This window comes from Mustelus asterias, chromosome 23 (genome assembly GCF_964213995.1).
Source record: "Mustelus asterias chromosome 23, sMusAst1.hap1.1, whole genome shotgun sequence".
NCBI lineage: Eukaryota > Metazoa > Chordata > Chondrichthyes > Carcharhiniformes > Triakidae > Mustelus > Mustelus asterias.
The window spans coordinates 20,859,390-20,931,478 of record NC_135823.1 but is presented as its reverse complement, the minus strand read 5'-3'; the positions used below and the strand labels follow the sequence as shown (position 1 = coordinate 20,931,478).

General features: G+C 45.2%; 3 protein-coding genes across 4 annotated transcripts in view; 2 read left to right on the top strand and 1 right to left on the bottom strand.

The window, feature by feature from the left end:
* The window catches only part of tex2l (testis expressed 2, like), a 109,107-nt gene extending 87,744 nt beyond the window's left edge, over positions 1 to 21,363 (top strand). For both annotated transcript variants that reach the window (XM_078240089.1, XM_078240088.1), the window contains 4 exons: positions 6,589 to 6,729; positions 7,949 to 8,161; positions 15,783 to 15,903; positions 19,106 to 21,363. In XM_078240089.1, the coding sequence (XP_078096215.1) occupies positions 6,589 to 6,729; positions 7,949 to 8,161; positions 15,783 to 15,903; positions 19,106 to 19,243 (613 nt within the window). In that variant the 3' untranslated portion in view covers positions 19,244 to 21,363. The remainder of the gene's footprint in view (positions 1 to 6,588; positions 6,730 to 7,948; positions 8,162 to 15,782; positions 15,904 to 19,105) is intronic.
* A 9,251-nt stretch (positions 21,364 to 30,614) lies between these two features.
* On the bottom strand, positions 30,615 to 55,320 carry LOC144510559 (large ribosomal subunit protein uL3-like). The gene is made up of 10 exons (XM_078240087.1): positions 55,108 to 55,320; positions 54,676 to 54,868; positions 52,117 to 52,285; positions 47,689 to 47,824; positions 42,449 to 42,635; positions 40,814 to 40,974; positions 38,220 to 38,321; positions 34,501 to 34,596; positions 33,189 to 33,308; positions 30,615 to 30,748 (listed from the first exon to the last, which is right to left on the bottom strand). The coding sequence occupies exons 1-10, from the start codon at positions 55,108 to 55,110 to the stop codon at positions 30,692 to 30,694; spliced, it is 1,224 nt and encodes a 407-aa protein (XP_078096213.1). The 5' UTR covers positions 55,111 to 55,320; the 3' UTR covers positions 30,615 to 30,691.
* Positions 55,321 to 62,457: 7,137 nt separating this feature from the next.
* ndufb10 (NADH:ubiquinone oxidoreductase subunit B10) lies at positions 62,458 to 70,746 on the top strand. Its single transcript, XM_078240086.1, has 4 exons — positions 62,458 to 62,677; positions 65,706 to 65,844; positions 68,811 to 68,950; positions 70,488 to 70,746. Exons 1-4 carry the CDS (start codon positions 62,530 to 62,532, stop codon positions 70,583 to 70,585), a joined length of 525 nt encoding a protein of 174 aa, XP_078096212.1. The 5' UTR covers positions 62,458 to 62,529; the 3' UTR covers positions 70,586 to 70,746.
* Positions 70,747 to 72,089: the final 1,343 nt, after the last annotated feature.

Sequence of the window (72,089 nt, the reverse complement as noted above, 5' to 3'; positions counted from 1 at the left end):
CACAAAGCCTGTCCGGCCGACTCGGCAGCCCTTCTGACCTTTAGGAAAGATTTCCCAATTAGTAATCGGCGTTATCCATGCCGGGATTTCAGATATTGCTTTTCTCTTTTCTGTGACGGCTCTAATTGTATCCCCTTTGTGAAGTTGAATGAAGAGGTTTAAGGGAATCAAAGCGATTTCTTTTCAAAACATTGTTCTGTTCAAGATGTGAAATCAAGTCAGCTTCAGAAACCGGTGTGAATTAAGCTGCGAGTTTATTCTGGCATCACAAATCAGAGCTTGCCTATTTGGCAAAGAAGGTCTATTCATGTCTTCAACCCTCCCCTCGCTGATTTGATTTGTTATTGTCACATATATTAGTGCACAGTGATAAATATTGTTCCTTGCGTGCTACACAGACAAAGCATATCGTTCATAGAGAAGGAAAGGAGAGGGTGCAGAATGGAGTGTTACAGTCATAGCTAGGATGTAGAGAAAGCCATCCCCAATTGCAGCCAATCATTTAAAAACCTATAGTTAAGAAAGCCCATCAATGCCTCTACTTTCTCAGGAGGATAAGGAAATTTGGCATGTCCACTATGACTCTCATAAACTTTTACAGATGCACCATAGAAAGCATTCTTTCTGGTTGTATCATAGCTTGGTATGGCTCCTGCTCTGTCTAAGACCGCAAGAAACTAAAAGGGTTGTGAACATAGCCCAGTCCATCATGCAAACCAGCCTCCCATCCATTGACTCCGTCTACACTTCCTGCTCGGAAAAGCAGCCAGCATAATTAAGGACCCCACGCATCCCGGACATAGTGTCTGCCACCTTCTTCCATCGGGAAAAAGTCTGAGGCCACGTACCAAACGACTCAAGAACAGCGTCTTCCCTGCTGCCATCAGACTTTTGAATGGACCTACCTCATACTAAGCTGATCTTTCTCTACACCTTAGCTATGACTGTAACACTACATTCTTCACTCTCTCGTTTCCTTCTCCCCTATGCACTCTATGAACAGTATGCTTTGTCTGTATAGTGCACAAGAACCAATACTTTTCACTGTATCCCAATATATGTGACAATAATAAATCAAATCAAAGAATCTTCATGAGGCTTGCTGCTGGTGTTGCAGAGGCCTGGGAACCCTCCTCTTCTCCAGCAAGCTGCCTGGAGGGGCCCATTAGGTGTCCACACTGATACTAAGGCTCGAGGCCCAATATTACTGAAAGTGAGGCCTATCCCAGCTCAGGGACTGATTTCCCCCACCACTGCCTCCTCCAACCCACGCCGATTTGTAGGCATTCTCTCATTCTTAAGCCAGTGAGGTTTTCCTGATTCCACACTAACCAATGCATTGAATTTGAGAATGAGGCATCAGTGACTGACTTTCTAACTTCCGCTTCTGAGGAGCACTATCCTGACTTTACAACACGAGCATGGGTGTAGCTTCATGGAATGGGTGGCTTCCGGATGTGTGTGAGGCCTGTGGAAAAGGCTCGGATAGGAGGGTGGAGAACCAGTATTATGACATTATAAGGAGAGTGAGGGGAAATTGGATAAGTTTTGTCTCACAGAGGGGAGGTAGGGGAACAGTGGCATTGTCACTAGACTAGTAATCCAGAGACCCAGGTTCTGGGGACCTGGGTTCAAATCCCACCACAGCAGATGGTGACATTTGAACTCAATAAAAATGTGGAATTGATGACCATGAAACCATTGTTGATTGTTGTAAAACCCATCTGGTTCACTAATGTCCTTTAGGGAAGGAAATCTGCCATCCTTACCTGGTCTGGCCTACATGGACTCCAGAGACACAGTTGACTCTTAAATGCCCTCAGGGATGGGCAATAAATGGTCTCACCAGCAATGCCCACATCCATAAATGAATAATTTTTTTTTAAAGTTGGACAAGTGTGATCTTTCAGGGAGATTTAAGCAGCGTGCATCCTTAATGTTGTCTGCCTAATTGAAATGATAGTGGCGTGCAGCCCACTGGTAAACACACTGTACACCCCAGCAAGGGGTAGGGGGCAAGTCTGTCTGAGGCCCACAACTCTCCGAGTCAACCAGTGCTACTTCAAATCCATCTGCATCTCTCTTAGAGGCGAGGAGCCCTGGGGCTGCAGCAGATACTGGAAGTGACCAGGGAGGTGTTTGTGAGGGGTGGAAATAGCGTAACTGTCCCAACACCAAGGTCCTCCCACCCAACAATGGCTGCAAGAAACTACAAAAGATCATGAATGTAGCCCAATCCATCACGCAAACCAGCCTCCCATCCATTGACTCTGTCTACACTTCCCGCTGCCTCAGAAAAGCAGCCCGCATAATTAAGGACCCCACGCACGCCGGTCATACTCTCTTCCACCTTCTTCCGTCGGGAATAAGATACAAAAGTCTGAGATCATGTACCAACCGACTCAAGGACAGCTTCTTCCCTGCTGGTGTCAGACTTTTGAATGGACCTACCTCGCACTAAGTTGATCTTTCTCTACACCCTATCTATGACTGTAACATTACATTCTGTACTCTCTCCTTTCCTTCTCTATGAACGGTATGCTTTGTGTGTATAGCGCGCAAGAAACAATACTTTTCACTGTATACTAATACATGTGACAATAATAAATCAAATCAAAACAAAGCTCGGGGTCCAGGAGGAGAGTGGTCCTTTCCTTTCAGAGGAACAGGAGATCCTGCCCGTGCCAGTAATGGGCATCTTCTGTCGTGGTCAGTGCCAGCAGTGCCAGCTCTGGGGAGCCGGTGGCAGTTCTCCAGTCAGTTCAATGACCTCACACAAGTGGTCACGGCTTTTAAATGCATCATCAGCTGCCATATTCTTACAACGGAGCCACCATCCTCAGGTGCTGCTCCATTCAGCACACCCACTACACCCGACAATCACTCTCTCGGGCACAGCACATGCACAATGTTCATAGCCTCTCTTTACCCTCAGACACTGAGCACCCCTGCAAGCCTCCCCATCATCTCCCAGCCTGCACACCCAAAGTAAAAAATTCAAGTAACTCATAGAATCATAGAATCTTACAGTGCAGAAGGAGGCCATTCAGCCCATCAAGTCTGCACTGACCAGAATCCCATCCAGGACCTATCCCCATATCCCCATGCATTTACCCTAGCTAGTCCCCCTGACACTAAGGGGCAATTTGGCAAGGCTAATCCATCTAATCCACATATCTTTGGACTCCTCTGTAATCCTTTTAGCTGTAATACTGCGTAATAGAATAGCCTCCGGAAATCTAGTAGGCACATCCATTATGGTCAACGAATAAAGTTTTTTAAAGTAAAGTTTATTTATTAGTCACAAGTAAGGCTCACATTAACACAGCAATGAAGTTACTGTGAAAATCCCCTAGTCGCCACAATCCGGTGCCTGTTCGGGTAAATGTACCTAACCAGCATGCCTTTAAGACTGTTGGAGTAAACCGGAGCACCCTAAGGAAACCCACACAGACATGGGGAGAACGTGCAGACTCCACACAGACAGTGACCCAAGCTAGGAATCGAACCCGGGTCCCTGGCGCTGTGAGGCAGCAGTGCTAACCACTGTGCCACCGTGCCGCCCATGCACAGTCACACACCAATGACACAGTCAGGGAGTGGTAACCCATGCAGTTCCGGTACCTCTCTGGGTTGTGTCCTGCAGAGCCAGATATGGAAACACATGGCTTCTGTGCTCACACTTTTACCGAGATGGCACCTGGGGGGGGCCGCACCAGAAGTGTGCGCACAGCACTGATTCCACATTGATACTAACTCGGAATCTGTCACTCCAGAACTCTGAGGGTTAGGCAGCTCAATGTCGCGGTGAGGATAAATACAGAAAACAGCTATTTTATAACAACGCTCACACTTCCATTTCACTCTTTCCTTTCAGACACTAGTGTAGAGTTTTAACCAGACTTGTATTAACACCAGGTTAAAACAACAGCAAGCATACAGTGTCAAAACTCAGAGTCACATATTTATCAATGGTCTAATAATCCAGCTGAGAGTGTGGTTCATGTGACTAGAAGTCATATTTCACAAATGGAAGAAAACAGAATGATTAGTGAGCAGTTTTTAAATCTATTTCAGGGCCCAATTACAGAGAGTCCTTCTCGCTGGACCGTATTGGAAAATTTCCATTTATATCCGCTTTCTCCCTGTGTACATGGCGCTGGCTAAGTAATTGACAGTATAGCAGGCAGACCATTTGTCATGGGTATCTGACCAAATGCCAGTGATGTGCTTTACTAGTGGGGACAATGAGAATCCCAGTATCGGGAATTAAGCAGCACTGGAGAGAAAGTTCATCCCTGTTCTTCCCGCCCGCCATCCCCCAGAGCAGCTGTTTGCAAAGATTCCTGAAGCTCAAACCCTCCGACCATTGCTCCGCATGTCTCTGTGATCTCAAGAATCATAGAATCCCTACAGTGCAGAAGAGGCCATTCGGTCCATTGAGTCTGCACCAACTCTCTGACAGAGCATCTTACCCAGTCCCTTTCCCCATAACCCCACACATTTCCCATGGCCAATCCACCTAGCCTGCACATCTTGGGACACTAAGGGGCAATTTAGCATGGCCAATCCACCTAGCCTAGACATCTTTGGACACTAAGGGGCAATTAGCATGGTCAATCCACCTAACCTACACATCTTGGGACACGAAGGGGCAATTAGCATGGCCAATCCATCTAACCTACACATCTTGGGACACTAAGGGGCAATTAGCATGGCCAATCCACCTAACCTGCACATCTTTGGACACTAAAGGGCAAATTAACATGGCCAATCCACCTAACATACACAACTTTGGACTGTGGGAGGAAACCCACGCAGACACAGGGAGAACGTGCAGACTCCGTACAGACAGTGACCCGAGGCCGGAATTGAACCCGGGTCCCTGGCGCTGTGAGGCAGCAGTGCTAACCACTGTGCCACCGTGCCGCCCCTTATATCGCACCTTTCACAACCTCAGGATGTTCCAATGGCTTTACAGCCAATCAGCTATTTTATGAAATATAGTCACTGATGTGGGAAATTGGGAGCTGCCATTTTGCACACAGCAATAAGATGACCTGGTTTAGCTGTTAGGTGAAAGATAAGTATGTTAAAGTTTAGTTTATTATGTTAGTGTCACAAGTAGGCTTACACTAACATTGGATAATCCAGATAAATGCGAAGTGATGCATTTTGGAAGAAATAATGTAGGGAGGAGTTATACAATAAATGGCAGAGTCATCAGGAGTATAGAAACACAGAGGGACCTAGGTGTGCAAGTCCACAAATCCTTGAAGGTGGCAACACAGGTGAAGAAGGCATATGGTATGCTTGCCTTTATAGGACGGGGTATAGAGTATAAAAGCTGGAGTCTGATGATGCAGCTGTATAGAACGCTGGTTAGGCCACATTTTGAGTACTGCGTCCAGTTCTGGTCGCCGCACTACCAGAAGGACGTGGAGGCATTGGAGAGAGTGCAGAGAAGGTTTACCAGGATGTTGCCTGGTATAGAGGGTCTTAGCTATGAGGAGAGATTGGGTAGACTGGGGTTGTTCTCCTTGGAAAGACGGAGAATGAGGGGAGATCTAATAGAGGTATACAAGATTATGAAGGGTATAGATAGGGTGAACAGTGGGAAGCTTTTTCCCAGGTCGGAGGTGACGATCACGAGGGGTCACGGGCTCAAGCTGAGAGGGGCGAAGTATAACTCAGACATCAGAGGGATGTTTTTTACACAGAGGGTGGTGGGGGCCTGGAATGCGCTGCCAAGTAGGGTGGTGGAGGCAGGCACGCTGACATCGTTTAAGACTTACCTGGATAGTCACATGAGCAGCCTGGGAATGGAGGGATACAAACGATTGGTCTAGTTGGACCAAGGAGCGGCACAGGCTTGGAGGGCTGAAGGGCCTGTTTCCTGTGCTGTACTGTTCTTTGTTCTTTGTTCTTTATTGCAATGAAGTTACTGTGAAAATCCCCTAGTCGCCACACTCCGGTGTCTGTTTGGGTACACCGAGGGAGAATTTAGCATGGCCAATGCACCTAACCAGCATGTCTTTTGGACTGTGGGAGGAAACCGGAGCACCCGGAGGAAACCCAGGCAGACACGGGGAGAAAGTGCAAACTCCACACAGACAGTGACCCAAGCCGAGAATTGAACCCGGGCCCCTGGCGCTGTGAGGTAGCAGTGCTAACCACTGTGCCACCGTGCTGCCCTAGGTCACCTTGCTCCAGGAATGTTTTTGACCGACAGAGATATTGACTCAATCCAAAACCCCACAGCTTTACAGGCACCATGCTGCCCCTCATGCTGCAGGAATCGAGGCAGGAAAGGACAGTAAGTTCTGATTGGCATATTTAGGGCAGTGGAAGGTTGTGTGGAGTGAATGAATGAGAACACAGTGGGAACTCATTATTACAGTCTCGAGCAGTCATCCTGTCACTGCTTCAGTTTATCTGATGATTACAGCAATGTTACCAGCAGGAAATAAGGGGAAAAAAGGACAAGAAAAGTGAATAAATACCATTCTGTTGGATTAAATCCCAGTGTGAAATGTTTTTCTTTGCTGTGGGGATGATATGCTAATGCTTACGTCTTCCTTCCTGCAGGTGTAAGCCGCGGACACTTGTGCTCACAGACAGCGATGAGGAATCTTCAAGTGCTGGGTCTTCAGATGAAGAGGAAGTGCCTTCAGCAGAACCACAGCAAGGACTGATTGGGGAGAAACTGGCTCCCACTGGGGCAGAGGGGTAAATGGGAGCTTTTTTTAATACAAGGATGTGTAAAGACTGCCGCCAGTATGTCACAGTGAACTGGCTGGTAGTCTTCACCCAGTACAGCTCAGCTATTTATCTCGTGTTTAAAGGAAAAAGTATCAATTATAACTTTAAACAGCTAGACTGGTTTACTTTCGAAAGAGCTGTTTTATGTAGGTTCACACCTGTATGGAGGCCACACAAACCATGTGTGGTGGATTATATTTATATTTTTGAATGCTATCACAATCCAAGACATTTAAACCATTACATGTCATTAAGCAAATGGGAATAAAAGTCAACTGACCTAATAGTAGCGGTAAAGGTCTCTGACTATACAGCCTTATAAATAACAACATACACTTATTAACTATGTACATTGGCAGCACGGTGGCACAGTGGTTAGCACTGCAGCCTCACAGTGCCAGGGACCCGGGTTCAATTCCGGCCTTGGATCACTGTCTGTGTGGAGTTTCCATGTTCTCCGTGCGTCTGCGTGGTTTTCCTCCGGGTGCTCTGGTTTCCTCCCACACTCCAAAGATGTGCGGGTTAGGTGGATTGGCCATGCTAAATTGCCCCTTAGTGTCAGGGAGACCAGCAGGGTAAATACATGATCCGTGGGGTTACAGGGATAGGGTTTGGGTAGGATTGTTGTCAGTGCATGCTTGATGGGCCGAATGGCATCCTTCTGCACTGTAGGGATTCTATGATTAATAATAAGAACATATTCATGACCAGAATACACCCTTGTGGTGAAGATGATTCTGTGAATAGCGTCAACCTCACCCTTGTGAATCTCTCAGCTGTGTTATCGCTCAGTAATTGTTCCTTTAGTTTGCGTGAGTTGTATGAATATAGAGAGCACTCAATTGTATAGATACCATATTAATCGAAACATCTGATTCTGTGATTGAATAGAATCCGCTTCACAACTGGGACAACTTGCCATCAGCCTTCCCATTCAACAGCCAAAGGCAACCAGACAACAATCTCTCCTCCTTCATTGACCAAACAATTTTGTCGCTGTGCAGGGATGGCACACTGAGCGAGCCACAGCTTGGTTTGACCCGAAGGAGCTTTAATGGTGGTTGATAGCGGGGGAGGCGGGCAGGGCAGTGGGCTGAGTGAGGGGGAAACACCTCCTGGGAGATGAAATGAGATCAAATAGAATCTCGCCACCCCTCGTTCAAACAAAGCTCCCTTGTTCTTCCAGGTATACCGCAGGAGGCAGCACCAGCAGAAGGATTCTTCGCTTTGTGGATAAGATTGCCAAATCGAAGTACTTTCAGAAAGCCACAGAGAATGAGTTCATCAAGAAGAAAATAGAGGAAGTGTCGAACACTCCACTGCTGCTGACCGTCGAAGTTCAGGAGTTAGCGGGAATTCTGGCTGTTAATATACCACCCCCTCCAACTGACCGAATATGGTACGTACCTGTGCTGCTGGTGGCGTAGTGGTATTGTCACTGGGCTAGTAATCCAGAGCTGATGAAGAGTCCTCCAACCTGTTCTCTCTCCACAGATGCTGTCAGGGTTGTTGAGATTCTCCAGCATTCTCTGCTTTGGTTTCAGATTCCAGCATCTGCAGTATTTTGCTTTTGTATTATAATCAGTTGAGTATTGGTGAATTTCCCGTTAGGTAGGCAGCTAGGAGAATCTTACCCATTGTCAGGTTATCTGAATATCTGGAACCAACTGGGAAGAAACCCAGCTCCAGTGACAGAACGACCCCACCAGATTCCAATTACATCCTATAGGTTAATTGCCAACAATCCTCTTTTTGATTTGATTTGATTTATTATTGTCACATGTATTAGTATACAATGAAAAGTATTGTTTCTTGCGCACTGTACAGACAATGCATACCGTTCATAGATAAAGAAAGGAGAGGATGCAGAATGTAGTGTTACCGTCATAGCTAGGGTGTAGAGAAAGATCAACTTAGTGCGAGATAGGTCCATTCAAAAGTCTGACACCAGCAGGGAAGGAGCTGTTCTTGAGTCGGTTGGTACGTGTCCTCAGATTTTTGTATCTTTTTCCCGATGGAAGAAGGTGGAAGAGAGAATGTCCAGGATGCGTGGGGTCCTTGATTATGCTGGCTGCTTTTCCAAGGCAGCGGGAAGTGTAGACAGAGTCAATGGATGGGAGGCTGGTTTGACCATTGGATTGGGCTTCATTCACGATCCTTTGTAGTTTCTTGCAGTCTTGGGCAGAGCAGGAACCATACCGAGCTGTGATACAACCAGAAAGAATGCTTTCTATGGTGCATCTGTAAAAGTTGGTGAGAGTTGTAGTAGACATGCCAAATTTCCTTGGTCTTCTGAGAAAGTAGAGGCGTTGGTGGACTTTCTTAACTATAGCGTCAGCTTGGAGGGCCCACGACAGGTTGTTGGTGATCTGGACACCTAAAAATTTGAAGCTCTCGACCATTTCTACTTCATCCCCATTGATGTAGACAGGGGCATGTTCTTCACTACGCTTCCTGAAGTCAATAACTATCTCTTTCATTTTGTTGACATTGAGGGAGAGATTATTGTCATTGCACCTGATTCACTGTGAACCTACATGGTGGAGGTAATGGGTTTTCAGGTAAAGTTAAAGTGGCCATAATCCCAGATGACCATAGGCTGCTCTACCTTTGAGGAGGAGAGCTGACTGGTGGTTATTTTAACCTGCGGATCCTAACACCTCAGGTGAGGGGCAAGGTTGAGAAGGCGGGCCTTCAGTACAGGAATTGAACCCACACTGTTGGCATCGCTCCACATCATGAACCAGCCGACCAGCCAACTGAGCTAAGCCCACAGCAGCAATGAGGGGTGATATGGGTTCATGACCAGTTGTGTCATCTTGGAACCACCTCACCCCCAAAGCACCCACTGAACCTAGTCACAGGCTGGCCCAAGTGAATGAGAAAACCATCCTCACATCCTCCATTATGTTTTAAGTCCTCAGTTTTACTGGCTTCAAAATGTAAACCATTAAGTACCTTAAAATCCCTAGAATCCTTACAGTGCAATGGGAGGCCATTACGCCTATTGAGTCTGCACCGACTCCCCCAAAGAGCATCCCACCCAGGCCCACCCCCGGCCCTCTCCCCATAACCCCATGCATTTTCCTTGGCTAATCCATCTCACCTACACATCTTTTGACACCAAGGGGCAATTGAGCATGGCCAATCCACCTAACCTGAACATCTTTGGAGTGTGGGAGGAAACCGGAGCACCCAGAGGAAACCCACGCAGACACGGGGAGAATGTGCAAACTCTGCACAGTGACCCAAGGTTAGAATCAGACCCGGGTATCAGGTGCTGTGAGGCAGTAGTGCTAACCACTGCGCCACTGTACCACCCCTAAATTTTGGCAGTGGCGAGATTTGAACCCAGCCTCCATTGAGACCGGGGCCTAAATCCAGTGCCTCAGATATATCGGAACACTACCACTTTCCACCTTTAATGGGAAGTGAATGTGACTGTATGAACTGCAGCACCAGTCGCTCTGCCTCCAGCCACTGCGTGCAGTCAAGTGGAATGGGTGAAATAAATTGAAATGTACTGACCTTGCAAACGAATAAAGCACCAAAGAGACTTCAAAGCATAATGCCCACATTTATCACTCCATCGATACAGCTTAAAAAAACAACCATCAGACCTGCATCTGAAGAGAAGGCCAGCTTCAGAAAGGGAAACAATCAGTCAAATTTAAAAAGCAGGGTCATTAAAATTGGAGAAATTACACTTAAAAACAAAATTCTATTCCAATTCTCTTCCGACACCTAGTGGTGCACTAAGGCAGACTTTTGTCCCTTTCCTCTGTTTCCATAGCTAGTAATTCTCAGAACAGGTCTGTCACCAGGGGGCTTATAGCTTGAGGGGGCGCCCACTCCACATCAAGCGTGGCTGACCAGGAGACTCTCCCGCTCTCCCCGCCAGCCATTGGCGTGTTTGGAAGGATTTTACAGGTTGATACTCAACCTGTTTGGCCGTGTTATGAATGCTCCTTCCTTGGCCATCTCATCCTGGGGTGGGACTCGAACCCAGAGCTCCTGGCTCAGAGACAGGGATGCTACCCACTGCGCCACAAGACCTAAAAAAAATTATAAGGAGCTCCAACTTATTTTCAAGTTAGTCTGAATTTGTGAAACCTCTTTAATTATTTCATGTAAAAAATGTATATTTCCATTTACATATGAATACAGTGTTGCCATTCGTACAATTAGCTGGCAAAATCTCTGTTTTTCTTCCTAAATATTCTGCCCTGAATCATGCTCGCAGGTAGCTTCATTGGCACCAACCCACTCTAACTATCCAAGTTCCTTCTGAATATTTCTTATTCATGTTCAAAGTGAAATATTAAATTTCCTATGAATCATACCTTAATCATATGTTAGTAAATGAGATAGCTTGTCACCAGGCAAGCAATTATCACAATCTTCTTTAATATTCATCTTAGGGCTGTGGGTGTTGGTAGCGAGACCAGCAATTATTGCCCATCCATCTCTCTCTCTGCTCTGGAGAAGTTAAACCCCCTTCACAGACTTCAGCACTTCAAGACATAAGGCCCACCACCACCTTCGCAAGGGTAACCAGGAATGGCCAATAAACGTTGGCTTTGTTAAAGATGCCCAAATCCTAAAAATGGATGGATTAAACTGTACATTAAAGATCATACAACCACTAACTAGATTGCAATGGGATAGCTGCTCTGCCACATACCAAACCCTGAGCCAGAATCAGGTCGTCCACGGATATTTTAGCACCAGGTTCCCCACAAACAACATGGGTGGGATTTTGCGGCCTCGCTCGACCCGAAACCAGAAAATCCCACCCAAGGTCAACGGACCTTCCCATTGTCTGCCCCTCACCCGCTCCAATTCCCATGGTGGGTGTGGTGGTAGAATTCCAGTGGTTAACAGGAGAGAGGCGACGCGGTGGCACAGTAGTTAGCACTGCTGCCTCAGCGCCAGGGACCTGAGTTCAATTCCGGCCTCGGGTGACTGTCTGTGCTGAGTCTGCACATTCTCCCCATGCCTGCGTGGGTTTCCTCCGGGTGCTCCAGCTTCCTCCCACAGTCCGAAAGACGTGCAGGTTAGGTGGTTTGGCCATGCTAAATTGATCCTAGTGTCGGGGGATTAGCAGGGTAAAAATGTGGGGTTATGGGAATAGGGCCTGGTGGGATTGTGATTGGTGCAGATTCAATGGGCCGAATGGCCTCCTTCTGCACTGTAGTGATTCTATGATTCTATCCAGCCGCACTCCAGCCCTGAATTGAGCAGTAGTCCCAAGCGGCACCCCGCACCACCCGGACTCGGCTATCCCAGGCCAACCAGTGATCCGCGGCACTAGGGTATCATTACTTTTAGGCTGGATTCTGACTTAGAGGTGTTCAGTCATAATCCCACAGATGTTAGCTTCATGGCATTGGCTCCTCAGCCAAGCACATGCACTAAAGGTCTGAACCTGAGGTTGCTCTCTTACTGAGCAGGATTATTATTGCAACAACACATATCATCAGTAGGGTAAAACTAACCTGTCTCACGATGGTCTAACTGTTCTCTGGATTTCTCCAATGGAAACCATGCCACAAGCAGATCTTATGGAATTTATTAATCAGATTTATTGCAAGAAATAAAATTATACAGAGTCAACAATGAATCAGTTCAGAACACAACAAGAATAAGTGGTCAGATCTTTCCAGCTGTTCATGCCGATAGGATCTTCCAGTCCTGCCAATGATGAACCCCCACTGCAGGTTTCCCGGCAGCAAGGGATGCAGTCAATGGGAAACCCCATTGACAACGGCGGGACCAGAAGATCTGCTATCAGCCAATGGTGGGCTGCCTCTGCCACCACGAAAAATCTTGCCCAACATTTATAAATATTTGCTTCAAGACAATAAAATTCCTGAGCCGTTCTTCTCTTTCATAGGCTCTGGGTGTGACCGCAAAGCCAGCATTTGTTACCCATGAGCTAAGTGGTCCGCTGGGCCATTTCAGAGGACAGTTAAGGGTCAATCACATTGCTGTGGCTCTGAAGTCACATATAGGCCAGACCATGTAAGGACGTCAGATTTCCTTCCGTTCCCTAAAGGGCATTAATGAACCAGATTATTTTCACAACAGCTGATAAAAGCTTCATGGTCACCAATACAGATAACTAGCTTTATAATTCCAGATCATTTCCTGGTTTTGAGAATGATCTATTCTTTAGCTTCTGAGACTTGCTTTCTGCCCCTTACTCTATTGACCTGCCTCTCTGCTGACAGTTTCTGTGAGAGCTGCTTCCTCTCTGGTACCTGGTTCCAACAGCTTCTGGGTCCAGCTTAAAACTAAACTCAAATGTTGCCCTTAGTTGCTAAGCAACAGCCCAATCTTTATTTAACACTTGTTTGTTTTCATGTCGTAAACTCTCTAATCACAATGCAGGCACAGTTCAAAATGAAACCAAAACCCCCATACATGCAACAGCTTTGTTTAACATGAATCTACCTAAATCTTTAATCCTTTCACAGTCAACATTCCAATCATCAGAGTGTGTGGCAATCACCTTGTTAAGAGAATTGCTGGTTAAACATGTGACATTGATTGTACCAGAACTGGAGACAGCTGGAACACACGGATCTCAGTGCTTCCTGTAGGTTCGTAGCACTGAGGAAGTGTCTTACAATAAAACAGCTTTGAACCTGAAGACCAGTCTGGAGTGATTCTTCCACCAGAGCTGCTTACTATGAGTATAACATCTATAGCTCACAACTACAGAAACACAAATTAAGCTTCAACTTATACCTTATCATTAAATACTCAAAAATATAAATATAGATTACTTAAAAACATAGATTTCTCAAAGTTGCTACTTTTTGTTGTAGTTTCTTTTGCTCGAACATTCTCCCTCTCAGTTACAATGAAGGGTCCGTGACTTGAACTTTTGCAGATGCACCATAGAAAGCATTCTCTCTGGTTGTATCACAGCTTGGTATGGCTCCTGTTCTGCCCAAGACCGCAAGAAACTACAAAGGGTCGTGAACGAAGACCAGTCCGTCACCCAAACCAACCTTCCATCCATTCTCCCATCCTCGCTACATGTCCCGCTGCCTCGGCAAAGCAACCAGCATAATTAAGGACTCCATGCGCACCCCGGACATTCTCTCTTCCACCTTCTTCCGTCGGGAAAAAGATACAAAAGTCCGAGGTCACGTACCAACTGACTCAAGAACAGCTTCTTGCCTGCTGCTGTCAGACTTTTGAATGGACCTACCTTACATTAAGTTGATCTTTCTCTACACCCTAACACTACATTCTGCACTCTCTCCTTTCCTTCTCTATGAATGGTATGCTTTGTCTGTTTAGCGTGCAAGAAACAATATTTTTTACTGTATACTAATACATGTGACAATAATAAATCAAACTGTGTTTCTCTCCTGACAGATGCTGAAAGGACCTACTGAGTTTTTCCAGCTTCCTCAGTTCTTGTTACTTAAAACTATCTCTGTTGAAAGGTAAACACAAGGAGGATCCACGAACCATGTTTGCAGATCTGGATGCTGGAGCTATGTATATTTTTACTGCTGTTTCCTAACCTGTCCTTTAAATTTTGGTCCATTATAAGCATTGCACAGGTTTCCATTCTGTAATGTAAATATAGCAGAATTACTGGGACATTTTTCTTTGGAGCGTAGGAGGCTTTGAGGTGATCTTATAGAGGCTATAAAATAATGAGGGGTATAGATCAGCTAGAAAGTCAATATCTTTTCCCAAAGGTAGGGGAGTCTAAAACTATAGGGCATAGGTTTAAGGTGAGAGGGGAGAGATACAAAAGTGCCCAGAGGGGCAATTTTTTCACACAGAGGGTGGTGAATGTCTGGAACAAGCTGCCAGAGGTAGTAGTAGAGGCGGGTACAATTTTGTCTTTTAAAAAGCGTTTAGACAGTTACATGGGTAAAATGAGTATAGAGGGATATGGGCCAAATCGGGACTAGATTAGGGGTTTTAAAAAAAAGGGTGGCATGGACAAGTTGGGCCAAAAGGGCCTGTTTCCATGCTGTAAACCTCTATGACTCTATAACAGACTGGTCATTTTGACACAATACAGAGTGGATAATAGGGTCAGTGAACTGGACCCAACTGTCTCTGGTCCTCCACTCAAATTGAGCCAGGGCCCTTATTGCGTAATAACAATGTTGCAAGTTTTGGTTGTGAGTTTAGATGTAAAGTTCTGAAGTCACTTTTTTAAAGTTTTTTAAAGTTACTGTGAAAATCCCCCAGTCACCACACTCCAGCGCCTGTTCGGGTACACTGAGGGAGAATTTAACATGGCCAATGCACCTAACCAGCACGTCTTTCAGACTGTGGGAGAAAACCGGAGCACCCGGTGAAAACCCATGCAGGCACGGGGAGAATGTGCAAACTCCGCTCAGACAGTGACCCAAGCCGGGAATCAAACCTGGGTCCCTGGTGGTGTGAGGCAGCTGTGCTAACCACTGCGCTACTTACTAAAAGTGAACCTGCTTATTCTTTAAATGGTGCAATCCTTTCAGTCAAGGGATTGGAACAGTGATAGTACTGAACCATGCAGCGAAGACGGATAATTAATTTTACCCCACAGATCGGGAATGAAAGATCCACTCATAATAAGAGTTGTGTTTTCCTGAGAAATGACACAGCTTGGTCTAAGAGCTAGAGCAAAATGTAAGCATTTGAGAATTAGCTGTTTATCTGTCTGTGAGTTATAGGGGACGCTTCACTGTTAAAGGACGAATATGTTTCCATAGCTCTTATGAGTAATGAAAGAACACTACAAAAATAATTGAGGTTGAACATGACTGACTTTGTGTGGGCAATGTAGCCTAAAACAAGTGGGTCTCATGGCCCTGTCACAGTGGGGATGGGGCTGGAAAATGCAGCATGCCGTTTGAAAGACTGTTGACTCCAGCGGGACTGGAAAATTTCCCCCATGGCGGGAGAGGCAGTAACATTCCGCCCAAGAATGCCAGAACAGACTGGCTAACCTAATGGGAGAGAAGGCTGTGAATACCGTGTGTATTTTCCATCATTAGGTACAGCTTCCGGACTCCTCCCCGACTCGAATTTAAGGTGCGACCCAAGCTGGGTGAGCGGGAAGTCACTTTCACGCACGTGACTGAGTGGATCGAGAAGAAATTGCAGCACGAGTTCCAGGTAGGCAGGTCTCTCAAAGCACTTCAGGAAGCTGACACGGTAACAATCATTTAAAATCATATCATCATTAGAATTTAGCAGCAAAAGGAGCCTGGATTCAGCCCGTAACATTGATGGCATTTCACTGAAAAAATAATCGATTTAATTCTGATTCTTTGCTCTTTCTCCAAACTGCTTAATTACCTGTTCCTTTCCATATTATTATCTACTTCCCTTTCAAATTCATTCTCCTGCTTCTGGTACAGTTTGGTCAGTGTGCCCTCTGCAGTGAGAAAATAAACCTTCTCCTAACTGCTGAACTTGGCTCTTTTGATGAAGATGTTCAAGTTTCACCCTTTTTATTGATTGATACGAAGATACCAAAAGTCATAGTAGGTTGTCCCTCGATTCGAGGATTGCGGGTTTCTGCCTACCAGGGCGGGGGGGTGATTTTCCACTCCCCCTGCCGCATGTATCACAATGGCAGAGGCCACCATTGGTAGACGGAGGGATCTTCTGATCCTGCCATTGTCAGTGGGCTTTCCCGTTATAGGCATCCCCCTCACCGCTAGGAAACACCACAGAGGGAGCTCGCCATCGGTGGGACTGGAAGATTCTGACGGTTGGCGGGAACAACTTTAAAATTCCAGCCAGAGTCTTCATGTGACTGAACAGGCTGATTCTCAACCAACAGATCTTGGGTGCATGGGGCAGGATTTCCCACATTGTAGCGGGACCCGGAGCACAAGATTCACTTGTTAAGACCCAGGCCAGGAACTCCAAGATGTTTTGTGAAGTTAGCCTGGTCCCTAAGTTTTACATTTGATTTTGACATTAGGGTGAGCATAAGGTGTTCCACTTCAGGTATGACTCAAGTAACCCACGAGGAAGCTTTTATAAAACAAAGAGAATATAACAAAAAGATTTAACATTTACCAATTACAAGAGGTAAACATGACACAGTATATAAACCTTGACAGCTAGCTATCTATGTTGTTCCAAGTTAAACACCACCCCATAGACATTCACCCTTCTTTAGACTTGCCACAGAAACAAGTATGCTCACATGATGCTGAATCTTAAGCTTTTTAACACCTGCTGTGAATTGGTCCTTTGAATGTTGGATCAATTCCCCTGAGGCTTCCCAATCCTGGAACTTTCCTAAAAGACTTGAGAGAGAGAGGCAGAGAGAGAGAGAGAGAGAGACAGAGACAGAGACACCACATGCTTCTAGCAGCAACTGACACTGGGGAGGTGATGGCGTAGTGGTATTATCACTAGACTATTAATCCAGAAACTCAGCTAATGTTCTGTGGACCCTGGTTCAAATCCCACCACGGCAGATTGTGAAAATTGAATTCAATAAAAAATTTCTGGAATTAAGAATCTACTGATGACCATAAAACCATTGCGGATTATCTGGAAAAACCCATCTTGTTCACCTAATTTTCTTTAGGGAAGGAAATCTACCGTCCTTACCTGGTCTGGCCTACACGTGACTCCAGGGCCACAGCAATGTGGTTTTCTCTCAACTGTTCTCCAAGGGCAATTACAGATGGGCAATAAATGCTGGTCAGCCAGCGACGCCCATGTCCCAAAAATGAATTTAAAAAACACTGCATTAGTCCAAATTAAAATCAACGTGATATCAATTATACTGCCTCAGCAACAATAAAGGACACCAGCTACAGACAATATGGTGCCGACAAAACCCTGTAAAGGAACATGGTTAAAATATATTTCTTAAAGGCACAGTATCATCACACACTTCCTTTTCTTTCCTTCTCTGCTGCTGCTCTGCCTAAGTTATTAGGATGGTGGGATCCAATGCAGCTTAATGGACATTTTGTTGCCATTCTGAACAATTAACAGCAAATTCTTCAGTGTCAATGCTGTCGTTTGCCAAGGGGGGTGTTTTTTGAAGCATTTTCTTTGTCTTTCCCTGGAAAGTTGGTCCTTTCAGAGTTGAGCAAACTGGACCATTAATGTTGATTTTTGCAGGAGTAGGAAGAGCCCTGCACAAACTGAAACACATTAACCCTGTTACATAGACCTTAGAATATAAAATAGGCCATTCCGTCCAAGCAATCAGTCTTGATATTTGCTCTCCGGGAGAGCAAATACATCTTGGGTCAGATTTCCCAGCCCATCCTACCAGAGGGATCTTCCAGTCCTGTCAAAGTTGATCCCCCCTCGGATTCCCCGACGATGAGGCTCGTGAGCCACACAAGCCCATAGACTCCGGCGAGACCGGAAAATCTCACCAGTGGCTAATAGCTTGTTGCTTCTGGGGAAAGCTTGCCACGGAGGGTGCTGGAAAACCCCAGCACTAATTACAGTTATTCAGCCTGCTCCCATATAACATTATCCCTTACATCAATTGCATCAATCTAATTTTGAATATTGACTTATCTAACAGAAGAAAAGGGGATAATTGAAAGATGGGGTGAGACTTTCTGAGAAATTGGCAACAGTCGATAGCAGATGGGGAAAAGTGATGTTGGAACAGCTGACAGCAATGGCAGCTTTCTCCACCATAGTCCAAGACATGGAAAAAAGAACTTCAGTTGACGGGTCCCACGACATGTTGCTGGTGGGATGGACTCCGATTCGCCCACCTCACCAGCAACACAAGTATCAGGGCGCCATTTTTAAAAGCTGCCCCAGTGCACAACCACTGGAACCCTCGCCCTGGCAACCCCCTCCTGTGCCTGTGCACCCCCCCACCCCTGCCAGTGCCTGGGCATCACCCTCTGACCACTGCACTCACCTGCGCTCCCAAGGGAGGTCAACTCGCCAGGTGCACACCTTGGAAGAGCAATCGTGATTCTCTCCATTCTGCCCTCACACCGCCGTGGCCGGATTTTTTTTGAGGGAGTGGTGAAGATTCCAGAGTCAGGGTCCGATAACTACACGTTAATGTATTCAAATGAGATTTTCGATGCTGAACACCGGGAATTGACACTGATGGGGCAGGGGTGGGTGGAGTTTCCACCTACATAAAACATGACTTTGTCCTTCTCACAATAATCCCGCTCCCCTCCCTATTGCCATACTTACCCCAAGCCAACGGGAGTGGAAAATCCTGGCTGTAGACTATAATGGACCAAAGACATTCCACTGACTGAGATACTTTACTACGGTGTTGTGTGGTAATGGGCATGTACCATGAATTAAAGTTTGTGTTCTGTAATCCTAACCCAGCGACCATTTTCAATTGCAGAAAGTTTTTGTGATGCCCAACATGGATGACATCTATATTCCCATCATGCACTCTGGCCTCGACAAACCGGACCAGCCCAAGCAATCCCTGGGGGACGTCACTGTCGAAGCCTCCTTCGATTCCACGGACAGATTCTAAGAACCGGGTCTTGGAAATAGCAGAAATGTTTCAGGAAAGGTGATTTTATTTTTCTACTGACGTCTGCCATGAAAATTCTCTTTTTTGTTTGTTACCCACTGCTTTCAAAGTAAGGAGGACTAAATCTGACTGAACTGGCTCCTTTTTTGAACTTCCACCAGCTTTGGTACATAGTCTTTGGTAGCTCTGTATATGCGAGTGGCTGTTCCACAGGTAATATTCAGAATGTATCGTGAGGCACTTGCAGGATGCCAATTGATCCCAGAAGACTTCCACTGTGTATTTTCCCACCTGAAAACGTCTCCCTTCTCCTCCCTCTGCTCCTGACGGTGGTGATTTGCGCAGGGCTTCGGTTGCCATGGCTACCAGGAACCCTACACCACGACTTATCTCAGGTGTCCATTTTTCACGTGTCACGCCGAGTTCTGACCTGAAAGAAAGATGCTGGAAATCTGAAATAAAAACGTGGAGTGCCAGAAATAGTCTGCAGGTCTGGCAGCATTGAGCATTATTAGTCCTTTGACAGATTATCTGCCACACTGCCTACATTACAACGGTGACTAGCCTTCAAAGGTACTTCTTTTGTTGTAAAGTGTTTTGCGATGCCGTGAGTGTGTGAAAGGGAATTGTTCAAGTATTTTTTTTTTCTCTTTTGAATTTGACCGTGAAGATTTTCATAACTTCTGCATCCACCCACGCCCACACTTGCACCCAGACTGCCCAGGAGAGGTGACAGGATGCCAACCGCCCCTCAGTTGGTCACCCTTCCTTGTCTCAGAGGTCACCATCCAACAATTGATGCGAACTGTTGATGTTTGTAGTTTGCACAGACTTGACTTGCTTATCCACCCATGGATGTGTTTTAAAATGTGTTGAAGGGACAGGAAGAAGTGACAATTGCCACTTAAAATCTATCAACTTATGTGCAATTTTTAATGATTTAATGCTAAATTTGTAGATCTCAGAGGGGGTATATATTGAATACAACGTCTATCCTTCCCCAGAACAAAACTGAACAAAAAATAAACTCTCCTTTGTCCAGTTCCTTACGCTTTAACTCCCTGCGCCCCGTTTCCGACGGGTGGGATGAATTTACCCACTTCTGCTGCCGAGCTGTGATTTTAAAATGCCTGGGTTTTTCAGGCCTATGAATTGCCGTGTGAGTGAGGCCCAGTGTGTGGCCCAACTGGTTTTAATGGACAATAGTGGGGAAATCCAGGAAGGAAGCAGTGAATGGTCAAGTTGTCTTGAGACCGCTGACTGGACCCAAAGTCGTGTAGGAATGAGGAAGGATAGGGGTTCTGGGAACAGTGTAATAAGCTACGTTTTAACCTTTCCTCCGTGGAATCAAGAGGATTATGAGTACTCCTGAGTCTCACAGGCCTCCTCTGTGTGGACTTGGCAAGCCCCACACCCTCCCCTACCTCCGTCCACTCAACCTTCGCATCTCAACACGTCCCACACTTTCCACATCGAGTGATTACTCCCTAACACACTACCTCCCCCATTTCAGCACTTATGTGCAGCTCAGAGACTGTTAATGGTATGCTAATTGCATTATTAAGTTTAAGGACACACGGGTAGAGGGCCTTTATTGACTATGTACCTTGAGTACATATAAAGAGAGACTTGGCCTTCCATGAATAGTGGGCTCTGCAGGGGCTGGGGTGTATTATTGCCCCGGGAATGATATTTTTGTTTGATTTTGTAAGTTCCCTTTGATGTTTTGACATCTTAGTTACAGTGCCCCATCAGGGACTGTCACCCCTGTCATTTTGGATTAATTTATTTATTTATTATTAAGCATAAATATAACTTTATTTATTAGTGTCACAAGTAGGCTTACATTAACACGGCAAAGAAGTTACTGTGAAAATCCCCGAGTCGCCACACTCCGGCGCCTGTTCGGGTACACTGAGGGAGAGTTTAGCATGGCCGATCCACCTAACCCGCACGTCTTTTGGACTGTGGGAGGAAACCGGAGAACCCGGAGGAAACCCACACAGACACGAGGAGAACGTGCAGAATCCGCACAGACAGTGAGCCAAGCCAGGAATTGAACCCAGGGCCCTGGTGGTGTGAAGCAGCAGTGCTAACCACTGTGCCACTTATAAGGAGCTGTCAACACCGCCCCCACACCGCCCCCCTCCCCCCCCCCCCCCCCCCCCCCCACCCCCCCACCCTCACTAGTTTATTGGCAATTTGTTTTACTTTAAAAGGAATAAAAGCATACACTCCATCAGGGGATGTCACACTCTTTCAAATAGTTTATTTTATTGTTAATTGGTTATACCCAGTGGACTCCGCAGGGGCTGCGGTGTACCCTCATCCCCGGGAATGACATTTTAATTTAGTTTATTAAGTTTCTGTTGACGTTTTGTTTTAGTGTCCCACCAGGGACTATCGACTATCACGCCTTCTTTAATTTGTTTAATTCATTGATTATTATCTTCTCAAAAAGAATATAGATGAGTCAACACTCCTGGGAATGACACTTTGATTTGATTTTGTAAGTTTCCTTTGCAGTTTCAATTATTTTGTTACAGTGGCCCACCAGTCACCCCCTCTCATTTTAATTTGTTGATTTTTGCTCTCTTTATCAAAAAGAGTACAAAATTGGCTCGGTCAAAGAAGACAGAGGGTAGCAGTGGAAGGGTGCGTTTCTGAATGGAGGGCTGTGACAAGTGGTGTTCCTCAGGGATCAGTGCTGGGACCTTTGCTGTTTGCAATATATATATCAATGATTTGGAGGAAAATGTAACTGGATTGATTAGTAAGTTTGCGGACAACACAAAGGTTGGTGGATTTGCGGATAGCGATGAGGACCATCAGAGGATACAGCAGGATATAGATCAGTTGGAGACATGGGCAGAGACATGGCAGATGGAGTTTAATCCAGACAAATGTGAGGTAATGCATTTTGGAAGGTCTAATACAGATAGGAAATATACAGTAAATGGCAGAACCCTTAAGAGTATTGATAGGCAAAGGGATCTGGGTGTGCAGGTACACAGGTCACTGAAAGTGGCAATGCAGGTGGAGAAGGTAGTCAAGAAGGCATACGGCATGCTTGCCTTCATTGGCTGGGGCATTGAGTTTAAAAATTGTCAAGTCATATTGCAGCTTTATAGAAACTTAGTTAGGCCGCACTTAGAATATAGTGTTCAGTTCTGGTCGCCTCACTACCAGAAGGATGTGGAGGCTTTGGAGAGGGTACAGAAAAGATTTACCAGGATGTTGCCTGGTATGGAGGGCATTAGCTATGAGGAGAGATTGGTTTGTTCTCACTGGAGCGACGGAGGTTGAGGGGAGATCTGATAGAAGTCTACAAGATTATGAGAGGCATGGATAGAGCGGATAGTCAGAAGCTTTTTCTCAGGGTTGAAGAGTCAATTACTAGGGGGCATAGGTTTAAGGTGCGAGGGGCAAGGTTTAAAGGAGATGTACAAGGTAGATTTTTTACATAGAGAGTAGTGGGTGCCTGGAACTCATTGCCGGGGGAGGTAGTGGAAGCGGATACGGTAGTGACTTTTAAGGGGCATCTTGACAAGTACATAAATAGGATGGGAATAGAGGGATATGGTCCCCGGAAGGTTAGGGGGTTTTAGTTCAGTCGGGCAGCATGGTTGGTGCAGGCTTGGAGGGCCGAAGGGCCTGTTCCTGTGCTGTAATTTTCTTTGTTCGTTGTTCTTTGAAAACTTGGCTTTACAGGCTCAGTGGACACCACAGAGGCTGGGATGCATCATCGCCCCAGGGGAGTGATATTTTGATTTTATTTTGTAAGCTTCCTTTCGAAATGCTGATTTTCCTTTTTGTTATAATGCCCCAACAGGGTCTTTCACCCCCCTCCCATTAATTTGATACGGTGGCACAGTGGTTGGCACTACTGCCTCACAATACCAGGAACCCGGGTTCAATTCCGGCCTTGGGTGACTGTCTCTGTGGAGTTTGCACGTTCTCCCCATGTCTGCATGGATTTCCTCCTAAAATTCTCCCTCAGTGTACCCGAACAGGTGCCGGAGTGTGGCGACTAGGGGATTTTCACAGTAACTTCATTGCAGTGTTAATGTAAGCCTACTTGTGACACTAATAAATAAATTTTATTGATTGATTTTTGTTTTATTAAAATAAAGAGACTAAATCACGAGGGGGTACAGTTTTAGGGGAAGGGGCAGGAGATTCAGATGGGATTTGAGAAAAAACCTTTTCACTCAGAGGGTGATGGGAATCTGGAATACACTGTCTGGGAAGGTAGTGGAAGCCGGAAACCTTACAACCTTTAAAAAATATTTGGATGAGCGCTTGAAATATCATAACATTCAAGGGTATGGAACAAGTGCAGGAAAATGGAATTAGCGTGCCTTTAGTGGTAGATATTGTCAGTGCAGACTCGATGGGCCGAAGGGCCTTTTCTGAGCTGCATGGCTCTATGGCTGGAGTTTTCCCGTCCCGTCTGCCACGGGTATCAGAGCAGCCAAGGGGCAGACAATGGGAAGATCCGTTGACATCAGACAGGATTTCACAGTTTCAGGATGAGCGAGGCCATAAAATCCCGCCCTTTGACTCTATATTACTTATCATTTTAATTTAATGATTTAAGTTTATTTTAAAGTTTTGCCTTTCCTTACAGTGCCCCTTTAAGGGGCTGTTAATTAGTTAACGAGCTTACTTTATTGGTATACTCAAAGGAGTATAAACAGAAACTTGTGCATGTTCCCACACCAGCTCGGACTCCCTGAATGGGATGGTTCATTTGGGTTGCTTGTTTGTAGTTAGCCCAAAAGGGTATAAAGAGAGGCTTCTGGGATATTGAGGAAGGAGGCAGTCATTTGTAATGTGGAATTCTGTAAATAAATATGCCATGAAGTAAAAGATTGCCGTCTGCATTCCTACATCACCACCTGGCTTCATAATGAGTTAACAGATGCCTTCTCCAGGCAGCTCAACTTTCATGCCTTCCCTCTCCTATTTCCATTTTGTTTGTCACTAAAATTGGCTGCACTACCCACTGCCACTCCCAGACAGTCCGACCATTCAATCAACCTCCCTTCAGCACTGCTGCCTCACAGCGCCAGGAACCCGGGTTCAATTCTGGCCTCGGGTAATTCTCTGTGTGGAGTCTGCACATTCTCCCCCTGTCTGCATGGGTTTCCTCCGGGTGCTCCAGTTTCTTCCCACAGTCCAAAGATGTACGGATTATATGGATTGGCCTTGCTAAATTGCCCCTTAGTGTCCCAGGCTGTGCAGCTTGGGTGGATTGGCCATGTTAAATTGCCCCTTAGTGTCCAAAGATGTGCAGGATATGTGGACTGGCCATGATCAAAGCACTGGATTATGGGGATAGGGGTGGGCCTGGGTAGGATATTCTTTTGGAGAATCAGTACAGACCCAATGGGCTAAATGGCCTCCATCTGTACTGTAGGGATTCTATGGTTCAAAATCTAGCCTCATTTTCCACCTCCTCATGATATTTATGACACAAAACCGAGCATCATTTTTAGTTCAGGGCATTTGGGTGTCTGGGAGGCATTGGAACTCATGAGCATGCTTAAGAGCCCCAAAGTTGGGAATAAAGGGAATTCTTGACAAATGAACGCAGTCAACTGATTGAAGCCCAGAGACTTTCAGGACGGGTTGATAAGAGGTGAGGTTGAAACCTCAAGATTTTGTTTGCATTGTGATGGAGTTTAAGCAACGTAAATCCCTCCGCTTACCAGTGCGAAAGATTATCTTGCAGCATTATCTGCGGCCTAGTGATCCGAATCTTCCACATCAGCAACTATGGATTTCGGGATCACTAAGGAAGAGTCTCTGGTCAAATCTTCGTCAAATGTGGCTGCTAAAGTTATTCCGCTCCCCTCCCACATTTACTCCTTGACAAGCCTCTGTGGACTGGAAGATCCGTTTGGTTGCACGCATTTCCTTTACACCGCAGAAATAAAAACACTCTGGCAGCCGGAACTTACCAGAACACAGACTTCGTAAAGCAGTTTATGCTTTGTTGAAAATGGATAGCTCAGGTTGAGGTGAGCTTAGTGACTGTGCTCATTCTAAGCCACTGTACATAGTCATCGAGAATACCTGCATGAAGAATGACCTGCCAGAAAGTCGCAGTGCGGGAGCTATTTTTAAAATGGTTGTCTACCTGGAATATTCATGTAACTATTTCTAATACTTTATTGGACAGCTTCCTTCTGTTACAAAGGATAGAAACGTGGTATTGTAAATCCTTTGCATTTTTGGTACAAACACTTTCCCTCTTTCGTTGATGCATGTCACACTGTATTTGTACAAAGAAATGTTTTGCCTATTTATCATTGTCACGTTTATCGAAATTTGAGAATAACAAGCCGCCGTGTTAAGTGCAATAATCTTGATTATGAGTCAATGTTACGGTAATCGTGTTTTTCTAAGAATTCTTGTCGTATTTGTGATCTATCGCCAGAGGACATTTGTGTCAGGAAAGACGGCTGACAAGGCATGCATGTTTTTTTTTAAATAAAACAAATCTATCGCTATTCATGCAAACTACACATTTCAAAAGGTTCCGTGTGTGAGACTAGTGGAGACTTATTTACTGATGCCTAGGACATTTTGCAGTTTTATATGGCCTCCCCCTATGTGAATCTGTTGATAATGTTTAAGTTTATCATTAGTGTCACAAATAGGCTTACACATGAAAAGCCCCTAGTAACCACATTCCGGTGCCTGTTCGGGTACACTGAGGGAGAATTTAGCATGGCCAGTGCACCTAACCAGCACTTCTCTCAGCTTGTGGGAGGAAACCATTGTTCATGGTTAATCCACCTAACTGGCACATCTTTGGACACTAAGAAGCAATTTAGCATGGCCAATCCATCTAACCTGCACATCTTTGGACTGTGGGAGGAAACCGGAGCACCCAAAGGAAAACCCACGCAGACACGGGGAGAACATACAGACTCCGCACAGTCACCCAAGCCAGGAATCAAACCCGGGTCCCTGGCGCTGTGAAGCAGCAGTGCCACCTATTTGATCATGTGAATGTAACACAAGAATTTGTCTTACTGGATCGCCTTGTGTTATTCCAACCATTCAGAACGGCTGTCTGGGATTACAAACTGACCCATTGGGCTGCCTCATTTAGCAGGAAACAATCACCCACCTAACTCCCGCAGAACTGCTGATGACCGAGAGCTGCTCAGTAAACATCTGTGCTGTAAAGGCAGCAAACGGATGAGGAAGGACCCTGGGTGATAGAGTTGCTATCAGTCTCTGACACATCACCAGGCTGATTCAGGCAAAGAGAGAGAGGCTGAGAAGAGATATCATTTAAACATGGGCTCATGGAGATAAATGCATTAATTGACTGCCAGCATGCAGGTGCAGCACACAGTAAAAAAGGCAAATGATATGTTGGCCTTCGTAGCAAGAGGATTCGAGTACAGGAACAAGGATGTCTTGCTGCAATTATACAGCTCCTTGGTGAGGCTACATCTGGAATATTGTGTGCAGTTTTGGTATCATCTGAACAAGGACCAGAGGGAGTGCAGCAAAGGTTTACCAGTCAGATTCCTGGATGGCAGAACTGGCGTATGAGGAGAGATTGAGTCGGTTAGAATTATATTTGCTGGGGTTTAGAAGAATGAGGAGGGATCTCAAGGAAACGTATAAAATCCTAAAGGACGAGACAGGGTAAATATTCCCGATGTCAGGTGTGTCCAGAACCAGGGGTCATAGTCTAAGGATAAGGTAACCCGTCTAAAGTTTATTTATTAGTGTCACAAGTAGGCTTACATTAACAATGCAATGAAGTTACTGTGAAAATCCCCTAGTTGCCACACTCCGGCGTCTGTTCGGGTACACTGAGGGAGAATTTAAGCATGGCCAATGCAGCTAATCAGCACGCCTTTCAGACTATGGGAGGAAACCGGAGCACCCGGAGGAAACCCACGCAGACATGGGGAGAACATGCAAACCCCACACAGTGACCCAAGCTGGGAATTGAACCCGGGTCCCTGGCGCTGTGAGGCAGCAGTGCTAACCACTGTGCCACCGTGCCGCCCCAAGGACTGAGATGTGACCCAGAGAGTGGTGAGCCTGTGGAATTCTCTACTACAGAAAGCAGTTGAAACCAAAGCATATGTTTTCAAAAAGGAGTTAGATATAGCTCTTGGGGCGAAGGGGATCAAAGGTTATGGGGGAGGAAGGCGGGATCAGGCTATTGAGTTGGATGGTCAGCCATGATCATAGTGAATGGCAGAGCAGACTTGAAGGGCCGAATGGCCTACTCCTGCTTCTATTTTCTATATTTCTGTGTTTCTAACTCGTCAAAAACCAGTAATGAAAAGCATTGGGATTACTTTCTTCAGAAACATTGAAGAAAAACAAATCCTAAATAACTCTGGTATTCATTAAGGTGCTGTGTAAATGTACGGTATTGTTGTTGTACGCAATCAGAGAAAGCATTCAGAGCCCAAAGGAGAAATAAAGACTGAGTGAAGCAGCACAGCCCGGGTTACACAAGAAAGACAGACTTGGAGAAACTGGAGTTCTTCAGAACCACCTTTCCACATTTCACACCAACCTGATCACAAAGATTGGCAAAAGGAAATGAATCAGAACATCCATTTACCAGAGGTTGGCCATTGGCCTAGCTTACCGAGAAGATTTGAGGGGGGAATCTCAAGGAAATGTATAAAATCCTAACAGGACTGAACAGGTTAGACGCAGGAAGGATGTTCCCGATGTCGGGAGCATCCAGAACCAGGGGTTACAGTCTCAGGATAAGGTACCCCTTTTAAAGTTTATTTATTAGTGTCACAAGTAGGCTTACATTAACACTGTAATGAAGTTACATGAAAATCCCCTAGTCGCCACACTCCAGCGCCTGTTTGGGTACACTGAGGGAGAATTTAACATGGCCACTGCACCTAACCAGCACGTCTTTCGGACTGTGGGAGGAAACTGGAGCATCCGGAGGAAACCCACACAGACACGGGGAGAACATGCAGACTCCGCACCGACAGTGACCCAAGCCAGGAATCGAACCCCTGTCCCTGGCCTCACTAGCATCATCCCTGTATCATGCCCAAACCAAGCTTTGCCCAGGACATTCTGCTTTCTGCAGGTCTTCATTGGGTTTGGCATCAGCTGCTGTTTTCTGGCGATTTTTATCGCTCTCAGAAGAGTGAAAAAGGATAGGCATTGCCATGTAAGCCAAAGGGTGCCATATAGGCCGGATGGCACCATTAGGCCGGGGTACCGTGTAGACCATAGAGTGCCATATAGGCCAGAGGTACCGTGTAGGCCGGAGGTACCGTGTAGGCCAGAGGTACCATGTAGGCCAAAGGATGCCATGTAGGAAGGTGGCACCATATAGGCCAGAGGTGCCATGTAGGCCGGAGGATGCAATGTACGCCAGAGGGTGCCATGTAAGCCGGAGGGTGCCATGTCAGCTGGAGGGTGCCATATGGGCCGGAGATACCATGTACGCCAGAGGTGCCATATACACTGGAGGGTGTCATGTAAGCAAAGGTAACAATTTGCTGTTATTTAAAACAGCTATTAAGCTTTTTACATATATAATTATAGGATCTAAGGGATGTTTTGAACACCGCTGCAATTGAGAGGAGCAAGAGTTGGGGGACAAGCAGTGAATGCCACCCAAAGGTACATTATGTAAAATTTTAAAAGATGTTCCTATCAGGCCAAGGGGAGCAGGAGTGCTGTCTTGACTCTAAAGGCCTTACAGTTACCTATGTCCTCCTTTATTGCTGCTGCAAACTCCTTCCTGTGCCTCACCACCAGGCTCTTTTGATGCAACCTGATATTGTACGTACTGAGCTGCCAGTGGAGGCACTAGCAAAGCACGTCAATGAGGCCCGGGAATCAATTTAGGGTTGGTCTTTGGGCCTCTCAGTTGGGGCTGACCAATGGCTGTGGACTTGCACAGAGGCCATATCCAGTTTCCACTTAACCATCTCTCTCCGTCTCATACCCCCACACATTGTCAGCTGTCCTAATCCATAAACCTTGGTATGTTGTCTATATTACGATAGCCAGTGCTACTGTTGCGGTGGAGTGCAGAACTCCCAAGGATAAGCAAGTACTTGGAAGTCAAATTACAACATGAATGCATCGTCAGTTGTGAGCTATTCTATTTCTTGTGAGACTCAGTTTACATTTTGAGCACATTCTGTGGGCTCCACATTTTAGTACAGTAATATTCTACTCAACTGAATGAATTCTGCAAAGTACCTAGTCAAGTTACCCTGGAAAGACCAAATATCTCAGAAATGTGAACAACAGTTCAATCAAGCCGTTTCATGCTGCTAGTATGTAGTGATAAGGTGAGTGTTATTTTCCACCAACAGAATGCTGCAGTCAGTCCAGAAAGACATCCTGCCTATCACACAATTGTGCAACATTGAATATGTGCCAGTGTAATGTCAGGTATGTAGGCTGTATGGCCGAACTATCGGTCAATCGAATCAAACAACTTGTTGATCTGTTCAAAAAAGGCAAGAATATCGGCGACACAATGCTAACCCCTGTACCACCGTGCTACCCCGCTGAGGTCCATGCAGCGTAGATGTGGATTAGCCATGTGGTGTATATACGGGTTAACATGGTTAACCCAAAACAAAACGTCTACTGTTAGATGCGATTCTGTGATTGGGCAGCACTTGCTCAACAATCCTGAATGCGCTAATAGTTACACTAACAACAATTTAAGACAATCAGTTGAGCTCATAATGTGGGCCATTTCCACTTGCTAGAAGCAACTTACATTCATAAACAGGGATCATCCTCTGCAAGCAAAAGCAATATGTTCAAGCTTTGCGCCCTTTAGAATTACCCGGGAACTTGAGGAACCTATAAATCCCCGTTGATTTCGACATGACGATGCTTCAACCAATCAGAGTTGATTTGCCATCCAATCAGCCCCCTTTTTTTCTTTAGTATAAATAGTAATGATCATTTGAAATTTGACATTCCTGCATTTGTCCTGATGAGTACAAGACGAAAGGTTTCAGCAACATATCCTTCTTTTCAGAGATATTCAAAACTCTCTTACACGTAGTGTCTTTCAGCTTTAAGATTGCTCACTTTCACCAGAATTTTCCTGTCCCGCCCGCTACGGGACCATGCAAAGGCCCGTTGACCTCTGGTGGGATTTTCCAGCTTTGGGGCGAGCGCAACCAGAAAATCACGCCCTTTATGTCACATCTAATTAACTATTGTAGAAAGTAGAACTATATGGGGCTGCTGAATAATTCATCGCTGACATTATTGGCTGAATAAAGTGTAATCCTGTTTAATTTTCATGTAGAAGACCCGCAGCCACATACTAAGGTGAGAAAAATGTCACTTAAAAAAAGAACCGAAATTGAGCATCCAACAATTCTTTATTATCAGCTTGATAAACAACTCAGTGCAGACACAGTTCCTTCATATCTGTAGCTGTTATGAATCAGCCGGGACACTGGCCTTCTCTTGAATGCGATCTTTCTTGAGTGGCCCCTGAATAAGGAGAAGAATGATAGAATTTAAAATGATTTTTGTCCTATTCCAACCTCCAACCTACACAATTAACTTGTCTTCAAAACTATCACCTATCATCCAGATTGTGGAGATGCCGGCGTTGGACTGGGGTGGGCACAGTAAGAAGTCTCACAACACCAGGCTAAAGTCCAACAGGCTTATTTGCAATCACAAGCTATCGGAGCGCTGCTCCTTCATCAGGTGAGTGATATCATCCAGATTGTGGGGTTGAATTTTTGCTTCAGGAATGGGAAACTGGAGTTGGCTTAAGGGCCGGAATTCTCCGGCCGTTCATGCCAGCGGGATTCTCCAGTCCCTCCAGCAGCGCATCCTCGCCCCGTGGGTTTCCCGACCGTGTGGGGTGTCGTCAATGGGAATTAAATAGATTAAGTGAGGAGCGGCACTGTGGTAAATGGTTTTCAACGTAGACAAATGTGAGGTTGTCCACTTTGGTCCTAAAGAGGATGGAACCGAATTCTTTCTAAATGGTGTGAGGCCAGAAAGAGCGAAGGCTCAAAGGGATTTGGGGAGGTGAGATGCACGCACCATTAAACTGTAGAGAACAGGTACAGAAAATAGTTAACAGAGTAGGATAGAATCTCTACAGTGCAGAAGCAGGCCATTCAGCCCATCAAGTCTGCACCGACTCTCCAACAGAGCACCTTCCCCAGGCCCATCCCCCCGCACTATCCCTGTAACCCCATGTATTTACCCCACTAATCCACCTAACCAGCACGTCTTTCGGACTGTGGGATGAAACCGGAGCACCCAGAGAAAACCCATGCAGACACGGAGAGAATGTGCAGACTCTGCACAGACAGTGACCCAAGGCAAGAATTGAACTAACCACTAAGACGTGCTAACCACTGTGCCACAGTGGGATAAGGGATAATGAAATAAGGGATAAAGGGATAATGAAATGCTGGCTTTTATATGTGGAGGACAAGGGCACAAGCTGGGGTAGAAGTCGCGATTCAGCTACACAAAGCCCTAGTTAGTCCACACTGGGAATACGGTGAATATAGTTCCAAACAACAAAGCTATGGAAGGAGATATTGATCTTGGAAGGAGTGCAATGTAGATTGGTCAGAATGATTCCCAGGATTAAATTTGAAGAAATTAGTCCCTAGAATTCAGAAGGTTAAAATGAAATTTGAAAAAGTTTTCCAGATACGAGTGCTAAAAACCTCCGACCCCATCTGCGGCTGGGACTGTCCGGTGCCACTGGAAGTGCATGGAGTTTTGGCTAGAATGCCAAATTTTCCGTTCTCACTTGCAGTGGGCAGTGAGCTCAGAGAATCCTGCCCTAAGATGGGGCAGACAGAGACAATCAACTCTGTTGGTTGGAGAGTCTAGAGCTAGGGAGTGGCACGGTGGCACAGTGGTTCGCACTGCTGCTTCACAGCGCCTGCGACCTGGGTTCGATTCCTGACTTGGGTGACTGTCTGTGTGCACGTTCTCTCCATGTCTGCGTGGGTTTCCTCCAGGTGCTCTGGTTTCCTCCCATAGTCCAAATATGTGCCTGTTAGGTGGATTGGCCATGTTAAATTGCCACTTAGTGTCAGGGGGACTAGCTAGGGTAAATGTATGCGGTTACGGGAATAGGGCCTGGGTGGGATTGTGGTCGGTGTAGACTCGATGGGCCGAATGGCCTCCTTCTGCGCTGTAGCATTCTATGATTCTATATAATTAGAGTCCAGTGGTGGAAATTTCCTGTCCCGCCCGCCACGGGAACCGTAGTGGGTGGGACACAGAGCATGCAAAAGTCCATTGACTTCGGGTGGGATTTTCCGGCCTTGGGGTGAGCGCAGCCGGAAAATCCCACCTGTAGATCTTTCAGGAAACATGTCGACGTGTAAAGAGTGGGATCAGTTTGAATCTCTCACAAATGGCAACTGATGCTCGATTGATTCTGAATACTAGTTTGATACTAATAATTTCTGCTCTTATGTTCCGAAGTCAGTGAGATCAGGCCAACTGAATTCTGATATCAACATGTACACAGCACCAGTTACCAACATGCATTCAAAAAGATATTATGGATAAATGCATTTGAAATTTACAGAATAGATCTTGCATTGCTTTAGTAAAGTTCTGTCTTGACAGTCATTTTGATTCTCAGCACTCCACAGCATCTCTATCCCCATTAAGCTACGCCACCACCCTGTCTCGTGCCCGCCACCTCTGCAGTCACTCGCACCTACTGGGTAGGCTTTGTCAGACGGTGTAAAATGGGCGGCGGCAGGTTGGCAGCTCCTGTACGTCGCTGCTGATCTCAACGAGAAATCGAGAGAGGGGTGTAACAGGAGCTGCCAACTCAATATCAGCTGCTTTACACTATCACAAAGTGTCAAAACCTATCCCATCCAGTCCAAGCTATATTCCCAGGCATTCGCCTTGTCTTTTTTGGTAACCCTACCATGAAAGCTCTCTTCTCCTCGGCTGTCTGGAAGTGTCCGTAGCCAAATTTGGAGGTTGTGTCGATAAATTTGAGCTCAGTTGGTTCCACAGCCAGCCGTTTGGTGTGGACTAGAAGGGACTGTGAAAGAAAAGCAGATAGCAACCCTGAATGTGTGTTTTCAGCAGAATGATTGTGTAACACGGGGCAATCTTAATTATTGTTAACTGGAAATAACATGCAATCAACCAAATTGCAATTTTCAGAGACTTCTCCCAATCCCTCCTGCGCTGGAAACAGATTTCCAGCCACGACAGTGCCAGCTATTTCACCGCTTGGGACGTTGGTTAAGAGATTTTCATAAAGTCACCTCCAATGTTGCCAAGGCAACCTCAAGTTTGGCTCCAGGATATAAATTTGCTCCATTTAAATGCACTGTCTTACCTCATACTTGTAAAAATCCAAATCCTAGGTGGTCAAATGTCACAGGCCCTCATTCCAGGCCAGAGTTGCACCATTTGCCATATTGATTACAGCTCCTTAATATTACGCAGGCACATTGAAACTCCTACATTTGAACATTTGCCATTGTCCTTCCCCCAGCCCCATCACTGCCAGCAGCTTAAATGACAAAAGGATCTTGTCCCAATCCTCACCCTAACTCTAATCCAATCCAGCTTCAAGGCTACCCTTTGCACGTGTCAGCAAAGGAGTTATTTTTATTTATCTAGGGTGTAACGACTTTAATCAGGCAATTGAGGTGGGCCTGTTAGAATATGAACTTCCTGGTTAAGGGCCAAATTGATGGGCCAATCAGGGAGCCTCTTTCTTTGTATCTAACCAGGCGTGTCAGTTCCTCTGGGGCGCCTAGTGTAGATTGCTAATGGAAAGCACTCTGTATGCTGTTGTCAGACTTGTAAATAAAGGCATTTTGATGAAGGGACTTCTGCCTCTGAGGACTTATTACAGTGGGACATGGGTGTTGCTGGCTGGCCAGCATTTATTGCCCATCCTTAGTTGCCCGAGGGCAGTTGAGAGTCAACCACATTGCTGTAGCTCTGGAGTCACATGTAGGCCAGACCAGGTCAGGATGGCAGATTTCCTTCCCAAAAGGACATTAGTGAACAAGATGGGTTTTTCCAACAATCGACAATGGTTTCATGGTCACCAGTGGATTGTTAATTCCAGATTTTTTTTAAATATAACTATTATTCAACGCTTAAGGATGGACAGAAAAAAAATTCTCTCCTGCCGAATATTTCAAATGAGCCAGCAAAGTTAGAAATGACAACCTCCCTGACACGTTGTTACTACCCGGAGGAGGGTGCTGTACCTTTCTGAGCGCAACTGCACGCTTCTTTGTTCCAACGATACAGCCTTTTACCATAACATAGTCATTGTTCACTTCACCATAATGTGGAAAGCCACCCTGAAACACAAAAAGAGATTGACTGGGTTAACATCCTTTTTATACCATAGCACAAGAATTATCAAGTAAGTTTCTCGGCCTTTTGGCTAAGATCAAGTGTAGTATGGATTGGATGCTGCACTTGGTTGAGGTCATTAGGTTACATTTAAGCTTCATATTCATATGAAGCAATTTTTTAAAGCGGCATCTCGGCCTTTTGGCTAAGATGCAAATGAGATCAAGCCTTGGAGGAGGAACCTCCCCCTTCTCCAATCAGCTTGGCTCATGTAGATCAGGCCCAAGACAGGTGTGTGGGCCCTGTCTTGTCAGCTTGGATCGGAAATGTCTCAACTTGTTGAGACTCTGAATTGGACTTGATTTGATTGAATTGGAAAAGTACAAAAAAAACTTAAGCTGGCTAAGATCAAATATCATCGGATCAAGCCCAAGATGGGATGCAATACCTTTTCCTGTTGGCTTGAATATCTCTTGTGGGGACCATAAATTGGACTCAATGTTAATAGGCTTTTGGAGCAAGCAAGGAATGGATGGCACGGTGGCACAGTGGTTAGCACTGCTGCCTCACAGCTCCAGGGACCTGGGTTCGACTCCCGGCTAGGGTGACTGTCTGTGTGGAGTTTGCACGTTCTCCCCATGTCTATGTGGGTTTCCTCCGAGTGCTCCAGTTTTCTCCCACAGTCCAAAGATGTGCAGGTTCGGTGCATTGGCTATGTTAATTTGCCCCTCAGTGTCCCGGGATGCGTAGGTGAGAGGGATTAGTGGGGTAAATGTGTGAGTTTTTCGGGGATAGGGTCTAAGTGGGATTGTTGTCAGTGCAGGCTCAATGGCCTCCTTCTGCACTGTAGTGACTCTATGAATGGATTAAGGGCTTGCCCTGTTAGCTCTACACATTGGCTTTGCAACTTGAAGAATGGTGTAAAATTTTAAAAAACTTTAGCCAAAATATTTGAACATAATTGGATTGTGTAAGTGTAAGTGCAGTTCATCAAATCTAAATTGCAACTGCTCATTGGTTGAATTATACGTGCAGTAAATGAACCTGTCACTCAGCAGAGCATAAGGTAACGCAAATAGGTTCTTACAAACATGATTGGCGCACTAAAGAGTCACTATTACATTTAATTTAGCATTAAAGAGGCTTTCAGTGAGCTGAACATTTAAAAACTAAATGTTTATCTGAAATATTCACTCCCTTTAAACAGAATTTCAGTTACATTTCATTATAACCACTTAAAGATGGATTATTGAGTCAGTAAGAGGCAGATTTCTGTCTTTATTCTCCTCTCCCACATGCGCTTTCTGTTTGTCACTGGGATATAGAATCCCTACAGAGCAGAAGGAGGCCATTTGACCCATTGAGTCTACACTGACCACAATCCCACCCAGGCTCTATCTCCGTAACCCCATGTATTTACCCTGCTAGTCCCCCGACACTAAGGGGCAATTCAGCATGGCCAATCCGCCACACCCGCACGTCTTTTGGACTGTGGGATGAAAGTGAAGCACCCGGAGGAAAGACACGCAGACACGGGGAGAACGTGCAGACTCCACACAGACAGCAATCTGTGGCCGGAATTGAACCCGGGTCCCTGGCGCTGTGAGACAGCAGTGTTAACTACCGTGCCACCCCAAAGCAAGCCAATATTTATTAACCATTCCCATGTCGTGCCAAAGTGCCAATCACAAAGTCTGGAACTCAAGTCACATGAAGGCCAGACCAAGTAAGGATGGCAAGTTACCTCTTCTCTGAAGGAGTTGGGTGAAGTAGGTGGTGAGTTTCCAATCTTAGCAATCTTGTAAAACAAAAAATGTGCTAAACAAAGGAGATAGCCCCCCCTTTGAGGGGAGGTGCTCAGGTATGGTACATAATGAGAGATAGGGGCACGAAATTCAAAAACATCAGACTGGTCCGGTATATGATGTCCGACTGCGTTTGGGGAAGTTGTACTTTACAGCGAGATGTGAAAATATATATTGTTTTGATTCTTTCATGGGATGTGAGTGTTGCTGGCAAGGCTAGCATATGTTACCCAATCTTAATTTCCCTTAAGCCGTCACAAGTACGGTTACATTAACACTGCAATGAAGTTACTGTGAAAATCCCCTCGTCGCCACACTCCGGCGCCTGTTTGGGTATACTGAGGGAGAGATTTGCATGCCCAATGCATTTAACCAGCACATCTTTTGGACTGTGGGAGGAAACCGGAGCACCCGGAGGAAACCCACGCAGACACGGGGAGAACATGCAGACTCCACACAGACAGTGACCCAAGCCGGGAATCGAACCCGGATTCCTGATGCCCTGAGACGACAGTGATAAACAGTGTGCCACTGTGCCAAATGGTGTAGGTACACCCACAGTGCTGTTAGGGAGGGAGTTCCAGGATTTTAACCCAGCGACAGTGAAGGAACGGTGATATAATTTCAACTCAGTAATGTGTATCACTTTGAGGGGGTGGTGTTCCCATGCACCTATTTCCCTTGTCCTAGGCAGTAGAATTCACTGTTGTTGGAGGAGCCTTAGTGAGTTGCTGCAGTGCATCTTGTAGATGCTGCTACTGAGCGTCGGCGGTGGAGGGAGTGGATGTTCAAGGTGACGGATGGGGTGCCAATCAAACAGGTTGTTTTACTTGGATGGTGTCAAACTTCTTGTGTTGTTGGAGCTGTACTTATCCAGGTAAGTGGAGAGTATTCCTTCACAATCCTGACTTGTCCCCTGTAGATGGCGGAGCTTTGGGGAGCCAGGAGGCGAGTTACTCATAACCAGAGTCCCAACCTTTGCTCTTATAACTACCGTATTTATATGGCTGCTCCAGTTCAGTTTCTAGTCAATGGTGATAATGGAAATTTAGCTATGGTAATGCCATTGAAAGACAAGAGGAGATGGTTAGACCTGAGAGTGTGTCTTGTTGGCACTGATGCAAACAACAGAATCTTTAGTTTAGCAGCAATGACATCTCCAGCTGGAGATAAAGGAAACCCAGGCTAATTACTGACAGTTTAATAGACCGTAATAGACTCTTTGTCCATCATTTTAATGCAGACTACTTGTTTTACTGTTGAAGATAGTAAATTTTAAGCCATTAATTTGAGCATGCTTTTACATTAATGACTTCACATACAATCTATATATACTGCTGGTTAATACATGCCTGCACATTAATATAATTGCATTGCTAGGGTCTGGGAACATGGGATGGGATTTTACGGCCACATTCGTCCCGAAACCATAAAAGCCCGAGGTCAACAGACCTTCTTATTGTCGCCCATTCCGATTCCCATGGTGGGCGGGATGGTAAACTTCCAGCCATGGTACCTAATTATCCAACTGGAATCCCCATTTGTAACTTACGTGGAATGTGATATCTATAATTGAGTGGTTACACCAGCAGGGACACACACACACCATAGGGTGATGTAACCACTAATAGCAAGTGATGTGTTCCAGCCCCATGGAACCACTGCGTCAGTGATCAACCATTTACAGAGGCCACCTTGCTGAGAAACAGTGGTTCAAGTAAGAGAGCTCAGAATTACATATAAGGAGGGCAGCGTTTTACTAAACCTGAATAGCTTTGTAGTTACCTGCCATCTTCCAAGGGAGATAGTTCATACTGACTCACCATTGGTGTGATGCTTTTATCAGTCAAGTCGTAATGAGTGGACGCATTATTTTTCACTAATTTGCCATCTTCGATGTGGATACCTCGTCCAATGCGATATATCTGATGTGTACCAGGAAAAACACAGTCAGGCACTTCTTATAATGTCCCTTATAGTCAGGCAGACATTCAGCAGTCTTTTATTCAACCAAGACCCAGCTCCAACCCTTCCATCTGTCCATAATTAGTCCACAAGGGTCCATACGCACCTCTCTCTGTTTGAGAGGGATAAGTGCTTGAGGGGCACCAATTCACATCAAGAATGATTGACCTGCAATTTTTCCTGCCCTTACCTCATGCCGTGCGCCTGTTGAAAGGATTAGCAGGTTGATTACCCAACCGTTTGGCCACATCATGAACACTCCTCCTGTGGCTAACAAATCCTGGAGTGAGACTTGAACCCAGGGTTTCTGGCTCAGAGGCAGGGATGCAACCCACCCAGCCATAACGCCTCTGTTCACTTTACTCTTTGAATGGAATTAAAGAGAGCCCCTGGCATGATAGGTGGCACAGTGGTTAGCAGTGCTGCCTCACAGCAACAGGGACCCGGGTTCGATTCCGGCCTCGGGTCACTGTCTGTGTGGAGTTTTGCACATTCTCCCTGTGTCTGCGTGGGTTTCCTCCGGATGCTCCTGTTTCCTCCTGCACTCCAAAGATGTCCGGGTTAGGTGGATTGACCATGATAAATTGCCCCTTCGTGTCAGGGGGATTAGCAGGGTAAATATGTGAGGTTACGGGGATAGGGCCTGGGGTGGGATTATTGTCGGTGAAGGCTCAATGGGCCAAATGGCCTCCTTCTGCACTGTAGGGATTTATGATTCAAAGTAAGACAGTCTCACCATATTCAGGCCAACTCCCTCCCTTAAGAATGCCACCAACAACTGTCTCACTTGTTAGTTCTGGATTTTGCTGTGTACAAAATTGGCCGCCCTGTTTGTCTACAGATCAGTATTGAAAGTAATTATTATTCTTCTTCACACTCTAACAAATGTATGCAAGCTTCTGAATTCAGATTCACACTTCTTGTGGTGACTATGGATGGGCATTAAAAGAATCTTTGTTTCACATCAATTCAGTTTGTAAGGGAAAATCAGCATGTCCATAATTAATGGATAGCAGGATTTCCCTGGGTCAAAGACGAGGAGGTAAAGAGACAAGTTGAAATCCGTAGCCTGTGGTGACCCACTGTAATTACATGTTATATGCCTGGACACACCCCTGCTGCACCTGACCCGAGACTCCTCCCTTTCCACCTGATCGAGGTATAAAGGTGACAGTTCCTCCCCCCTGCCTCAGTCTGGGCCAGGCTAGCTACAAGGATGTGTTCCAGTTCTTTGCGATTAAAAGCCTGTTATTTTCACTCACTCGCTGGAGTCCTCGTAAATTGATGGTGCATCATAGCCCAACAAAATAAAACGACCAGAGGGTTTGCCCCAAGGTGTCAGTGGCCAGAGATTATAAAGGACCATTTTACCACTGCCTCCTACATCCATTTGACATTGAAGTGGGAGCCACACTACACGACCACTGGATTCTACTTTCTTAAAGTGACAGGCTCCATTTGCATGGTGGAGTTTATGACGGGTCTCCACCCTACACCTTGAATTAAGACTGACCGAGGAACAAGATTATGTTCAAAGGAAGCTTGGGTCAGCAGACAGAAATCCCACCTGATCTACTTCCTGTGATCGAATCCACCCCAAACAGAAATCCAACCCATAAATCTCCATCTTTTATTTTGTCGGGCTACAGGTTTAAAATTGTTTCTTTACCTCCTCCTCTTTGAGTGAGGGAAGTCCTGCAGTCCCCCCACGGATTCTGGTTCAGGCTGCAGTTCAGGCCAATGGAGTCCCGGTAGTCTCACTTTTAGTCAAATACAGAATCCCATGTCTGATGCTGAATGGAACTCTGGGAACATGCAGAATCTACCATATTGGATAGGGGCAGGTTTCCTCTGTTTAGTATGGGTTATAACTCTGTTTAGTATGGGTTATAACTCTGTTTAGAATTTATAATTTGCCACAAAATATCAAAAATGAAGGGAATCTCACCCCACGAGGCCTAAAACTCCTAAATCGAATTACTCTTCATTTGTGCAGATTACAGGAAGCCGTTTTGTTTTTTTGCAATAGGTTGCCCCGACATATGACAAGACTCAATAGCAAACATGACATGGCCCAGTCTAATAAACAAAACATGAATTAATCCAATTGAAGCTAAAATATTGTATGATTTTCGAAGCAACTGTGATTGACTCTCAATGTTTGGATGATAGCACTGATGGAAAGGAATAGTCAACAGTCTTGAGTCAACTAACCCAGGGTCAAATTATTTGATCAGAGGTCAGTCTTTGTGTAGAAACTGTACTTCAGCACAAACCGATCAACGCTCTGCTTTTACACGGTGGATTGCATATCCACGCAAAGCTCTACTTTCAAATTGAGCCTTTCGCTACATGAGGCAACTCAATATAATGGTATCTTTCATAACCTAACGCAACAGAGGAGTTGGAATAAAGCTCTAAGACACACCTTCCCGGTGCATTTGAACTATACCTTCTTATTGACCTCTGTACGGTGGAAATAACCCTTTTGTCCTGCACGGGCTATTGTAAATCCAACTCGAGCTGGATGCCAGGCCCCGATGCAAGCCACCTTTCGCAGCCCTTTGTGGGTCTTCCGTGGCAGCTTTTTTGTATGCCAGCGGGAGGTGACGCCTGCAAATTAACAAGAGAAAATCTGGTTGTTGGCGTTACATTTCATTCACTTGTTACGATTGGAATATTTTACACCAAGGGCGCGATCTTACCGGCCATTCACGCTGCCCGCTGCCGCTGCAAACGAGGACAGAGAATTTGGCGCTCAGCCGAATCCCCGTTCACTGCAGCGGGACTGAAAAATCCCATCGGCATGAACGGCTGGAAGATTCCACCCATATATCTCTTAAATGCATATCTGCTATTAAGTAAATTTGATAACTCGCAATGATCTCCCAGTTGTTGCATGTAATAATTCTGCACCCAATCCACACACTGCTTTAAACGTTTCAACCACATTTTTTCGAAGTGATAGGTGTCACAGGTTGGAAGGTGCTGTCGAAGGATGCTTGGTGATTCACTACCCTCTATTAAGCTACTTTCCATACATAATTATACCACTGGAATGACATGGGAACACCAACTCCTGCAAGTTCCCTCCAAGCCACTCACTGTCCTGACTTGGAAATATATCGCTGTTCCTTCACTGTCACAGAGTTAAATTCCTGGAACTCCTTTACTAATAGCACTGTGCACCACATGGCCTGTGGTTCAAGATAGCTCACCACCACCTTCTCGAGGGCAATTAGGGATGGACAATAAATGCTGACCTAGCCAGGGATGCCCACATCTCATGAATGAACAATAAAAAAAATGCAGGCACTGGAATTTATTGCCTTAAAAGGTTTTAGCCCAACACAACATATCTGAATGAATGATGTCCTCAGGGACTCTTAACCTTACTAATGTGAGGACATCCTTTTAGCGGCTGGACTATTGGAGAATGTAGGTTTCTTTGGATTGTGTCTTTTCAATGAGTGAGGGTAAAGGGTATTGAAGCGTTCTTGCGAGCCCTTTGAGCTTGGCTCCATAGAGAGCAATACTGTGAACAAAACTGTAAGTGGAAAAGCCTTAACCTTCTGTAATGACCTCAATGTGGCCCATGAGCTCCCTGATTGAGGTAATGTTTGCCTGTCCAATCAGTGAGTCTCACCTGTTCACCCAGCAGAAGGGACTCTTCAGGTACAGACAATAAAATGAAACAAAACTTACTCCAACAGATAAATCAAAGAAAAAGGTTTAATAAAGAAACTTCATTACTCCAACACTTGAGATCTCACATTAGGCCATTCTAAGCCCCAACAGGTTTTTATTTATGGTCAGCTGACCATCACATCATTTTGTCATTGGTTACAAAGTTTACTGGGTCAGCTGACCCTTACAACCTGTTACCATTGGTCACATGACAGCAGATCCAATGATCTCATTGGTTACATTCTAAAATCACATATATATATATATATATATAGAGGAGTGTTAGGCTACTGACACTCGTGAGTTTTAGTAAGTTTTTGATATGGAATGGGGACAATTTTTAATTTCTATCTAATGATCCGCTGAAGAATCCTGGAGTATTAACCAGTCTCTGAGTTACCTTTGAATCCCTTTCCTTTGCTGACACCAATGACATCGATCATTTCATTTTGATGGAAGATGGTGCTCACTGCAATATGTTTCTCCAGTTTCTCGTGCGCCCAATCCACTTTCTCAGCGATGGTGCCTCCGTTCAGTTGGATTTCCATGATGTGGGCCTTCTTCTGTCGCAGAGGCAGCAGCTTCATCTAATGAGGAAGTAAAACCATTCAAACGTCAGTGACAATATAACCATGACCAAAGTATTTAATTTGAGGGGAGTTTGTACTTTCCTCATTTTTACCGATGCACCATAGAAAGCATTCTTTCCGGTTGTATCACCTGGTTCCTGCTCTGTCCAAGACTGCAAGGAACTACAAAGGGTTGTGAATGTAGCCCAATCCATCACGCAAACCAGCCCCCCCATCCATTGACTCCGTCTACACTTCCCGCTGCCTCGGCAAAGCAGCCAGCATAATCAAGGACCCCACGCACCCCAGACATACTCTCTTCCATCTTCTTCCATCAGAAAAAATATATAAAAGTCTGAAACTAACTCAAGAACAGTGCCTTCCCTGCTGCCATCAGACTTTTGAATGGACCTATCTCACATTAAGTTGATCTTTCTCTACACCCTAGCTATGACTGTAACACTGCATTCTGCGCTCTCTCTTTTCCTTCTCCCCATTGTACTCTATGAATGGTATGCTTTTTTTGTATAGTGTTCAAGAAACTATACTTTTCACTGTATCCCAATATAGTGGGGTCCTTGATTATGCTGGCTGCTTTTCCAAGGCAGCGGAAAGTGTAGACAGAGTCAATGGATGGGAGGGTGGTTTGTGTGATGGACTGGGCTACATTCAGGACCCTTTGTAGTTTCTTGCGGTCTTGGGCAGAGCAGGAGCCATACCAAGCTGTGATACATCCGGAAAGGGTGCTTTCTATGGTGCATTTGTAAACATTGGTGACAGTCGTAGCAGACATGCCAAATTTCCTTCGCCCTCCTGAGAAAGTAGAGGCGTTGGTGGCTCTGAAAATATTCCTTATTATTGAAGATGGTGGAAATGAAGCCATAAATCCAGCCATTTTCTGGATTCAAATTTTACCACACATTTTCAAAAGATGACAAAAGAGGTAAGTAACGTTAAGATTCCATTTCTTGGGAGGACAAAAGCAGGAATGCCAAGCTGGTGTGAGATCAGCCATCCCACCCAGTCTATAACAAGAAAAGATCGCTCCCTCCTCACCCCGCCCTTGTCTTCCATCGGTGCACATTCAATCTGGTGGTGATTGGCTCTGTGTCAGAAAATAGAGTTGCCTCAGCAGTTTCATAATTAAGACGCTTGCTTCACAACCTTGTGACTATAAATAGAAACAGAAAGTGCTGGAAATCCTCAGCGGGTCAGCCAGCATCTGTAGCGGGAAAGCAGGGGTAATGGCTGGAATTTTACCAGCCCCGCACACTGCACTGCCATTGGGCAGTGACAGAAATATTGACAGATTGGCCGCTCTCCAAGAGGTCAATTAAGCTGCTTGAGTGGCCAATTTAAAGGCCATAATCTCACCTCCATGGGCACTTTGCCCACATCAAGAGGGTTGACTGCCATGTGAGGAGACTGCAAGGTGCAAGGCTGGCAGTGCCCCAATGGGTTCCAGTGCGGCGGCGGGGGGGGGGGTTTTGTGGTAGGCCCTCTAGTTATTGGGTGCTCCAGGGCCCATGAAGAGGCCCCTGGCAGCAAGGGCCACCCTCAGGGAAACAGCACAAAGACCACACTCCCCACCCCCATTGCCAAGGGCCTACCAGCGGCGCTGTTAAGGTTGCTGATGTGATGATCAGCCCAGCCATCTGATTGGATCAGCAGCTCCGAGGCGGCCCCTGGCAACGGCCACTTAATTGTCAATACCTCCTCGGTCTCACCATTGGCTGAAGCAGGGTGGCATCCTACTTTTGGCACTGGGACCTGTGCCACCTCCATGAAATTTCCAGCTGATCTCTCTGATCGCTGGCCACTCGTCAGAACGGGGGAACATTCAGGAGTTAAGGATTTTTCAGGAAGTAAAGAGATGGGGAGAGTGGGATGGGGTTGGTCTGTGACAGGGAGGAAGGCAGAAAACATTAAATGGCATGAGGAATGGCAGTCATTTCAAAATTGTGATGCAGTTTGAATCTGTTTAATCAGATTAGATATATCAGATAACACCTCACCGACCACTCACCCTTCGGAATCCAAACTCCTGGCAGAAAAACCATTGACTTTTCTTCACTGTAAGTGTGTGTATTATGACTGGCCTGTCATCTCTCGAGCCTAATGTTGTTTTTGGCAGCCTCTCGGCTGCAGGCCATTTTAAGTTGCATCTCGGCCGCACCATGGACAAGATTTTCAAAATGTCAGGTGTCAGGTTCCTGACTGAGGGGGCAGCATGGTGGCACAGTGGTTAGCACTGCTGCCTCACAGCGCCAGGGACCCGGGTTCAACTCCCGGCTTGGGTCACTGTCTGTGCGCAGTCTGCACATTCTCCCTGTGTCTGTGGGTGTTTCCTCCGGGTGCTCCGGTTTCCTCCCACAGTCCGAACTCAGTGAGGCGCATTGATCGCTAAATTCTTCATCTGTGTACCCGAACAGGCACTGGAGTGTGGCGACTAAGGGATTTTCACAGTAACTTCGCTGCAGTGTTAATGTAAGCCGACTTGTGACACTAATAAACTTAAAAACTCAAAGGGGAGAGCAGCCTATGGTCATCAGGCGACTTTACCTTAACCCCCTTCATCAAAAGCCTCCTCAAAATCTTCTTCTTTGATAACACCTTTGTTCGCCATTCTTTGCATAAGACCACAAGAAACAGGGGCAGGAATGGGCCACTCGGCCCTTCCACTTTGCTTCCACACTCAGTGAGATAACGGCCTCAACTACACCTTCTGCACTATCCCTCAACTCCCTCAATATTCAAAAATCGATCAGTGTCTCTCTTGAATTTAGTCAATGACTGAGCTTCCACAGGTCACTGCAGTAGAGAACGCAAAATGTTCACAACTCTCTGACAGAAGAAATTTCTACTCATCTTAAAAGGCCAATTCTTTATTCTGAGAGTGTGACCCCCACCCCGAAGGAAACAAACAGTTAGGACCATTATTCTTAATTCCCCCTTTTTTTACTGCCTTTACCTTCTGGGCCCCTGATTCTCAATTCCCCAGATACCTTTCTCTAGTGTTTGATTACTTTCACTCAATTACTTTCACCCATGTGAACTCTTTCGGGAAATTCAATTGTCTCAGAGGCACTGTATAAATGCAACTCATTACTGTTGTTGTATGTTGTCAGGCTCATAGGAAAGTAAAATATGGTACAACTACTCTATAAGGAATATATAACTAAGTAAGTTACACAATAAAATCTAGCCCTTGTCCTATCGATAGAACATCTTCAATGAAAACTGTCAACAATGTTCATAACATGAGAGGTAATGCACCATACTAAATGTGGGCTGTATAATAATGCCATAGATGCTTACATCAGATGTACATTATGCCAAATCTGATCCCACAGACTCTGAAGTGCACAGCGTGACCTCAGCATGACCTGATTTTTATCCTGTCTGGCCTCTCTCCTAAACATTAAAGCACAAATCCAGCAGAGCTTGGCACAGTGACGCATGTTTTAACAATATATGCGAGCAAGCAGATTTAGAACTGATCAAACTTTTATCTGTTAAACACTTGACAAAACCATATGTGCCGTGGAAAGGTTGCAGCACAGAAGGAGCCAACTCGGTCCATCTTGTCCATGCCAGCCCAAGGACACACAAATGTCTTTCCTAATCCCAACCCTAGCATGACATCAAACAATCCTAAGAGCAAAGGGTCATCCGGACTCAAAACATCAGCTCTTTTCTCTCCTTATAGATGCTGCCAGACCTGCTGAGATTTTCCAGCATTTTCTCTTTGGTTTCAGATTCCAGCATCCGCAGTAATTTGCTTTCATGCTTTAATCCTAAGAGCAAATCAGTGCTGTTGCTAAGCTGTACAAGAGTTGAATCATAGAATTCAACAGTGCAAAAGGAGGCCATTCGGCCTCCATCAAGTCTGCACCGACCACAATCCCACCCAGGCCCTATCCCCATAACCCCATGCATTTACCCTAGTTAGTCCCCCTGACACTAGGGGCAATTTAGCATGGCCAATCCACCTAACCCGGACATCTTTGGACTGTGGGAGGAAACCGGAGCACCCGGAGGAAACCCACGCAGACACGGGGAGAATGTACAAACTCTGCACAGACAAGCCGGGAATCGAACCCAGGTCCCTGGTGCTGTGAGGTAGCAGTGCTAACCACTGTGCCACCGTGCCGCCCAAAGTTTGAAGTTTATGCTGTTCATAGATAATACTTGTGAGCACAAATTCAGAATGAAATGCCAATGAACAGTAACCGAATACGAATTGTAATCTGATTGCGTTCACTTAACATTTAGCAGCTGTACATAAAATGTAAAGGATAGGTTCCATTTCAAACATACAGGCCGGAATCTTGCTGGCGTTCTTGCCGACGCACACTCCCACCATGGGTTTCCCGGAAGTGAGGGGTGTATTCAACGGGAAACCTCGTTGACAACAGCAGGACCATAAGATCCCACCACCAGTGAAGGGCACACCACCTCCCACCACCTCCAATCACGCCGCGGAGAGGAGGAACATCCTGCCCACTGTCTGCAAGGGATTAACATTTTAACCAATTTCTCAGCTACCATTTTTGCTAATCATAATGGTGCTGATAATGATGTCAACCAAGCCTTAATGTTAGCACCCTCATCACCCCACAATCCCTCAGACTCTCCATGCCTGGAGAGTCTAAAACTAAAGGTCATTGGTTTAAGGTGAGAGGGGAGAAATACAAAAAGGCCCAGAGGGGCAATTTTTTCACACAGAGGGTGGTGAGTTGCCAGAGGTAGTAGTAGAGGCGGGTACAATTTTGTCTTTTAAAAAGCATTTAGACAGTCACATGGATAAGATGGGTATAGAGGGAAATGGGCCAAATGCGGGCAACTGGGACTCGCTTCGTGATTAAAAACTGAGCAACATGAACAAGTTGGGCCGAAGGGCCTGTTTCCATGCTGCAAACCTCTAAGTGCTATGTAGGCAGCCTATTGTGCAGCACTGCATGAGAATCATACCTACTCTGCTCCCTGTTGTGGAATGTGCATTATAAATATGAGTGGCTAGACATGGGAAAGATAAATATGGAAAATGAAGAAAGAGAACAGTTCCCACCTGAGTGTGGACGATGACTCTGATGACTTTGCAATACTTCTTCATGGCTTCAAAATCTTTGTCGAGCTGTTTTTTCCCCGCTTCGTCCTGCCATTTCTTGCTGTATTTAGTAAAGGCTTTCTTCTTGCTCTTACACCTAGTGGTACGTGAAGGTACGAGACATGTGCTGTGGCATATACTACACTGAACATATACCAATCATCCAGTTCAAAGCCGGAAGACCAAAACGGTCCCACCCATATCTATACCACATGCCTGGATTTTCCGATTGGATGTTTTCAGTTTATGGGCAGAGGTTACGTGGAATAATGAACACAGTTTCTGAGACGCCCATTTTTTAATCTGGCCCAATATCTGACAGCGATGAGTCCATCATTTTATAGCCCCATCTTGTCTACTGTGAGACTGTTTGCCCGTGTAAAAACAATGCCCATGGTCACTAGGTGTCCTGGAAAATGCAACAAATAATTTAACTATGAGTCAGAATCGGGATTTAATTGATTTATGAGGGACAACTGCTAACCTGTAGTAAACGTATTATCCACCAGGTTTTGGAACATTGGCGATTCTGATTCACGCTGGGTAGAGTTTCATAGATGCCAGCTGCTCTCTAGTATCCTGCTTAAGTGCCCATTCTTCATGTAGGAGCCTGGCCAATTCAATCAAGTCCAATACTAAATCTAAGGGGAGGCTGTGGCGCAGTGGTGTTGTCATTGGACCAGTAATCCAGACACCCACGGTAATACTCTGAGAATCTGGGTTCAAATCCTACCACAGCAAAAGTCAAGATGATGACCATGAAACCATAAAAACTCATCTGGTTCCCTTCAGGGAAGGACCCGGTCTGGCCTACACATGACTTCAGACCCACAACAATGTGGTTGACTCTTAAATGTCCCCTGAAAATGTCCCAGCAAGCCATTCATTTCAAGGGTCATTAGGGATGATCAATAAACGCTGGCCCAGCCAGTGATGCCCACATCCCCTAGACAAATGAAAAATTTACTGTCACACTTTGTGCTCAGGGTTAACACGATCCAACGGGTTGTCCATGGGATCTTCCTGTGAAGGATCCACAGTGAATTCATCAACCCACAGTGAACGGCTTGCTGCATTTCCCTGCCCCACCCCCATCATGGATGGCACGGTGGCACAATGGTTAACACTGCTGCCTCACAGCGCCAGGGACCCAGGTTTGATTCCTGGTTTGTGTCACTGTCTGTGTGGAATTTGCACATTCTCCCCGTGTCTGCGTGGGTTTCCACCGGGTGCTCCGGTTTTCTCCCACACTCCCAAGATGTACAGGTTAGGTTGATTGACCATGGTAAATTGACCTTAGTGTCAAGGGGATTAGCAGGATAAATATGTGGGGTTACGGGAACAGGGCCTGGGTGGGTTGTGTTTGGTGCAGATTCGATGGGCCGAATGGCCTCCTTCTGTATTGTAGAGATTCTATGATTCTATGTTGGAGCTGTAAGATTCTGAAACCTGCAGGATTGTCTTACGAAGTTATAGAATCATACGATCCCTACTGTGCAGAAGGAAGCCATTCAGCCCATCGAGCCTGCACAGACAACAATCCCATCCAGGCCCTATCCCCATAACTCCACGTATTTACCCCACTAATTCCCCTGACACTAAGGGGCAAGTTGCCTTGGCTAATCCATCTAACCCACACATCTTTGGAGTGTGGGAGGAAACCGGAGCACTCAGAGGAAACCCACCCAGACACGGGGAGAACGTGCAAACTTCACACAGACAGTCACCCGAGGCCGGAATTGAACACAGTTCCCTGGTGCTGTGAGGCAGCAGTGTTAACCACCGTGCCCATAAAATTGTATCAAACCATAAGACCATAAGACACAGGAGCAGAATTAGGCCATTCAGCCCATCAAGTCTGCTCCGCCATTCAATCATGGCTGATATGATTCTCATCCCCATTCTCCTGCCTTCTCCCCGTAACCCTTGATCTCCTTATTGATCAAGAACTTATCTATCTCTGTCTTAAAGACACTCAATGACCTGGCCTCCGCAGCCCTCTATGGCAGTGAATTCCACAGGGTAATCCAAGCCGGGCAATGAAGGATAGTCTTGCATACAATGCCCATATAGTGGAAATGAGTTTAAAAATATCCACAAATGTGCATTCTCTAACAGAAGTCTGTGTGTTCCCCATCCTATTGAATGTGTGTCCCTGATGCTGTGAGGCAGTAGTGCTAACCACTGGGCCACCAGGCCGCCCACAAGTCAGTGAGGAACTTCTCTTTTCCTAAATATCATAGAATCCCTACAGTGCAGAAGGAGGCCATTCGGCCCATTGAGACTGTACCAAGCACAAACCCACCCAGGCCCTATTCCTGTAACCCTTCACATTTACCCTGCTAATCCCCTTGACACCAAGAGTCAAGTTAGCATGGCCAATTAACCTAACCTTCATACCTTTGGACTGTGGGAGGAAACCGGAGGAAACCCACACAGATATGGGGAGAATGTGCAAACTCCACACAGACAGTGACCGAGGCCGGAATTGAATTTGGGTCCCTGGCGTTGTGAGGCAGCAGTGCTAACCAGTGTGCCACCATGCCACCAAATGATTTTGGTTTCCTCTCTCTGGCTTTGCTTCTTGCCCCTGCAACAGTCCAGTCTTTCATTGTACCATACATGGGCTTGTTTTTTTTTAATATTCAATTTTGGATTCTGTACATCCCACATGCAATAAAGTCATGTCTCAATCAGCTGTGAGCAGCTGATGGGCCTACTCCTGTTGCTATGCAAATGTGCAACCCAGTGAGGGTGTAGGCCTTCTTACTTCAGGTAGTCAGAACGAGAAAAAAAAAGTTTGCCTGAGTAGGTATTAACCTCTGTCTAGAAAGAAAAAATAGATAAGATTATGAGGGGAGTTCGGATTAAATCACATTGATATAGTTAAAGAATTGAAAGGCAAAGATATAGAGAACAAAAATATTACTTAGAATCATACAGTGCAGAAGGCACCCATTCGGCCCATCGAGCCTGCACCGACCACAATCCCACCCAGGCCCTACCCCATAACCCCATGTATTTACCCTAGCTAGTCCACTTGACACTAAGGGAGAATTTAGCATGGCCAACCCACCTAACCCGCACATCTTTGGACTGTGGGAGGAAACCGGAGCACCTGGAGGAAACCCACGCAGACCCGGGGAGAATGTGCAAACTCCACACAGACAGTGACCCAAGCCAGGAATCGAACCCTGGCGCTATGAGGCAGCAGTGCTAACTACTGGGCCACCGCGTGGGGCACAGGGATAAATTTCAATTATTGAAGATTAATTTAAAATTAGATACTAGAAAAATGTGAATTTGACTCCTTCACATTGAAGTTACCCACCCCTCCAGACCTCAAGTACAGTGTAACTCTGGTCAAGAAATGTTCAATAGAAAACCTTGGAAGCTCTGGTAGTCCAAGGGAGAGAAGGGCCTTAAGACTCCTTATTCAAAGGTTGGCAAACCTCTAGAATAATCTGAAGTAAGATGGCAAGTGTGAAACACATTCGGGGGATTCAAAATGCAATTGGATACTGGGTTGGGAGAGCAGCCACTTTTGATGGGCCGAATGTTCTCTTCTGATCCTTCACTCGTTGAAGGTTTTCCATGGAGCATTTGTCCAAACATAAACATCTTTGACTGAAGACACAAGATCTTCATTCTTGTTATGATGTCGTGTATTTCAAGGAGGGTCGCTGAGCTGCTGCTCGATCAGCCCCTTGTTGCTTAGGTGCCACGGTGTGCTCCTGCCTCCCGATCTCCCCATGCGCTCTGTTTTCCAGGTTAAAGTTCCGCATCACCACGTGTCAAATGCGCCCCCCATTGTTACATCCTTCCTGAGCCTCTGGGCAATGTTCCGAAGAACTGCTCGTTTTCCAGGATTACAGAATACTGAAAGGCCTGGATAGAGTGGACATGGGGAAGATGTTTCCATTAGTTGGAGAGACTAGGATCTGAAGGCACAGCCTCAGAGTAAAAGGCCGACCATTTAGAACAGAGACGAGGAAGAATTTCTTCAGCCAGAAGTGGTGAATCTGGAATTTGCTGCCACAGAAGGCTGTGGAGGCCATTAAATGTATTTAAAATGGAGATAGATAGTTTCTTGATTGGTGAGGGGATCAAAACGACAGGAAAAAGGCAGGAGAATGGGGTTGAGAAACTTAACAGCCATGATTGAATGGGGGAGTAGATTTGATGGGCCGAATGGCCTAATTTGGCTCCTATATCTTATGGTCTAATGGTCCAAATAGGCCTCATCTCCAGGGAGATGCAGGACACCAAATCAACCTGAGGCCGGAAGATTTGCAGCGTGTCTCCTTTTCACCAGTCATCCACACACATTTCTCTGTACATGTTAATCAAGAGAGGGGACACTAAAATAAAGAGAATCTTTAAAATTACCAGTTCTTGTAGAAACGTCGCCTGCATTCGTCACTTATGTGTTCGGCAAAGATTGTCTTAAATGTCCGCAGTCCCTTGGGAGTCTCCACATACCCGACAATCCCAACAACTACCAGTGGTGGAGTATCGATTATAGTCACTGCCTCCACTGCTTCTCGCTTTGCGATCTCTGTAATGTAATTATGTTGGGGTTAAAACCCACTCCACACCTCAAAACACAGCTCAGAGCAGATAGAAAGGGAGCTGCTCCACAAAATCATTTCTCAAATCAATTTTGGCTTATGTCCAAATGCTTATCATAGAATCATAGAATCTCTACAGTGCAGAAGAAGGCCATTGAGCCTGCACCAACCACAATCCCATCCAGTCCCTATCCCCTTAACCCCACATATTTACCCAACTAATCCCCCTGACACTAAAAGGCAATTTAGCATGGCCAATCAACCTAACCTGCACATCTTTGGACACTAAGGGACAATTTAGCATGGCCAATCCACCTAACCCGCACATCTTTGGAGTGTGGGAGGAAACTGGATCACCCGATGGAAACCCACGCAGACACAGGGAGAATGTGCAAACTCCACACAGACAGTCACAGACTCCGCAATTGAACCCGGGTCCCTGGCGCTGTGAGGCAGCAGTGCTAACCACTGATACAATGAGGAAAGTACATAGGAGGAAAGGCTATTCCATATGTCATAGAAGGCTTTATGTGGGACACTGCAGTACAAGAATACCTGCTGTGTTTGATTATGGTGACCCTGGAAGTCCACAAACGTCTCAGTGGATTTGGAGTGGGTAGAAACTGTGGAGAGTGTGAAGGTATCATTGGGAGTTCCTCAGGGGGTAAGTGGTTTTTACAGCCTGACATCAGTCATGAAGATGTGTTGGGTGCTGGGCACAGCCCACAGAAATGCTCAGCCAGTGCCTGTACAACATGCAGATGTCCCATACCTTCCACAGTTGAAGGTAATCCCACGTATGTTTCAGACCAGGTCCCTGTGAAATCAGCCTTCTTAAAATCAGCATTTTAAATCAGCACTTTAGTCTCCAGTGGGACCCCTCACCTCAAGCAGCCGGTCACATTTTCCAGAACCCCTCCCTTACCCACCCCGCTCACCTAACTGATGCCCCTCTTACACCCCAATAATGCTGCAAGCATCCCCTAATGATATACAAATTCCTGACCCCTGGAAATTCCCGGGACTGTGCTCCAGGATTTATTAAAAGTCCTGCCCTGCCAATGTTACAGCAGCGGAGCGGAATCACAGGCCCCGCAAAGCAACTCATTGTAAATGATGCAAAGGGACGTTGGAAATTTTGTTAATAACAGTTATTCATGGCAAAATATAATAGAACAGATGGTGCAACCCAAGCCACACTAATAAAGATCAGGATGAACACTGGAGGGAAGTCAGGCAGCTGCTTGGTATTAATAACTGACGTTAAAACGGAGAAAGTACTTTAACAGCAGCAATGTGTATTTATATAGTGTCTTTAACTTAACAAAATGTCCAAAGATGCTTCACAGGAGCTTAATAAAACAAAATCTGACATCAGGCTACATAAAGCAATATTATGGCAGATTTCCAAATGCCTCAGAGTAAGTTTAAGGAGTATGTTAAAGGAGAAAAGTGAGGAAGAGAGGTGAATTCGAAAGCTTAGAACCCCAAAATAATGTCACAGGATCTTTTGTGCCCACCCGAGATGGCAAAGCGGACCTCGCTTAAAATCTCACCTGAAAAACAGCAATTCCGGCAGTGCAGCACTCCCTCAGTACTGTCAGGGGGAGCGAAAATCAACAACTCCGGCAGTGTGGCACTCCCTCAGTACTGTCAGGGGGAGCGAAAATCAGCAACTCTGGCAGTGCAGCACTCCCTCAGTACTGTCAGAGGGAGCGAAAATCAGCAACTCCGGCAGTGTAGCACTCCCTCTGTACTGTCGGGGGGAGCTAAAATCAACAACTCTGGCAGTGCAGCACTCCCTCAGTACTGTCAGGGGGAGCGAAAATCAGCAACTCTGGCAGTGCAGCACTCCCTCAGTACTGCCGGGGATACTGTCAGCCTAGATTCTATGCTCACCCCTCTGGACTGGGACTTCAGCACGATACATTCAGCTTTAGCTCAGTCGGTGGCACTATCTCAACTCTGAGTCAGAACTCTGCAGATTGATAATCATAGAATCCCTACAGTACAGAAGGAGGCCATTTGGCCCATCGAGTCTGTATGACCACAATCCCACCCAGGCCCTATTCCCGTAACCCCACCCATTTACCCTGCTAATCCCCCTGGGGTCAATTTAGCATGGACAGTCCACCTAATCCACACATCTTTGGGAAGAAACTGGAGCACCCCGAGGAAACCCACACAGACACGAGGAGAACGTGCAAACTCCACACAGACAGTGACCCAAGGCCAGGAATTGAACCTGGGTCCCACATAATTCCCACTCCAGTGCTTTACGCGGCCTGGGTCTCCAGTGCTTTACTGATCGAGCACGGCACCGTCGGAGCTGCTGACTTTCAAACGGCGGGGACAGTAATATAATCCAAATCCTTACTCTGACTGGGTCGGTGTATTTCCCGCAGGATATGAGTCATGCCGGCTTTGTAGCCCAGGAAAGCGGTCAGATGCACAGGCTTGCTGGGATCATCCTTTGGCCAGCTTTTCACTTTGCCTCTGTGTCTGGAACTTCGCTTACGAGGAAGAAAACCCAGGTGCCCGTGCCGGGGAGCTGAGAACTTGCGATGTGACTGCAAACAGAAACACACTACTTAAATTTTTAAAAGAAAAAAACATGTCCACCCACACATGTAACCTGCGATTGAAAATCCACCCGTTTAAAATGAGCTGGATAAACTTGTCACTAACAATTCCTATTACTGCAGAAGAGTAATAAAATGTAAAATATACATTCAGACCCAGTTTTACTGATAATCAAAGAAAGAAATGTAGTATTTCATTCTAAAACTCATGGAGATAGCGTACGTACCATGGTGTGTACTGTGCACTAGCAAGCAGCTGAAAGAGGCAGTTTCCAAGTGCTGAAATAAGCTCATCCTGAAGATGTTACTTAATATAAAGTCACCAATTTAGCTCCTGGCTCCATTAGCCCACAGATTAATTTTAGGAACCGGGTGGTTGCCCAAGTTTGAAATCACAACAGTTGCAGACACCAAAGAGCAAGGTGTCACTGAAGCTGTCTACTCCATTACAAATGTTCACTGGCCACTTTTCAAAACTCTTCTTTTTCCCCTCATGAGATTCATCACCACCTGAAAATAATAAAGTGAATAATAACAGTCAAATGACATGAGTGCTGTCGCTCGAAATATCACTTGGATTTCGTCCTGTCAAATCATACACGGACACACCCGTACGGTTTTAATGAAAAAATGTACCTTTTTTATTTTTGGCAGACTTCAAGAGCAACTATTTGCATTTAAAGTTTATTTATTAGTGTCACAAGCAGGCTTACATTAACACTGCAATGTAGTTACTGTGAAAATCCGCTAGTTGCCACACTCTGGTGCCTGTTCGGGTACACTGAGGGAGAATTTAGCATGGCCAATGCACCTAACCAGCACCTAATAGCACCTTCAAGATAGTTCGAAGTCCCAAAGCACTTTACATGACCATTCTCAAACACATTTTGACACCGAGTCGCGTAAAGTAATATTCAGAGGCGGCACGGTAGCACGGTGGTTAGCACTGCTGCCTCACAGCGCCAGGGACCCGGGTTCAATTCCCGGCTTGGGTCACAATCTGTGCGGAGTCTACACATTCTCCCCGTGTCTGCATGGGTTTCCTCCGGGTGCTCCAGTTTCCTCCCACACTCCAAAGATGTGCACGTTAGGTGGATTGGCCATGCTAAATTGCCCTTTAGTGTCAGGGAGATTAGCAGGGTAACTACATGGGGTTAGGGCCTGGGTGGGATTGTTGTCGATGTAGGCTCGATGGGCCGAATGGCCTCCTTCTGCACTGTAGGGATTCTATGTTCTATGAAAGGTGATGAAATGTTTCATAGAAGAATCACAGAAATCCTACAGTGTAGAAGGAGGCCATTCAGCCCATCGAGTCTGCACCAATGCCCTCTCCCCCACCTTATCCCCATAACTCCACACATTTACCATGGCTAATCCATTTAACCTACACATCTTGGGACATTAAGGGGCAATTTAGTGTAGCCAATTCACCTAACCTGAACACTTCTGGATTTTTAAAATTCATTTGTGGGACATGGGCATCGCTGGCTGGCCAGCATTTATTGCCCAAACTTGTCCAAACAGATGTGGGTACCTGTTTTGTTGTCGATCCCCTTGCAATTGGCACTTGTGAGCATTAATGACTGTTTACCCAGCCCATTTCTTCCCTTCTTGAAGGCTAGTCTAGGAGACATAGAATCCCTCCAGAGCAGAAGGAGGCCATTCAGCCCATCGAGTCTGCATCGATTCTCTGACAGAGTATCTTACCCTGGCCCTTTCCTGCACCCTATCCCCATAACTCCACACATTTACCATGGCTAATCCATTTAACATAGACATCTTGGTACACTAACGGGCATTTTAGCATGGCCAATCCACCTAACCTGCATTTCACTGAGCTGAGAAGTGGTTTGCACCTTGATGGACGCTGTGGACACAGTGGAGTCATGCTGAACTTCCACAGCCTTCTCCTTCCAGTCAGTGGTATCAGTGCCTCCGTGCTTTAAGGTGTCCCTTCACTTTAAAATGCTCTAAGAAAATGGTATAGGGATTTTAGGAGAATTAACTGAAGGAATCACGAGGACTGAATGTAGTAGAAAATGAATCTTTTTAAACATACAAGTATAAATCACGTTAACAAAAAGGCAGTGGGCCGATTCTCCGACCTCGCTCGCAGCTGGGATGCTCCAGTCCCGCTGCAGTGAACAGAAATGTGGCTGAGCATCAAATACTCCATCCTCACTGGCAGCGGCAACAGGGCTTGAATGGCCGGAGAATTCTGGCCAGTATTTACTGGATCATAATGGCAGCTTTGGAAAGCAATGCTTCCTCCAGTTACTAACTCCTCACTGGCACTTTTGAGTCATTGATACTAGTCAATCATGGGGCAACAGATAAATGGTTTGTTAAACCCATTACAAATTGTAGCCTGTTAAAAGCACAAACGAACCAATTAGGTTACATTTCAGGCGAGTGCTCTTCATTGGACCTCATGAGCTATGTATATTCTGCAGAAAAATATACATTCAAATTGTTGACGGTCTCATTTACAAAGCATGCTGAGAGTCGTTACATCTGTGATGAAGGAAACACGGCAGCCAATTTGTGCACAGCAAGCTCCCACAAAACGCACTGTGATGATATCAGATAACTTGTTTTTGTCGAAGAATTGGTTCAGGGATAAATAACGGTCAGGATACCAAAGATAACTACCCATGCTCTTCAAAATGGTGCCATAGAATCTTTCAGATGCACCCAAGAGGGTTTATGGATAAGGCCCTGGTTTACATGTAAGACCAAATATTCAAGTGCTAACTTTGTCAAGTGTGAAACTAATGCACTGCTTTCAATAACGGATATTTTGAGCAGAAGTTCTAGGCTAACAGTTCAATGCAGTACTGAGCGAGTACTGTACTGTCAGAGGTGCTGTCTTTCTGATGAGATGTAAACCGAGATCCCGTCTTCCCTCTTGGGTGGGTGAACACAAAAGATTCTAAGGAGCACTATCTTGAAGAGCAAGGGAAATTTTGTTTCTTCTTTCATGGGATGTGGGTGTCACTGTTAAAGCCAGCATTTGTTGCCCATCCCTAATTGCCCTTGAGCTGAGTGGCTTACTAAGCCATTTCAGTTAGGAGTCAACCACGTTGCTGTGGCTCTGGAGTCACATGTAGGCCAGACCAAGTAAGGACGGCAGATTTCCTTCCCTAAAGGACATTAGTGAACCAGATAGGTCTTTTATGACAATTGGTGATAGTTTCATGGTCATAAGGAGGCAGTGGCGTAGTGGTATTGTCACTGGGCTAGTAATCCAAGAGACCCAGCTCTGACAAAGAGTCATCCTGACTCGAAACATTGGCTCTATTCTCTCTCCACAGATGCTGTCAGACCTGCTGAAACTTTCCAGCATTTTCTGTTTTTGACCCAAGGTAGTGTTCTGGAGACCTGAGTTTGAATCCCACCACAGCAGATGGTGAAATTTGAAGTCAATAAAAAATATCTGGAATTAAGAATTATCACTTCATCAATGCACTAATAAACAAAATATCTGACATTGTCACATTGCTGAACATAACTGGCTGTTTCCCTCCTGACAACAGTGATTACGCTGTGGTGTACACTATCTTTTGATTTGATTTGATTTGATTTATTATTGTCACATGTATTAATATACAGTGAAAAGTATTGTTTCTTGCACGCTATACAGACAAAACATGCCATTCATAGAGAAGGAAACGAGAGAGTGCAGAATGTAGTGTTACAGTCATAGCTAGGATGTATATCTGTTGTGAGACTTTGAGAAGTCCTGAAGCCATGGAAGGTGCAATGTAAAGTCCTTTTGATCGATATGCAAAAGTGAACTCTTTAAACTTTATCTAAGAAATGAATAACTGCAAAATAACCATGGGTAGGATTTTCCAGTCACGCCCGCTGCGGGAATCGTCATGGCGGGACGGAAAATTTGACGATCAGCGAAAGGTCTGTTGAATTTGGGTTGGATTGTCCCACCCTGCTGTGGGCGGAGCCAGAAAATCCCACCCCAATGCTTATAATATCATTAATTTAAAATAATCTGTCTTTCTGGGAATTTCTTGATTCTGTTGTACAGCTTAAGAATTCCATAAATAATATTGCTGTTGTTCTAACGCAGAAGTTATGAACAGAACTGTAAAGCTGCAGATTTCTCAGAGGTTTGTGGTGTTGTGGTGCCACCTATCAGAGAAAGAAGCAAGTGCTTTTCCTCACAAACACAATGCATGGAACACAATCACAGAATCGTTCCAGCGCAGGAGGCCATTCAGCCCATCGTGTCTGCACCGGCTCTCCAAATGAGCATCTTGACTTAATGCCATTCCCCTGCCTTTTTCCCGTACCACTGTTTCTATTCAAATAATCATCTCAATCCCTCTTGAATGCCTCCATTGAACCTGCCTCCGCCACACTGCCAGACAGGGTACTCCAGACCCCAACCACTTGCTGTGTGGAGAATATTTTTTTCACATTACATTTGCTTCTTTTGCAGATGGCCTTGAATCTGTGTCCTTTTGTTCTTTACGAGCGGGAATGAGTTTCTCCCTATCTACTCTGTCCAGCCTAATTTTGACTAACTGTCCCGATGTCCTGACGACTTTCGGTGACTATTGGAGATCGACAGGAATGTCCGCCAACCGCAAGCGGCACTTGATGAGGTCGTCGATAGCAGGAACAACCAATCAGTATGGAGCACATTCAACCAAACTTCTCATTGAAAGATCACGTGCTTTCCTGCTTGTGGCTCTGGGTGCAAACCAAATCTCCCACACTCGAGGCACGTTCGCTGGTTTAAAATTCAACTTCAGTTAGAGTGAACGTTCAAAGACTATTTCCTCGGGTGGATGGAGCTATTACAAGGGGGCATAACTATAGGGTTCATGGTGGGAGATATAGGAAGGATATCAGAGGTAGGTTCTTTACGCAGAGAGTGGTTGGGGTGTGGAATGGACTGCCTGCAGTGATAGTGGAGTCAGACACTTTAGGAACATTTAAGCGGTTATTGGATAGGCACATGGAGCACACCAGGATGATAGGGAGTGGGATAGCTTGATCTTGGTTTCAGATAAAGCTCGGCACAACATCGTGGGCCGAAGGGCCTGTTCTGTGCTGTACTGTTCTATGTTCTGGCTGAAAACAGCTACTGTTAGTTTGGAGCTGCTGAATATTTCCAGAATTTTCAACCAATTATACAGGCCGCACCTTTTGCTCATATTAGGATTGTAGTTGATCAATAAAAATAAAAAAATACTCTTATAATTAGACATGTGTGGCCAAGTGGCCAACAGCCTGAGCAACTAGGCCTGACACAGAATTGGACAATCTAAATTAAACAGCAGTCAACAGCCTCTGCAGCCAGGCCTGATGGGAATTCAGACAGGTCACATTTAAAACACAGGCACATATCAGGGGGGAGCAAGGGCAACCCTGGACTTGCCCTGGAGGCTGGAACTGAAGGTCCGCAGCCTTGACTAAATAGGGTCAGTTTTTGTGTATTCCCCAGTTTTAGCCAGACTCTCTGGCACCTCGGATTCTCACCGTTATGGTGGCACAGTGGTTAGCACTGCTGCCTCACAGCACCAGGGACCCGGGTTCAATTCCAGCCTCTGATCACTGTCTGTGTGGAGCTTTCACATTCTCCCCGTGTCTGCGTGGGTTTCCTCCGGGTGCTCTGGTTTCCTCCCACAGTCCAAAGATGTGCGGGTTGATTGGGCCATGCTAAATTGCCCCTCGTGTCAGGGGATTAGCAGGTTAAATATGTGGGGTTACAGGAATAGGGCCTGGGTGGGATTGTGGTCAGTACAGACTCGATGGGCTAAATGGCCTCCTTCGGCACTGTCGGCATTCTATGATTCTAGTCTATGATTCCATACAAAAACTTGTTTACCCAGGTACTCATGAGGATTAGTTAATAAAACTGGGTTAAACTGTGAATTGACTCCTGTCCTTTATTCTTCTTGTTAGTAACAGCACCTGGCTTTCTCGTTAAAGAAAGGTTTATTAATTACTAAAACGCAAGAAACAAATAATAAAATACAACATACATTCACGCAGATTAGAAATGAGAAGTGAGTCCAAAAATAAAAGTTAATACAAAGATATGTGAATCAGTCTTTAATTTTCCTTGAGGAGTTCGTGGCGACACTGTATGAATCCTATGAATTCTGTGAGGAAAGCTTCCTTTGCAAGGATGACTGATTGCTGTCTCTTCTTGTTTGTGTGTCACACACTATGACATCCCAGTATCAGTACACACTGATCAGGTCTGTTGCTGGCTTTTTATCCCAGTTCCTTGTTTATCCCTGGAAGGGGAAAATCACAAACACTTCTTGGATATAACCCACAGGATAGTGGTAGCTTCTGCTGAGGTGGTAACCAGCTTCCATTATCTCCACAGGGGATTACAGTTCAGTTTTTGCATCGCCTCTTCCTTTGAAATGTCTGTCTGGAAAAGGGTCAAACATTCCATTGTCGTTCTTGGGAATTAATATAATCCATGTAGAGATTTCCTAGATAGCCACTGAATTACATTCTCAGAATTTACATTCTCAGCCATTTTAGACTTGTATGTCCATTTTTAAAAACACATGTTTTACTTAAAAGTTCAATTTGTCTGTAAGTAATTTGGGCTATGATCCATCATCATGGCACAAGCATCATGTTGTGTGTGTCTATGTGTAGGGAGCAACGCCATATTCTGTGTACCCTGTGCACTGTATCACCTGTTACTGCAACATAATGGTTCTCACATGCGCACTGATCTGTGCATGCGCGGAAATCTACTGATGTCATTTTGTGGTGCCCAGACAGCCATTATCTGTCTACAAGTCTGTTTACATAGCATGGTGACATTGGAAGAATCATGCATGGGCCAATTTCAAAGTTTAGTTCCTGGGGTGTTAGTAAGCATGAAGCATCCATAGGGAGTGTTGAGCAATATCTAATAGAGTCCCATCCACTCCCTCTTCACCCCCAGCCACTGCTCCTCAGCACATATCCTCCCTCAACCCATATCCTCCCTCCTCACCCCAGGCAAATTCTTTGGGGGAGTTTCCCCTGTCAATGTTTGCTCAAAGTTATTGTGACCAAGTGCATGGTGCCATTTGCTTTCTTCAGGATTTATATAGTTTCATAGTGAAACTAACAATTTACTGTCACTCTTTCCACAGGCAATACTGCAATTGTTTCTTTCAAAAGATGCACTTTTTTCAAAGCTTTGGTTACGAATTTATTCTAGCATGCTGGCATCCACTCGGAGAGAGTGTAGTCTCTCGCCTTAAGTCTGTGTCTTTTCTTTTTAATTTGAATAACCCACACTGGAGTTCAAATTAATAGAACGTCACATTTCTCAGAGTGCTGGTTAGGAGCACAAAGCAACCAGCTGTGATGATTTCAGCAGCGCCATCTTTGGTCCTGGCCGCGGCCAGCTCTTGACGTCACGGTTCCCTCGAACTCCGCATGCTCGAAACATGCATGGCGTTTGGCAGGAAGCGCGGCCTTTGGCGTGATAGTCAGGACGCCATGTTGTGTGTGTCTGTGTGGGTAGGAAGCGACGCCATGTTGTGTGTGTCTGTGTGGGTAAGAAGCGATGCCATGTTGTGTGTGTCTGTGTGGGTAGGAAGCGACGCCATGTTGTATATGCTGCGGCTGCGCAGTGTGCACTGTCCTCCCTAGTCGGAGCGATGCCGGAGGACTGGGACAAGGACGTTTACAAACAGCCGGCCAGCCGGACCCCGGTAGTGGACAAGCAAACTGGCCTGCCCAACCCGGCTGTCATTGTCAGCAAACTTTTCTACTACTCGGTGGATTTGCCGGTTACAACCTTCAGAGGTGAGTGAGGGCGGCAGAGGCTGAGATTCTGCAGCAGCTGCTCTGGGCCCAGGGTGAATGTCCTTCACATAGAACAGCTCACATCAACCCTTCAACCTCCAACTCAACCCCCCACATCAACCCCTCACTGAAAACCTCTCACCTCAACCCCCCCCCACATCAACCCCTCACTGAAAACCTCTCACCTCAACCCCCCACATAAACCCCTCAACCCCTCACTGAAAACCTCACAGAGCATACCCTCAAATCAACCCCTCATATAATACCCTCAACCCTTCACTGAAAAAACCTTCAACCCCCAACTCAACCCCTCACTGAAAATAGCCTCAACTCAACCCTCACAGAAAAAACCCTCCTCCCTATCCCTTACAGAGCAAATCTCACCTCAGCTCTCAGAGAAAAAACTCTTTCTCACAGAAAATATCTTCAACTCAACCCCTCACTGAGAAAGCCCTAGACTCAACCCCTCATGTAGAATATCCTCAAGACAACCCCTGGAGACTTCAATTTGTGATCTGAAATTGCTGCCGATAACACCGGAGGACATTTGGCATCTGCAAATGTTCAAAGCTCTCTGCTGACACAGATATATGGATTTAACCATATATATATACACACACACATAGATAAATATATATGTAAATATATGTTTAAAACCATCTTTGCATCAATTGTTATGCATCTGAAACAACAGATATTAATGTTCTGATTTAGGATGTTTTATCAATGAGTTGACAGGATAAAGACCAACTCTCCAGGTCCCCAACATTCAAAGAGAACAAATCAGTTGGAAAATGGTAGACCATCCACTCTCCTGCCCCAAAAAGACCATGTTCCACTTGTTTACCTTCAACCATCTTGGTGTTTGCACAATGCCGTAGTGGTGGTATTGACTTATCATAGCAATCACTGTCTTATTTAGTCCTCCCCTTGCCAGCGATTCTTGTACGCACAGAACTATCTGCGCAGTTCCATTTATGTATTTAATAAGTGTTCACCTCTTTTCAACAGGTATGAGTGGAATATGCCATAAGGCTGTATGACATTTAAACAGTCTCTTATCAGTATGAGCAAGTTGGTGTGTCAGTAGGTCAAATGAACGAGTGAATCCCTTCCCACACACGGAGCAGGGGAACGGTCAGTATGATGGTACATCCCTGTACACAACAGCCAAACCTGTGTCCAAGAATCTTTTAGAGTTGGAACTCTATGCCATACCATTTTGGAATTGGGTCATTCCATGGACCTGTTTGGGTGAAAAGGCATCATAAATTTTTGGATAGATTATTGGATACTAAGGATATCATATTGAATGGCAAAGCAGGCTCAAAATGCTTAATTTGTGGGTTAATAACATCACAGAATTGTTACAGCACAAAGAGACCATTTGGCCGTTTCTACCGGCACCAGCTCACCTACTAAGCTGCACACTGAATGCTATTCCCCACCTTCTCCCCATAACCTGCATGTGCTTCCCTTTTCAGATAATCCAATTCCCTCTTGAACCCCTTGATCGATCCTGCATCCATCATACTCTGTCAGCGCATTCCAAATCCTTACCACTTGCTGGGTGAAGATATTTCTCCTCGTGTCTCCATTGCTTCTTTTACCAATTACCTTAAATCTGTGCCCTCTGGTTCTCGACCCTTTCGCCAGTGGGAACGGTTTTTCCTTATCTAGACTGTCCAGACGCCTTGTGGTTCTGAACACCTCTATCAAATCAATTATGTAATATCAATAATTATGGTGATCATGCCATTTACTTTTAACCTATGGACTACCGAGGGCTGCGATTCCTAACTTTTGATTAGAGAATAATGATTCTTCTGCACAAACTGACAAGAAATAGAAATACATGTGGTTTTCCAAAAGGAGGGAGAATCATTTTGGATTGTTTGTTGGTTAAACTGGTGTATTCTCCATGGCAACACCTTCACCAATCAGAGGCCACTTGCCAACTAACCGAGCACTCTCTTCGGAAGTGTAAATTCTTGTTCCCTTTACGGCTGGTATTTTTATGAATGTCCTGATGAGTGCAAGATGAAAAGCTTTGACATGTGTCTTTTTTCAATGATATTCATTAGCTTTTAACTGAAGATGGTAGTGATTTAATTGTTGATTTTCAATTACGCGGTAGTTATATCACAATTATTAAACAATCAATGGGTGTTAAAAGCAAAAGTACACACTGCCAGGCAGTTAAGAATAGGACTTAAATAGGATTAAGTTTCCCATCTGAACCTCACATCATGGGTGCCCTGAAACACCATCTCAGTCTGTCAATTAAACACCTTCTTGAGGTAATATCTCATCATTCCCAGATATACTTTGTTGTGCATCCAATTCATAAGTCGGTATCAGGCATTAATCAAACAGTCGTGGGAACAACCATTTGCTGTTCAGCTTCATCCTTCAATTTGCTGTACTCTGCAGATGGTCCAGTTGCTAATGGGAACATTGTTCTGTATACTGGCTAATTCATTAATTTGACATTGCATGTTCCTGTGGAATTTATAGTTAGAGGCACGGTGGCACAGTGGTTAGCACTGCTGCCTCACAGCGCCAGGGACCCGGGTCACTGTCTGTGGAGTTTGCACGTTCTCCCCGTGTCCGCGTGGGTTTCCTCCGGGTGCTCCAGTTTCCCCCCCACAGTCCGAAAGACGTGCAGGTTAGATGCATTGGCTGTGCTAAATTCTCGCTCAGTGTACCCAAACAGGCACCGGAATGTGGCGACTCGGGGATTTTCACAGTAACTTTACTAAAACAAATCCTCATTTAGTGTTTCCTAATTTGTGATGCACTGCCTACTAACTAACCTGTTTAATGAAAAATCTTTTACAGTCTGGCACATTATTTAGCTGAATCTTAGATTATCATTTTATTCTCAGCTATAATGCTTGGCAATAGGTTTATCCATCCCACGTTGTATTCTGTAACAGTACAAGCCGCCTGCATTCAACCCCGTTCTGGGTGATGGTGACCAGGGCTTTGTTTAATAAAACTTTCTTTCCTTTCAATCATTTTGCAGAATGGGTGGACCGCCAGCGGGAAAAGAACAAATTCTATTACTACCATCAGCATTTCAGACGTGTACCGGATATAACCGACTGCCAGTTGGGTGATTACCCCTGCTACTACGAGGCAGAGATGCAGTGGAGAAGAGATTAGTATGTATCTGATTTTAAGTTGCCATTGGTTAAAATTCTGATGGTGCTATTTTACTGGCAATCTAAATGTGATATTTCTGTGAGGCAGAGATAGACTAACAAAGTCTATCCTCTGGGGCACCATCTACAAGGTACCAGTCAGGAGTGTGATGGAATACTCTCCACTTGCCTGGATGAGTGCAGCTCCAACAACACTCAAGAAGCTCGACACCATCCGGGCAAAGCGCCCTGCTTGATTGACATGCCATCCACTACCTTCAACATTCACTTCCTCTGCTTCCGACACACAGTGGCAGCAGTGCATACCACCCAAAAGATGCAGACAGCAGCTCACTATTGCTCCTTTGACAGCACCTTCCAAACCCGCGATCTCTACCATCTAGTAGGACAAGGGCAGCAGATGTTTGGGAATCCCACCACCTTCAAGTCACTCACCATCCTGATGTGGAAATATATCGCCGTCACTGGGTCAAAGTCCTGGAACACTCTTTAAGCACTGTGGGTATACCTGCACAGTGGGTGTACCCACTCCACATGGACTGCAGCAGTTCAGAAAGACAGCTCACCACCAGCTTCTTCAGGGCAGTTAGTGGTAGGCATCAAATGGTGGTCTTGCCAGAGGCACCTACCTAGCAACAATCACGTGGACTGGGGGTGGCCAGCCTTTCAGTGCTCACTATGTAGGAAAAGGATTGTATGCCTACCATATCATACAAGATAGAAAATAATATACTCTGGAACTAAATTACAGCATGTTGGACATTTTCAGATGTCGGCGATCAATATGACTTTTAAATTGACTGCTTTCCAAATAATAGTTTGAAATCAGATTGTATGAGATTGTCCCACACTCATTTCTTCCCTGTAATTTTATCTCTGTTAATTCCTTCATCGTTATTTCTTACCTTCTATCTTTCTCCCAATATCTTTCTTGCTCTAATTCTCTTCCTCTCATTCAGCTCATTGTACCCTTGCCCGCACTTTGAACATGCTCTCTAATTAGTCCCATTCCCCTTCACTTTGTCCAGGTAGTGCTTAGACAAGATTCTGGATGGGGTACAGGAGCAAAAGAATCTAACGGTAGAGTTAGAAATATCACCAAAAGGTTAACATGGCCAGAAAATAAGCAACCCTTAGCTGGACTGGGCTTTATTTCTGGAAGGAGATAATTGAAAAGCATCAAAGTTATGTTAATGTAGTATCAAACTTTGGTCAGGCCACGTTTGGAGTACTCTGCACTATTCTCTTCCCATTTGAGAGGAGATGGTGATGTATTGGACATGGGGTAGACAGAGAGAAAATATTTCCATTTGTGGGTGAAGTCCAAAATTAGAGGTAACATAATAACGTAGATACTAATTAATCCAATAGGGAATTCAGGAGAAATTTCTTTCCGCAAAGAAATAAGACTTGCATCTGTATGGTTTGTGCCTTTCACAATCTCGGGGGTCCCAGAGTGTCTTACCGCCAGTGAGTACTTTTCGCAAGCCCTTGCAGTAACACGGGAAATATAGTAGCCGATTTGTACACAGATAGGTCCCACAGACAACAGTGTAATAACCAGATGATATATTATTAGTGATGTTGGTTTAGAGATCAGTAATGGCCAGGAAATGATGGCCATGGGAAAGATCCCGCATGTCTTCTCTGAAATAGTGGTTTGGCATCTTCTACAGCCACGCGCAAGAACAAACAGTGTCTGGGTCTCTATTTGAATGACAGCACCTCCAGCAGTGCAGCACTCCCACAGGACTGCACTGGAATGTCAGTCTGGAGTGGTAAGAATCTGGAGTGCACAATCGCAAGGGACAGTTCAGGCAAATAGCGGTGATGTATTTAAAGGGAAGCTAGATTGAGAGATGGAAATGAATAGAAGCATTTGCTTTTGAAGAGGGATGGGAGGATGCTTGGTGAAATATTAATGTTGGCATAGAATAATTGGGCTGGATACTTGCTTCTGTGCTGTAGACTGGATAAATTATTTACCTAAATTCCCTTTGAAAGTTATTAAATGTCTTCCATCAACCATCTTTCATTATAGCTCCACATCGTGCCTCTGTTTCTTTAGTCGAATATTTTAAATCTGCCTCCTGGTTGTCAACTCTCCTGCCACTGGAAAGAGATTTTCTCCTCATTTACTCATCAAAACCCTGCATGATTTACATTTCCACTCAACTTTCTCTTCTGTAAGGAGAACAACCCCCAGCTTTTGTAGTCTTTCCATGCAATTGGAGTCCTCTATCTTCACTTATTTCATTTTCATTTCATTTTCTTTCTTCCTTTCTCAGTCTTTTCTATCCACTCTCTCTCATTCCATACTTGTTTTTTTCTGCTCAGGATTCGCTCGGAAAATCTATTTGAATTTCCAGTGCGGGGGAGGAATCCTGAGAGAGTTAATGACAAGCTGGGTGTTGCTGTGTCTTCAGTGCTGCCTCAAATGATGTCTTTGCTTTGTAGACAAGATTGCACGTGATTTTCTGCAGTTGCTGTGCCCGTTACTCTGCGTTATTTCATTGAAAACTTCAATAGCCACAAAATCTCGGAATGGACCAACAACCGAGGCGAGAGTTCAGACATTGCATGCATTTGATGGGTGGCATGGTGGCACAGTGGTTAGTACTGCTGCCTCGCAGCCCCAGGGATCCAGGTTCGATTCCCAGCCTGGGTCACTGTGCGGAGTCTGCATGTTCTCCCAGTGGGTTTCCTCCGGGTGCTCCAGTTTCCTCCCGAAAGACGTGCTGGTTAGGTGCATTGGCCACGCTAAATTCTCTCTGTGTACCCGAACAGGCACCGGAGTGTGGCGACGAGGGGATTTTCATGGTAACTTCATTGCAGTGTTAATGTAAGCCTACTTGTGACACTAATAAATAAACTTAGCTTGTAGACTGTTCCGAATCAAGGGTTAGATTGCTATCAAGCAGCACTTGCTTTGTTTTTGTGGTTTTAAGAAAACTTGTATTTTGCAGCAAAGTTGATCAGGAAATTATGAAAATTCTTCAGGAACGTTTGAGGGCCTGTCAGCAGCGGGAAGGTCACAGCTACGTACAGAACTGTGCTAAGGAGATGGAACAGTTCAAACAGGGAGCAAAAGGCTACCAATCGAGATGTAAGTCATGCTTGCAAGCTGGTCATTTGTATGTGTGACCTTATAATCAATCTAATGTGCCATAATAATTGGAATTGTATCTTGTCTAACAAAATCTCTTCCAAGCACCCAGCCCAGGGTTTGCTCCACTCTTGTTAGTATTTGTGGGTAGAGGGCTTTGCCCTGTAAATGTTGAAATGATCTGTAGTTTACTGATACATGTTGTGAAACTGCAAGATCTCATTGATATACCTGGAGAGTGCTGCTGGAGAGAAAAGCTGCTGTCAACTCCTAAGAAATTATACCGCAAATGTTTTAGCCAACTGACATTGGGGCTAATGATTAGAACACCAGGAAAACAATTTGGAGGGGTGGACATTTCTAGAATAGATCAGTTAACGACTTGTCTATGTTTCTGTATATTAAAGGTAACATTCCCACATGTTCCATAGGTGGGAGATCCTATGATGTGGGATATATTGAAGAAAAGCATGGGGGTTCTCTGGTGTCCTGTCCAATATTTATCCCTCAATCAACATCGCCAAAAAAATGATCATCTGGTTATTATTGTTGGGGGAGTTTGCTGTATGCAAATTGGCTGCTGTGTTTCCTACATTGTAATGGTGACATTTCACAAATGTAGTTCATTAGTTATAAAGTGCTTGACAACATCCTGTGGTCATTTGTGGTGTACATGGACTTCCATAAGGCATTTGACCACAGATTTGAAAGGTTATAGCTCACAGAGGAAGGCTTAAAGTGGAGTCCCCAGGGTTCGACCTTGTTTTTCCTGATATATATTGATGATCTAGATCCTGGGTGTGCAGGGGATCATTTCAAAGTTTGCGGATGACACAAAAATTGGAAGCAAGGATACAGACAAGTTGGTGCAATGGGCAGATAGGTGCCAGATGGAGGAGTATGAAGTGATTCATTTCGGTAGGAAGAACATGGAGAAACAATATAAAATGAGGGATACAATTCTTAAGGGGGTGCAGGAGCAGAGGGGTTTGGATGTATATATGCAGATCATGGAAAGTGGCAGGATAGGTAGAGAGAGCAGTTAAGGCATACATTCTTCTGGGCTTTATTAATAGGGGCATAGAGTACAATAAGGTTATGTTGAACTTATGCAAGACACGAGTTAGACCTCACCTGGAGTATTGTGTATAGTTCTGTGCACCACACTATAGGAAGGATCTGAACACGTTGGAGAGAGTGCAGAAGAGGTTTATAAGAATGGTTCCAGGGATGAGAAACTTCAGTGAAGAGATTTGATAGAGATGTTCAAAATCATGGAGGCACTGGATGCAGTAGATCAGGAGAAACTGTACTCTCTCATAAAAGGATCGAGAACCAGAGGACAGATTTGCAAAAGAAGCAAATGTGATGTGAGGAAAAGCTTTTTCACGTAGCAAGTGGTTTGGATCTGGAATGCGTAGCCTGGGAGTGTGGTGGAAGCAGGTTCAATCGAGGAATTCAAGATTGCGTTAGGTGATAATTTGAATAGAAACAATGACATCTGTTCTCAATTCACTGCTTTTTTCCCTTTTTGCAGATGGTGATTTGGGGGCTTATGGCAGTGCTAGACGATGCCTAATGAAACAAAAACATCGGATGATTGAGGAAAGAGAAAAAACGGCATCTGAAGCCTAAGCACCACAATCCACTAGAAAATCATTTTTAAAATTTGTTTGTGACAAACCTTCACCTATAATGTACAGTCTGAATGTCTTTAAATTGTGAAAAATGCTGAATTTCACATGAATGTGACAAAATACATGGACCTGTTAAACAATAAATAGTGCATAACCCATAATGTTTTTCGATTACATGTTTTTTGTCTTTCCCTGTACTTGTGCAGGGAAGTGATGAATTCTTTAGTCTTTAATTACAAACCCTGTTGCTGTCCAGCAGCCAGAAAAGTGATCTGCTGTTCATAATATTTATAGAGACCTAATTACATCAGAAAACTGTCTATAAATCAAAAGGTGAGGCCTAAGAATAACTCCTTGTGCAATTAGCAATAGAAGGAAACAAAGCATCACTGGAACCAAAAGAGAAAATGCTAGAAAATCTCAGCAGGTCTGGCAGCATCGATAAGGAGAGAAAAGAGCTGACGTTTCGAGTCCGGATGACCCTTTGTCTTCCAGGAAAGCATCACTGGAGATCTGCTGCTGAAATTAACTATGCAAGTGTTCTAAAACAGGTTTTCAATCTCAATCTCAATGTTTGATTCAGTCTGATATGCCTGTGCCAACTGTGGTAAATCTATCCGCTTAATTAAATTCCATTTCGGGGCAATTGTATTATCAACCTGCTTCTGCTACCCTTTGAAGAATGCATCAGATTGTAAAAACTCTACCCTTTGATTTTGAGCATCTTTATTTAACCCCAATTTCTCAAGATAACTGAGGTCTTTCATCTGTTATGCCATTGTAATAATCCTCATCTGCACCCTCTCAAGACTTGATAACTTCCTAGTGTGCTGTCCAGAAATGGATACAGTACTCCAGGTGAGGCCAAATCAGTGTTCTGCAAAGGTTTATCAAACTTCCCGTGTGTTAATATTTTGATAAAGTGGAGGGTTGCTTTTCAGCCAATTCTCCCACCTGTGAGGATTTGTGTACTCATCCTCAGGTCTCTCTGTTCACCTTCAATCCAAGTATCCCAAGACACTTCACAGGAGCATTAAAAAACAAAGTATGAGATGCATTCTCAAAAATTGTATTATTCACTTTGTTATTGACTCATTCTTTGTAACAAAATTCACACTTCTCTACACTAAATTTCATGTCGCGAATCTTCACAAGTCTGTCTACATCCCCTGAAGTTTATTACCATGGTTCCCATTGTTTACTGCATTTCCAAGTTTCATGTCATCCATACATTTTGGAATCAGATTTTGCCTCCACCCAAGTTCAGGTCTTTATATCAGAAACAGTAGTTCTAATGCTGACTCTTGGGGATCACTATAGTATTAGTCCAGGAAAAGCAACTGTTTGCCACTACTCTGCTTTCCATCCATTTTGTATACCCACACTGCCAGTAATTTGTGGACTGTAGTTTTGCTAAGGTCACTTCACACACACACACCCCTAAGTCCAATGCCCATCAACCACACAATCCTCATCACTACTTCAAATAATCTAGTTAGTCA

What these genes read in the sequence shown, in the direction of transcription:
- LOC144510559 (XM_078240087.1), bottom strand. An exon ending in CAAAGGAAAGGGATTCAAAG is followed by an intron (nt 40,975 to 42,448) that starts GTAACTCAGAGA and finishes GTTAATTTGCAG; the next exon opens with GCGTCACCTCCCGCTGGCAT. An exon ending in AGGAGAAGAGAGCTTTCATG is followed by an intron (nt 30,749 to 33,188) that starts GTAGGGTTACCA and finishes CTCCTTATTCAG; the next exon opens with GGGCCACTCAAGAAAGATCG.
- ndufb10 (XM_078240086.1), top strand. Translation starts at nt 62,530, where the DNA reads ATGCCGGAGGACTGGGACAAGGACGTTTACAAACAGCCGGCCAGCCGG. An exon ending in GCCGGTTACAACCTTCAGAG is followed by an intron (nt 62,678 to 65,705) that starts GTGAGTGAGGGC and finishes ATCATTTTGCAG; the next exon opens with AATGGGTGGACCGCCAGCGG. An exon ending in ATGCAGTGGAGAAGAGATTA is followed by an intron (nt 65,845 to 68,810) that starts GTATGTATCTGA and finishes TGTATTTTGCAG; the next exon opens with CAAAGTTGATCAGGAAATTA.